This window comes from Drosophila navojoa, chromosome 4 (assembly GCF_054131105.1).
Source record: "Drosophila navojoa isolate 15081-1374.11 chromosome 4, UAZ_NAV_1.0, whole genome shotgun sequence".
NCBI lineage: Eukaryota > Metazoa > Arthropoda > Insecta > Diptera > Drosophilidae > Drosophila > Drosophila navojoa.
Window position 1 is genome coordinate 7788987 of NC_142892.1, and position 65708 is coordinate 7854694.

At 43.4% G+C, this 65708-nt stretch overlaps 14 protein-coding genes and 3 long non-coding RNA genes across 29 annotated transcripts; 8 read left to right on the forward strand and 9 right to left on the reverse strand.

Moving 5' to 3' along the window:
* Positions 1-529: 529 nt before the first annotated feature.
* LOC115562181 (uncharacterized) lies at positions 530-2429 on the reverse strand. Its single transcript, XR_003980086.2, has 2 exons — positions 1285-2429; positions 530-1003 (listed from the first exon to the last, which is right to left on the reverse strand). It is a non-coding gene; the product is annotated as an uncharacterized LOC115562181 (long non-coding RNA).
* A 6118-nt stretch (positions 2430-8547) lies between these two features.
* LOC108650458 (zinc carboxypeptidase) lies at positions 8548-10181 on the forward strand. Its single transcript, XM_018099604.3, has 5 exons — positions 8548-8750; positions 8804-9319; positions 9463-9556; positions 9618-9914; positions 9971-10181. Exons 1-5 carry the CDS (start codon positions 8601-8603, stop codon positions 10162-10164), a joined length of 1251 nt encoding a protein of 416 aa, XP_017955093.1. The 5' UTR covers positions 8548-8600; the 3' UTR covers positions 10165-10181.
* A 630-nt stretch (positions 10182-10811) lies between these two features.
* On the forward strand, positions 10812-12577 carry LOC115562267 (zinc carboxypeptidase). Its single transcript, XM_030383425.2, has 5 exons — positions 10812-11108; positions 11162-11677; positions 11841-11934; positions 11996-12292; positions 12349-12577. The coding sequence occupies exons 1-5, from the start codon at positions 10959-10961 to the stop codon at positions 12540-12542; spliced, it is 1251 nt and encodes a 416-aa protein (XP_030239285.2). The 5' UTR covers positions 10812-10958; the 3' UTR covers positions 12543-12577.
* A 2302-nt stretch (positions 12578-14879) lies between these two features.
* LOC108650139 (zinc carboxypeptidase) lies at positions 14880-16526 on the forward strand. Its single transcript, XM_030383426.2, has 5 exons — positions 14880-15029; positions 15083-15598; positions 15770-15863; positions 15929-16225; positions 16284-16526. The coding sequence occupies exons 1-5, from the start codon at positions 14880-14882 to the stop codon at positions 16475-16477; spliced, it is 1251 nt and encodes a 416-aa protein (XP_030239286.1). The 3' UTR covers positions 16478-16526.
* Positions 16527-21726: 5200 nt separating this feature from the next.
* Positions 21727-23967, reverse strand: LOC108650463 (uncharacterized). The gene is made up of 2 exons (XR_001925464.3): positions 22448-23967; positions 21727-22313 (listed from the first exon to the last, which is right to left on the reverse strand). It is a non-coding gene; the product is annotated as an uncharacterized LOC108650463 (long non-coding RNA).
* A 1620-nt stretch (positions 23968-25587) lies between these two features.
* On the forward strand, positions 25588-31218 carry tow (target of wingless repressor). Of its 13 annotated transcripts, none has more exons than XM_089259645.1 (7): positions 25593-25819; positions 26633-27057; positions 27467-27929; positions 29241-29424; positions 29512-29569; positions 29627-30685; positions 30804-31218. In XM_089259645.1, the coding sequence occupies exons 3-7, from the start codon at positions 27851-27853 to the stop codon at positions 31029-31031; spliced, it is 1608 nt and encodes a 535-aa protein (XP_089115771.1). In that variant the 5' UTR covers positions 25593-25819; positions 26633-27057; positions 27467-27850; the 3' UTR covers positions 31032-31218. The 13 variants fall into 13 exon arrangements, with proteins under 13 accessions (XP_017955043.1, XP_089115771.1, XP_089115769.1 ...); XM_089259648.1 differs by having other exon boundaries at positions 25595-25751; XM_018099554.3 differs by lacking the exon at positions 26633-27057 and having other exon boundaries at positions 25588-25819; positions 29527-29569.
* A 759-nt stretch (positions 31219-31977) lies between these two features.
* LOC108650402 (uncharacterized) lies at positions 31978-38070 on the reverse strand. Its single transcript, XM_018099532.3, has 4 exons — positions 37821-38070; positions 36220-37574; positions 33733-33911; positions 31978-33654 (listed from the first exon to the last, which is right to left on the reverse strand). Exons 1-4 carry the CDS (start codon positions 37826-37828, stop codon positions 32839-32841), a joined length of 2358 nt encoding a protein of 785 aa, XP_017955021.1. The 5' UTR covers positions 37829-38070; the 3' UTR covers positions 31978-32838.
* Positions 38071-38186: 116 nt separating this feature from the next.
* LOC108650447 (uncharacterized) lies at positions 38187-39146 on the forward strand. The gene is made up of 2 exons (XM_018099592.3): positions 38187-38443; positions 38497-39146. The coding sequence occupies exons 1-2, from the start codon at positions 38278-38280 to the stop codon at positions 39066-39068; spliced, it is 738 nt and encodes a 245-aa protein (XP_017955081.1). The 5' UTR covers positions 38187-38277; the 3' UTR covers positions 39069-39146.
* Uqcc1 (Ubiquinol-cytochrome c reductase complex assembly factor 1) lies at positions 39080-40242 on the reverse strand. Its single transcript, XM_018099586.3, has 4 exons — positions 40084-40242; positions 39789-39974; positions 39480-39731; positions 39080-39423 (listed from the first exon to the last, which is right to left on the reverse strand). The coding sequence occupies exons 1-4, from the start codon at positions 40138-40140 to the stop codon at positions 39136-39138; spliced, it is 783 nt and encodes a 260-aa protein (XP_017955075.1). The 5' UTR covers positions 40141-40242; the 3' UTR covers positions 39080-39135.
* Positions 40243-40291: 49 nt separating this feature from the next.
* Surf1 (surfeit locus protein 1) lies at positions 40292-41520 on the forward strand. Its single transcript, XM_018099575.3, has 4 exons — positions 40292-40602; positions 40652-40773; positions 40831-41025; positions 41084-41520. The coding sequence occupies exons 1-4, from the start codon at positions 40402-40404 to the stop codon at positions 41466-41468; spliced, it is 903 nt and encodes a 300-aa protein (XP_017955064.1). The 5' UTR covers positions 40292-40401; the 3' UTR covers positions 41469-41520.
* sgl (UDP-glucose 6-dehydrogenase sgl) lies at positions 41485-45518 on the reverse strand. Its single transcript, XM_018099562.3, has 3 exons — positions 45188-45518; positions 43021-43159; positions 41485-42959 (listed from the first exon to the last, which is right to left on the reverse strand). The coding sequence occupies exons 1-3, from the start codon at positions 45335-45337 to the stop codon at positions 41818-41820; spliced, it is 1431 nt and encodes a 476-aa protein (XP_017955051.1). The 5' UTR covers positions 45338-45518; the 3' UTR covers positions 41485-41817.
* Positions 45519-46019: 501 nt separating this feature from the next.
* Positions 46020-47373, forward strand: COX6AL2 (Cytochrome c oxidase subunit 6A-like 2). The gene is made up of 3 exons (XM_018099573.3): positions 46020-46234; positions 46290-46568; positions 46633-47373. Exons 1-3 carry the CDS (start codon positions 46129-46131, stop codon positions 47316-47318), a joined length of 1071 nt encoding a protein of 356 aa, XP_017955062.1. The 5' UTR covers positions 46020-46128; the 3' UTR covers positions 47319-47373.
* Positions 47372-50157, reverse strand: LOC108650405 (cilia- and flagella-associated protein 52). The gene is made up of 5 exons (XM_018099538.3): positions 49622-50157; positions 49025-49556; positions 48784-48956; positions 48496-48725; positions 47372-48431 (listed from the first exon to the last, which is right to left on the reverse strand). The coding sequence occupies exons 1-5, from the start codon at positions 50044-50046 to the stop codon at positions 47566-47568; spliced, it is 2226 nt and encodes a 741-aa protein (XP_017955027.1). The 5' UTR covers positions 50047-50157; the 3' UTR covers positions 47372-47565.
* Positions 50158-50427: 270 nt separating this feature from the next.
* On the forward strand, positions 50428-52475 carry LOC108650420 (putative serine protease K12H4.7). The gene is made up of 4 exons (XM_018099556.3): positions 50428-51449; positions 51512-51650; positions 51706-52177; positions 52234-52475. Exons 1-4 carry the CDS (start codon positions 50671-50673, stop codon positions 52365-52367), a joined length of 1524 nt encoding a protein of 507 aa, XP_017955045.1. The 5' UTR covers positions 50428-50670; the 3' UTR covers positions 52368-52475.
* Positions 52434-53571, reverse strand: LOC108650446 (uncharacterized). Its single transcript, XM_018099590.3, has 2 exons — positions 53316-53571; positions 52434-53244 (listed from the first exon to the last, which is right to left on the reverse strand). The coding sequence occupies exons 1-2, from the start codon at positions 53386-53388 to the stop codon at positions 52592-52594; spliced, it is 726 nt and encodes a 241-aa protein (XP_017955079.1). The 5' UTR covers positions 53389-53571; the 3' UTR covers positions 52434-52591.
* A 112-nt stretch (positions 53572-53683) lies between these two features.
* Galphai (G protein alpha i subunit) lies at positions 53684-60453 on the reverse strand. Its single transcript, XM_018099574.3, has 5 exons — positions 59884-60453; positions 55085-55556; positions 54928-55022; positions 54677-54865; positions 53684-54613 (listed from the first exon to the last, which is right to left on the reverse strand). Exons 1-5 carry the CDS (start codon positions 60002-60004, stop codon positions 54423-54425), a joined length of 1068 nt encoding a protein of 355 aa, XP_017955063.1. The 5' UTR covers positions 60005-60453; the 3' UTR covers positions 53684-54422.
* Positions 60454-62564: 2111 nt separating this feature from the next.
* Positions 62565-64100, reverse strand: LOC149091368 (uncharacterized). The gene is made up of 3 exons (XR_016196739.1): positions 63886-64100; positions 62716-63822; positions 62565-62641 (listed from the first exon to the last, which is right to left on the reverse strand). It is a non-coding gene; the product is annotated as an uncharacterized LOC149091368 (long non-coding RNA).
* Between the last annotated feature and the right edge of the window lie 1608 nt (positions 64101-65708).

Here is a 65708-nt window from a genome sequence, read left to right on the forward strand (position 1 = left end):
TAAAAGCAGCAGAACGACATATGTAAGTTCCGAATCAAAGAGTCAGATTGTATAAATGGAGAATCGTGGATAAATCTATTAACTAATTAAAATAGTTGCAGAACATAAAATCGAACGGCGCACATGCGGCAATCAATTAATTCTGTGCGTGGGCGTCGCCGGACAAGCGTGTATCAATTATTTTAATGATGCCCCGGGCCGAGGGGGCGACCGAGCTGATGGTCACTGTCCGTTGCTCACATTAGGATGCACCCCTGTGCAGTGGTCAGACAATTGACAGTTTGTCAGCAAAGAGAGGGCAGGGGCAGAGCTGCTCAATGAGGCGTTGAGGTGCGGATTTGTATATCGAGCTGAACGGAAAGTCAACCCTCGAATGCGATTTTAAACAATTTGAACAATTTGTTAAGCAATTTGCGGTTGACGCCTCTGCCACACTATTAACAACAATAAATTAGTTCGATTTGTTGCCCGGGGTGCCACACCCACGCGGGGGCAGTGGCCAGCTCATACCATTAAAATGAATTCGACATTCTGTTAACACTAATGAGCCACGTTCCCAAGTGCGCATATGTGCGCGATTTATTGGCAATTTAATTGGAAAATTCATCGAGTTTTAATTGCTCATTAGGAAGTGTCGACTTGACTTGACTTTTGCATATAAATTGCATTCGAGATTTGTTGCCAAATGCCGCAAGACGATGCAAATTTTGCGCAATGCAAAAACTTAAAGCTCCGCAGCCGCAGCCTCAACTCGAGATACGCGACCACAAGCTGCTCTCCAGCCACGCTTATCTCGGCGAGGAGTGATGTGGCCGCAGGAATTAATGCAGTTCTTCGTCCGATTTGCATAATCGCTGTCAACTCCAACCCAAAGCCGAAAAAGTCGGCCCCGGCCCCGGCCGTAGTCATGGCTCACTCACTCATGCAATTGACACACATCATTTCACGCACTGACGCCTTTCAATAAACCAAATTTATCACAAGCGCACAATCTAACTAGTAGCTGAAAGAGAGGAGAAGAAGAGAATGAGTGAGAGAGAGAGAGAGGGAGAATCAACAATTTAAAATCCTTGAACATATTTGGGAAACGACAATCGGGACACGGGACACACGCGCCCGCTACCAAAACAGATACAAGTGTAATCAGTCAAGCGTTTTGTCAGCCATACACAGAGTGACATCATCATCATCATCATCATCATGGCTCAGCCAAGGACCTTGTCAGGAATCTGCATATCAAAAAACCCAAACAGAAAGGAGGAAAAAAAAACCTCGAGCCCTTACCCCGAATTGCTGCGATGAGTTCGCTTCGTGTCGCACTCTGAAAAGGGTTGTTGATTAGAGACCGTTCAGGGTTCGTGAACCATGAATGAACGGATGATGGCTCGGTTTGCGGTTCGCCTGCCACGCCAAGGTGCGACACCCACCACAGCAGCAGCAGCAGCAGCAGGCCAAACCAACTGCAATCCGCTCTGAAATTATCCACACTAATGCCAGAAGCCTCAACGCAGTTATTTTGTAAATCTCGACGCATTCTGTTGATGTTTTTAATTAATTTTCAACGCCAGCGCTGACAGCCCTCGGTTTGGGTTTGGGTTTGGGTTTGGGTTCGGAATCCTCCAATTCGCTTGTATTTTTTGATATGATAAACATGTTGAGGTGTTGATTTCTGATCCGCATTAATTTGTCAATCGCAAGTCGTGCGTTTTTATTCCTTCTTGGAGTGAGCTAATCCGACTCCTGTTTGATGGGCTCATCACGGCTCTAGATGACATCACAAATTTAATGTAAATTGCACGAAATTCCTGATTAGATTTGATAAGATAATAATATACAACAATTCTTTAAACATTTTTCGTAAATTTATTTTGCCTGAATTTGAAACATTTCAAACTTGAAGCGAATGTAACTCGATCATTTCCCAAAGTATTGCTGCCAGTTTGCTAAGACTCGTAGAGACGAGGCCCGATTGCGACTTATTAATAAGGCCAGTGGACGACTCCTGCTGCTTGGCGGAGCTCAATCAACATTGCATTGATTCATAAGCCTCATTACGACACCCAGCACAGCACAGGCAGTTGATATGCTGGCCAGGGCGTCTGCTCCTGCACCCGCTGCTGGCCATGCCCGAGATGTTTTCATCATGAGCTGCTAGCCGCAAACGGCAAACTGACAATTGTAACTACAACTACAACTAGTTGTTGTTGCTGTTGTTGTTGTTGTTGTTGTTGGCCTGCCGGCCATTCTGCACATTCACAAAATTGATTTCATTCACAACATGCCACGTTTGCCTCATTAAATCATCACTCAGAAGCTATCAATGTTCGATTTGCCATTGGCCAACATATGCTTCCAGCTGCCTGGTTGATATTCATGTAAAAATCGCTGAAAGCGCACAAAAATGCAAGTTGCTCGGCAGGGGACGGAAGATGGGAGACGACGGCCGGGCGAAGAGAAGGGCTCCAGTGAAGCAAATTAATTATGAATCAGAGAACAATGTAATTACATGAAATCCGATCGATGAACATGGGGCCCACTGGCACAAAAGGCAGTGAAAAACGCTCGGCCAGAAAATGCAATTGACATTTTTACAACGTTGTTGTTACAAAGGAACGCTAACCATGTCGCCTGGCAGCCGAGAACAGCAGGGAAAGTTGCTTGAGAAACATGACAAATATCTGTGACAATCGACTGATTGTTGGGTGCCAGCATCAGCTGCAGTTTCAGCTGCAGCTTCAGCTTCAGTTTCAGCAGCGAACTGCAGCCATGTGGATCCATGGAACCCGTTTGCGCACGCGTGAATGCCGCTGAGCCAGCGGGAATTGTTTAATGGCGCTAAACGGCCTGTTGTGCCAGCGGATGCAGTTCGCTCCAAAAACTGATTCCCAACCCGCTGTCCGCTGCCCGCTGGCCGCTGCCCGCTGACTGCTCACTGCTGACTGCTGTACTAATAGTTAAAGATAAATATCACAGCGGGTTGGCAGCGTAGCTTTAAGGCCAAAACCAGCCGACGGACTACGCCTACATTCTGTCTAAAAGCGAACCCAACATCTGCCAAACAACGTAGCAAAAAAACCAAATGGAATTGACTACAAAGCAGCTCCGCCTTTTTCGCATTAGTTGGAGCATATAAAAAGGAAAATAACAAACCCTAAAAAAATACAAAAAAACAAAGGGTTGTGTACGCAAAATGTTAGACTAAAGTCAGCTAAATGTGGCCAAAATATTTAAAGCTATTTTTACTTACTTTTTCATGAATATATATGTATATAATAAAATATAATAATTTTTGCTTGTTTTAAATTTGGCTAAAAATTATTTTAACATAGTTTCCTTAAAGCATTGAAATATTTTTATATATACATCAATTTTTATTTTTCTTTTTCTTCTTTGCATTGGCAACTGCGCATGGAAAGTTTTTTGCATTAGAGCTCCTCCTATTTTGAACGCGCGAATGGCAAAGCGCACACTACTCACACAGAGAGACAGTTGCCCTCACACACACAAACACACACACACACACAGTCACACAGATAGGGAGCGAGTAGGAGCTCTCTCACATACGGCAGCTGGCGCAGCTTCGACTATTTTCGTAGCATACTTTTAGGTGGTGGCTGCATCTTCGTACGAGCGGGAGTGTCGCTGCTTATATACCCGCCACTTGTACATACGAACTATGTATATATATTCTGTTTTACCCTGACTGTCACTGCACTGTGGCACGCCCACCTGCCCAACTGCCCACCTGCCCACACGTATATTTCAATTTGTCTGCAGCTTGAAAATTGCTTTTTTGTGCATTTTGTCAAATGAATTTTCCACGTCTCTCACAGAACTTATTTGGAATTTGTTTGCAGCATCTCTTTGCTTGATTTATACGCATTATGTTTGCTTTTTTTTGCTTTCTCCTCCCATTTTTTTTTTCTCTTTTTTGTCATCTTCTTTTACGGCGCTGCTGAAATTCTTATCTCGTTGTCAACTAATTTTGTGATTGCACGCTGCGAGCCAGCGAGCTAAAAGACAGAAACGCTCTGAATTTAAATTGGATTTTTGCGCACATTAAAATGCATTTTACATGGTGTTAGTTATGAATGCGAATATGGGAAAATAACGAAGCCCCAGCCAACCCGGCAAACCCAACCCAGCCCCAACGTTGGGGCCAACAAATAGCCAAAGCTGGCCCGAACTACACTAAATGTTTACGTTTCCTGAGCGTTAGCAAACATTTAGCAATGTTTCCACAATTCGCAAATAATTGCCGGCATACCAAGAGTGAATGGAGCCATAAAACGAGGCCCAGCCCGGGTCAGCTGACGTGACGGCTGGCCACAAAATGCACAGCCAGCTAAATAAAAGGAATACAACACAATATAAGCTGAAAAAAAATGCCCAATGTAACGAAATACTCGTTACGTGGCCATAACACAGAACATGGCTAATTCTTGCATGACAATTTCACATTCATAACCCTTTTGTCCACGCTGTCCGCTTTTGGCTGGCTGCCAGTCTTCCGACCCATAATTATGCTCTCCCTATAAACTTCAACAGCGCTGGGGCATTGCGACCTGATCAAGGCGTTTACCACGCAGACATTTCTGATCTTTCTCTCTCTGTTTTAATCCCTTTATATATTTTTCTTTTTAATCCTTTCTCTCTCTCTCTCTCTCTCTCTCTCTCTCTCTCTCTCTCTCTCTCTCTCTCTCTCTCTCTCTCTCTCTCAAACTCTTTCTTTCTATCTGTCTCTCTCTTTAGATCTCCCTCTCTCTCTTTATTTATGTACCCCTCTCATTCTCACCCTCTCTCTGTCTGTTACTCTCTCCATCTGCCTCTCTCTCTCTCTCTCTCTATTTATATTTATCTCATTCTCTCTCTATATAACTCTCACAATATGTCAATCTCTGTCTCTCTGTCTCGCTCTCTCTCTCTCTCTCTCTCTCTCTCTCTCATTTTCTCTCTATTTCTTCTCTCTCCCTCTCACCCTCACCCGAGCTCTGTCTTTCTATCTATTTATCTCTCTCCTTCTCTGTTTATCTCTCCCCCTCTCACTAACTGTGTCTCCCATCTTTCTGTTCCTCTTTCTCTCTCTCTCTATCTATCATTCTCCGTCTCTATTAAATTTTACTGAATTAAACCTTGATCTACAGAGAACCTTCTAGTCGAGCATTCCCCGCTTAAATATCCCTAGACATTTTTTATATATATATGCTGGACAGCTTTTTTGTAAGCCGCGATTTGCGATTGTTCTTTTCAAGCGTTCTGTTAATTGTTAATTTTTATGGTCTGGCAATTGCCGCAGCAACAGCAACAACAACAAGCACAGCGACAACAATCAGATGAGACAGACAACGAGAGCCAGTGAAAATGAAGAAATTAAAGTGCCGCAGAAAGGCAAAGACTGGCGCTGGAGCTGGTTTTGGGGCTGGCCAACAACTAGAGGCAGCTAGAAGTGGCAGCGCCTATAAAAACAATTTAGCCAGGCTATAAAATACCGAAAATAGCTTCAAAATTGAATTTCCAAGATGCGTGCAACGTTTTATTGATAGCCAGATAGAGATACCTACATACCTAGTATCTATATATGTAAGTGGGTGTGTGTATGTGTGGGTGTGTGTGGGAATTGGGCTCTTTAGCGATTGCCTGCCAACACACCCACAGCAACAAGAAACATCAAAGCCCAAACCAGTCAGCGAGACCATTAAAGGCGATTCGCTTCTTTTTTTTTCAAATATATTTATTTTGATACTCTGATACTCGGGCAACCCTTTCACGCACTTACGCAGCCAAAGCAAATATTGAGTGCGAATGGAGGTGGGGAGTTGGGTTGGGTTTGGGTGGTGTGGTGTGGGAGAGAGTATTTCAATTTTAAAGTAAATATTTGCCTCCAGGGTGCTCTTGATATTTATTACCTTTTTTTTGGGAAAGAACTGCTCGCCGGGCATCGATAGGGCACTGGTCAGTAGTGGACATTAGCCAAGAGCAATTTAGGGCCATAAATTTGCGACTTTCGAGTGGTGGCAAATGGCGTTAAATGCGCCAGCCTCAGCGACTGTCAATTGGCAAACAAATTACAATTATGCTAGAGTCCCCGAGTCGACCATAATGGTCTAATAGCCGACAATCCCCATGAATAGACAGCTGACAAATGATGCCGGAGCTGGGCGACATTAAGCGATTAACTCGTTCCTCGGCGGCCCGAGAGCCGGAGCTGGCGAAGAGGCAGGTGGAACTTAACATATTGTTAACGTGGGCAAGCGAATGTCTTAAGGGGATTTCAGTGTCCTTGCCTGATGATGCGTTCGCTGCGCTCTCTACTCTCTCTCTCTCTCTCTCTCTCTCTTGCTCTCTGCTCCGGCCGGCCAATGACATGCAAATATATGCAGATCTGCGCTTTTGTCATGTCAACGCAGGCAAATCGAGAGGTAACCCAAAAAATTTTCTAACCAACTTAACTTGTCGATTTTATTTTGGCTCTCTTCGCATTCTTTGGCTGTATAAATTGTACTCCTTTTTGGATATTTGCTTAAATCTGCGCGCATGTTTTCTGTGGTAAATAAAAAATGCAAAATAAATGCGTAAATCTCTGGAAACTGAAAGAAAGGTCGGGGCCCACTGAGCACAGCAGCATGGTAAATGTGTCTGCAAACTTTTTGCAGGTGCCATCCGTAGCTTTTGTGTGTCTGGACGATTTCAGATTTCAGTTTCAATGCAGACGAGCACAACAACAACAACAATGACGACAACGACAATGTTGGCAACAACAAGCAGAGACAGTTCATCAACTTGACTTGTGATTTCCGGTTTTTTTTTTTCCTTTCATTCTTCTTTTTTTTCTTTGTTCCTCGTTACTTGCTTTAAAAGCGGATTAGGCGAAGACAACGCCCACGGTGGCATGGGGCTGGCAAAGGCTTAACGTGCATGTCTGATAGTTGACTTGGGTATGTATGCAAAGCCTATAAGGCATGGAACAGACTGGAAACGCTAAGGCGGCAAGGCAAGTGAGAAGTGCATAGAGGGGCGAACGAAATAAAACTGAAATAAGAAGGCAATAATTAATGACAGCTACGGCTAGTTGGGCATGAAATACAAGAATACTTATGGGAGCAAATGTATATAATATAAGAGAAAAGCTTAATGCCATACTTCCATTAAAATAATATAAAAGATTAAAAAACTTAAAACACATCTAGAAGAAAACTTATATGCAAAGAGCTGCAGCAAAGTGAGAAGTGCATAGAGAGGCAAACATTTATTATGCTGCATTAAACATGAAAGAACATACAAATAAATATGAATAAACATATTTTATTCAGTATAAAAATACATGAAAAAATATTGAGGAAATTAAATATTGAAAAATAAAAATATTTTTATGGGAAAAATGAAATTAAATTATATATAAGTATATATTAAATAGATAAATTAAATTTTTGGCAATACTTAAAGTGTGGAAACAATGCAAATACATCCTTTGATCCATATATTAGGCAACTCACTCGCTCGCTTTTTTACAATTGAAAAATTCTTGGCCAAAAAAATGTAGAGGAGAGCTCTGTACATGGCAAGCTGAACAGCTGGCGCAGCTTGTTTGGAATTCTCACATCGTGAACCATGTTTAGAAGAGCCCACCAACGCCCACCCAGTGCCGAGAGGCAAGGTGTGTGCCACACCCACCACCCACCACCTACCACTCGGCATGGATGGAGTTGGCATATGCGTGGCACGGCGATGCAGCAAAAACAAATTTCGAGCGTAGAAAAAATAAAGCGAAAATGTTTTAACGCTTCGCCGCGTAATGACAACAAACAAATCGCTTCATTTAACAAATAATAGCTGCCAGCAGCGACGCCAAAGAACAAACAGCAGCAACAACAACAACAACAACAACAACTGACAGTAAAAACAATTTACGGCACAAAGAATTTTCAACTGAAAAAATAATCGCTTATTGAACACGTCGCCGACGCTGAAACACACAAAAGAAGCACACGGCCCACATGCCACGCCCACAAAACGAGTGGCACTTGTGGCAGGCGTCGCGTCGTTTGAGCTGGAGATCACACGAGCGTGCATATTTGGCAATTAAAACGAAATGCGAAATGCGAAAAGCCAACGATGGGCAGCCAACAGGTGAACATTAATTATGGCACGCCTACAGCAAAGGTAGAGTCATGGCGAGGGCGTAGACAATGCATGAGCATTTTGCTGCAACTGGAATGAGAATGAGAATGAGAATGTTGCTGCCGCAGCCATAACATGGCCCCAATTAACAACAAGGCGGCTTACAATAGCCAAACTGTAATTATCAAGATAATAACCACAATTCGTTTATGAGGAATGGCCACAAAGCACGCAGACTAGACACACACACACACACACACGTAAAAAAGGTGAGACAGAAGCTTAAGCAGTTATCCAATTGCCGTGCAAGATAAAGCTTAATGAATATTTCCAATTTCTTTAGCTATGCCCAAATCACTAAATACTCCCATTTATTATTGTATTATACCCAGACCTAAGCAACTAGCGATAAGAAGGACTTATAAAAAGCAATAGACTACGGTTACAGCCCAGACAGTGGACTGATCGTTCGCTGGTGAGGTATGCATCTAAAACTTGTGCTGCTATTGGCCTGCCTGGGCCTGGCTAGGGCTGGCGAACAGGTGCGCTATGACAACTACAAGCTGTACCAAGTGCAAATCAATCATTTGCAAGACTCCCAACTGCTGCGTGAGAATGAGCAAGTGCTGAAGGTAAGTTCTGATCTATCACTGCGCATTTCCCTAAAGCCCTTTCTCCGAAACAGCTCGATACATGGCGTGAGGCGCGCAATCTGGGCGAGTTCTCGGACATTATGCTGCCGCCTCAGTACCAAGAGACGTTCGAATCGCTGCTCAACCGCCACAACGTGAGCTATATTCTCAGGTTCGACAACGTGCAGCGGATGTTCGACGCGCAGCGTCCAAGGCAACGAACGAGCTCGATGGAGTGGACCCAGTATCACACTCTGGACGAGATCTACGCCTGGCTGGATCAAATCGAGAAGCTTTACTCGCACCTTGTGACGCCCTTTACGATTGGCAAGTCCTATGAGGGTCGCCCCATTCGTGGCATCAAGATCTCCTACAAGCCGGGCAACGGCGCCGTCTTCATCGAGTCGAATATTCACGCGCGTGAATGGATCACCTCGGCTACCATCACGTACTTCATCAAAGAGCTTCTCGTGCCGCGCAATCCGGCTGTCAGAGACATAGCGCAGGGTGTGGACTGGTACATAATACCTGTGCTAAATACGGACGGTTTTGTATATTCACACGAAGTGGTAAGCCCCCATAAGCAATTGGGTAGCACCATAATATATTGCCTCTAGTCTGCCGACCAGATTACGAGGCGCTTTTCTGCCTTATCATTCGCATCGGCAGCTATTCCAGTTTTTGATTATCTTTATGATTTGTTTTCTATTAGGATCGTGGTTGGCGAAGATCGCGTTTGCCCTCTGATCCCACAGGAAAATGCATAGGAACCGATCTGAATCGCAACTTCAATTATCGCTGGATGCGTAAGCTAATGTCTATACAAACTGGTATATCTATTAATAGTATTTATAAATTCCCCTTCAGAGATTGGCGCTTCTGCTGATCCTTGCGAGCAAACTTATGCTGGTCCCTACGCAGAGTCCGATCCGGAAATCAGTCAGCTGACGAGCTACATAAACAACTCCATACCCGAGGGCAGCATTAAGATCTATATATCTCTGCATTCCTTCGGCCAATATGTGCTCTCGCCCTGGGGCCATACGGCTGAGGAGTTTCCCGAGCACTATCCACAGATGATGGCTGTGGCCAAGGGATTCGCCGATGCTGTCTACAGGCATAATGGCACGGTGTTTAAATATGGCTCCAGTCCTACGATTCTGTGTAAGACTCGTCTATTTATAGAACACATGCAACTAGTTAACTCTCTAATATTGTAGACGAAGTTTCTGGTTCTGGTAAGGAATGGGCTTATGCTGTGAAGAACATTATCATACCCTACACCATAGAGCTGCCTGACAAGGGCAAATTCGGTTTCGCATTGCCTCCCGAGTATATCATACCCGTATCACGTGAACTCACTGAGGGATTTGTGGGCATGATACAGGCAGCTCGTGAAATTGATGTACTCTAATAAAGCACGACTCCAAATACTTTAATATTCTAGCCTTTATCTGGTAGAGTTATTCCAAAAATAAAGTCTCTTCAGCAATTGAAAAAGAGCTAAAATTAGCTGGGTAATATTTCAAAGTTGTGGCCAAAAACCTTGACATGCTGCTTCCTTCACATTTCATAACTGCGACTCAGCGCATACGTGAAAAGCTGCCCGAAAAATGTTTAAAGAAGCAAATTGAACTTGAGGCAAACATGCAACTTCCTTCCTAGCGGGGCTCGATTCGCTTATCCTTGGTCCTTGGACACTTTTCGCATGGCATGCAAAACTGCCATTTGTGGAGCTGGGACATTTTAAGGCTAATTAAATCCACAACATGTGGCTACGAAAAAAATGAAAAAAAAATAGAAACGAGAACAGCAAACGGAGGCAAATGCTAAACACTTTCCGGCATTGACATTTCTTTCAGTTCGTTGCAGATATTGCGCATACGCCACGTCTGCATCGGACTCCCGATTTATGTAATGTCAATGTTTTTAGCCACAATTAACAAGAGCTGACAGCGGCAAAAAAAGCACACCAGGAAGCGGCTGCCCGCGATATTTATGGCATTTTAAGGACTGGCATTCGGCTAACAGCGCGACTCGCTGTCTTAAAGCTCTTTTCGCTGAGTATTTTGGGCCAAAACACTAAATACAGCCATTTATTGTATTTTACCTACACCTAAGCAACTAGCGATAAGAGGAGCTTATCAAAAAGCCATAGACTGTGGCTAAAACCCAGACAGTCGACGACTGATCGTTCGCTGTTGAGGTATGCATCTAAAATTTGTGCTGCTATTGGCCTGCCTGGGCCTCGCCAGGGCCGCCGAACAGGTGCGCTATGACAACTACAAGCTGTACCAAGTGCAAGTCAATCATCTGCAAGACTCCCAACTGCTCCATGATAATGAGCAAGTGCTGAAGGTAAGTTCTGATCTATCACTGCGCATTTCCTCAAAGCCCTTCCTCCGAAACAGCTCGATACATGGCGTGAGGCGCGCAATCTGGGCGAGTTCTCGGACATTATGCTGCCGCCTGAGTACCAGGAGGCGTTCGAATCGCTGCTCAAGCGCCACAACGTGAGCTATAATCTCAGGTTCGACAACCTGCAGCGGATGTTCGACGCGCAGCGTCCAAGGCAACGAACGAGCTCGATGGAGTGGACCCAGTATCACACTCTGGACGAGATCTACGCCTGGCTGGATCAAATCGAGAACCTTTACTCGCACCTTGTGACTCCATTTACGATTGGCAAGTCCTATGAGGGTCGCCCCATACGTGGCATGAAGATCTCCTACAAGCCAGGCAACAGCGCCGTCTTCATCGAGTCGAACATTCACGCACGTGAATGGATCACCTCGGCTACCATCACATACTTCATCGATGAGCTGCTCGTGCCGCGCAATCCGGCGGTCAGAGACATAGCGCAGACTGTGGACTGGTACATAATACCTGTGCTAAATACGGACGGCTTTGTACATTCACACGAAGTGGTAAGCCCCCATAAATAGTTTGGTAGCCCCACAATATATTTGAGATTAGATTGTATCCAAACAACATAAGTGCCGACACGATTACGAGGCGCTATTCTGCCTTATCATTCATATCGGCAGCTATTCCAGTTTTTGATTATCTTTATTATTTGTTTTCTATTAGGAACGTCTTTGGCGTAAATCGCGTTTACCCTCCGATCCCACAGGAAAATGCATAGGAACCGATCTGAATCGCAACTTCAATTATCGCTGGATGCGTAAGCTAATGTCTATACATACTGGTATATCCATTAATAGTATTTATAAATTCCCCTTCAGAGATTGGCGCTTCTGCTGATCCTTGCGAGCAAACTTATGCTGGTCCCTACGCAGAGTCCGATCCGGAAATCAGTCAGCTGACGAGCTACATCAACAGCTCCATACCCGAGGGCAGCATTAAGATCTATATATCTCTGCATTCATACGGCCAATATGTGCTCTCGCCCTGGGGCCATACGGCTGAGGAGTTTCCCGAGCACTATCCACAGATGATGGCTGTGGCCAAGGGATTTGCCGATGCTCTCCACAGGCGTAATGGCACGGTGTTTACTTATGGCTCCAGTGCTACGACTCTATGTAAGACTCTTCCATTTATAAAACACATGCAACTAGTAAACTCTCTAATATTGTAGACGAAGTTTCTGGTTCTGGTAAGGAATGGGCCTATGCTGTGAAGAACATTATCATACCCTACACCATAGAGCTGCCTGACAAGGGCAAATTCGGTTTCGCATTGCCTCCCGAGTATATCATACCCGTATCGCGTGAACTCACTGAGGGATTCGTAGGCATGATACAGGCAGCTCGTGAAATTGATGTACTCTAATAAAGCACGACTCCAAAACTGGGAAAATACTTTAATATTCTAGTCATCTGGTTAAGTTTAATTTCTTTGGAATTGTTTATATACGTCATATTTGACAAAAAGAAAATCTCTTCAGCAGTTGGAAAAGAGTTAAAATTAGCTGGGTCATATTTCAAAGCTGTGGCCAAAAACCTTGACGTGCTGCTTCCTTCACATTTCATAACTGCGGCTCAGCGCATACGTGAAGAGCTGTCCGAAAAATGTTTAAACAAGCAAATTGAACTTGAGGCAAACATGCAACTTCCTTCCTAGCGGGGCTCGATTCGCCTACCCTTGGTCCTTGGACACTTTTCGCAACTAGAAAAAAGAACAGCAAACGGAGGCAAATGCTAAACACTTTCCGGCATTGACATTTCTTTCAGTTTGTTGCAAATATTGCGCATACGCCACGTCTGCATCGGACTCCCGATTTATGTAATGTCAATGTTTTTAGCCACGCCAGGAAGCGGCTGCCCGCGATATTTATGACATTTTAAGGACTGGCATCCGGCTAACAGCGCGACTCACTGTTTTAAAGCTGTCCCCCAAAGTATTCTGGGCCAGCTCACTGCAATTAAATATGCGGCGCTGGCTTATCGCACGCGCAACCACGAGTTTTTCTTTGCTTAAAAGTTTTACACAATTTCCACGCCCCACGCGCCAAGGTGTTGAAAGTTGTTGAACGTAACTTTTCGCCACAGGCCCCGCCCCGCCTCCACCATGACACGGACGGCTTTAATCCGGCTTGCTAGCTTTATTGCGCGCTGATAAGAAATTAATGTGCATGAATTTATTGGTGCGAGTCGCTGCCTGCTGGCAATTAGCGCGCTAATCAAATAAGCCACAGCTAATTGTTGTCAGAGCTGAATATTGCTGAGCTGCTAGCAGTAGAGTGTCGCCCCACCGAACCACAGTTGTCTCCAGTAAAGAGGGTAACTGCATGCTCTAGACTAAAATAATCCCAGCCAACTCCTTCTGAGCGGTGCCAAGAGTCTGTAGCTACCAGCTGGCGGTACAAGTTATCTGCACTAGTCCAGAGTCTAGTAGACTCTAGGGTGAGTAACCATTCGCAATTTGGCGTTTACAGTAAGTTAGCTAAACTAAGGTAAGCCAAAGAACAACAACTAATGTTATTGACTGATAAGGAGCGACCAGCTAAGAGGCGATAAGATATCGATCAGCTGCGATACTATATCACTCATAGAGCTCTGCTGTAGGATAGGAATTAATTACCATCACAATTTTTAAAGTACTAGCAATTTATCGATATAGTATCGATGGACATAGACAAGTTAGCATCGATTAGTAAATCAACAATATAAAAAGTGATGCAGCCACAGCATTGGTAAATCATTAAGAGTCAATAAATTATCGATATCAGCTATTGATATAGATAAGTCGATAAACTAAGGTTTCAATTTTAATCAGCTATGGAGGTTTGGTATTGATTATCAGGCACTTATATTGCACACGCAACGTAAATCAATGTGAACCGATAAAACTTTATGTTTTTATAAACAATCCATAAAGATTTTGGCACACAAGCTTTAATTTTAATTAGCATTAGATGGGATGTTAGCAACTGCTAAAGCCTAGTTGATATCTACTTATTTTTTAAGGAAATATATGTGTAAAAGCTGCCACCCCACACTGGCTGCCCTCAACTGCCTTGGAAGTTTGATGGGTGTGCGACTGGCGTTCTGGCCAAGTGGCACCATCTAAAAACCTCACACTCCAGGCGGGGTCGTTAATAAAACACACGTTGGCACACCTCATGCGGTGACAACGACAAGAGCAACTACAACCCCCAGCTAGCTGTGCGAATCTCTCAGAGCCGCGCGAAATGTGACCAAGAGCCGAAAGTCCTTTAAGCACTCGCCACAGGACAGCTCGGAGGCATAAAAAGGCCTAAACAGAATTTCGCACTAATGCCAGCGACAAGTCAAACTGAAGGCTGAAATCTCCACCAGCGAGCACAGAAATTTATGTGCTCCGGGGCGGTGCCTTCATTATGCAGTGACCTACAATGAAATGGGCTGCCGTTGCACAAAATTTATGTGCAAAGTTGAGAGACAGCCTAAGTACCACGGGGCTTGCCCAGACAACTTCAAGTTCTCAGCTCTATGCTGACAAGGCAGCCAGCTACAAGAATCAAAGTGTCCAAAAGCTTCAATTCTGATAAAAAATATAAAATAAAAATTAAATTGCTTTGGATTCAATGAAGCATATAATAAAACCAGCGATAAAATCGCCAAATCAACAAGCAGAGGCCATGGCTAAGACAAGGGCAGTTTATCGCAAGTGGTGCGATCGAGAGGTATGTATCTAAAATTTGTGCTGCTATTGGCCTGCCTCAGCCTGGCTAGGGCTGGCGAACAGGTGCGCTATGACAACTACAAGCTGTACAAAGTGCATATCAAGGATACCGAAGATCTGCAGCTGCTCGATGAGAATGAGAAAGCTCTAAAGGTAAGTTCAGCCATATTAGTTCCCATTTTCCTACAGTCTTTCCTCTGAAACAGCTCAATAAATGGCGGCCGGCGAGTCGCCCTGGCGTCTCATCGGATATTATGCTGTCGCCCGAGTACCAGGAAGCGTTTGAGTCTCTGCTTAACAGCCATAACATGACCTATAGCATCAAGATCGACAACGTGCAGCGCCTGATCGACGAGCAGCGGCCAAAGCAACGAATGAGCTCGATGGAGTGGACCCAGTATCACACTCTGGAGGAGATCTACGCCTGGCTGGATCTGATCGAGGCGCGTTACCCTCACGTAGTCACACCCTTCTCGATCGGCAACTCGCATGAGGGTCGCCCCATACGTGGCATCAAGATCTCCTACAAGCCAGGCAACAGCGCCGTCTTCATCGAGTCAAATATTCACGGAAACGAATGGATCACCTCGGCGACGATCACGTACCTCATCGATGAGCTGCTCGTGCCCAGAAATCCGTCTGTTAGGGATATAGCCCAAAATGTGGACTGGTACATTATTCCTGTGCTAAATGTGGATGGCTTTAGCTACTCACACAATGTGGTAAGTGTAGCAAAAATCCCCCTGCTATAGGTGATTGCTGTAAATATAAAGATAAGTTTATATCGTATTGATTATAAAACTGCCAAAAAACAACTTAGATGGTTCACTAAATTTGATAATATTCTTTAGAATTGTAAATAGTCATTAAGCAAATAAAATTTGATTATTTAGGAACGTTTGTGGCGCAAGTCCCGTCTGAACTGGGATCCCACTGGAGAATGCGTAGGAACCGATTTGAATCGCAATTTTAACTATCGCTGGATGGGTAAGTAAAGCACTAGGAAAAATCTTCTAGCCTTGCACTAAAATCAATTAAATTTAAATTTTCAGAGGCTGGCGCTTCTGCTGATCCTTGCAGTCAACATTACGCCGGCCCATTTCCCGAATCCGATCCGGAAATTAGTCAACTGACGAGCTACATTAACAACTCCATACCGGAGGGTATTATAAAGATCTACATATCCGTGCACTCGTATAGCCAGCTAGTGCTCTCGCCCTGGGGCCATACGGCTGAGGAGTTTCCCCCACACTATCCGCAGATGATGGGCGTAGCCAAAGGATTTGCCGATGCAGTCTTCAGGCGCTATGGCACTCCATATAACTACGGATCCAGTGCCGCAACTCTGTGTAAGATCTATGGGCTTCTGTTCTGATTCTATATGTTAACTGTACTTAAACACCTCAGATGAAGTTTCTGGCGCGGGCAAGGACTGGGCCTATGGCGTTAAGAACATAACCATACCCTTTACCTTGGAGCTACGCGATAGAGGCGAGTTCGGATTCCTGCTGCCGCCAGAGTACATATTACCTGTGGCCCGTGAGACCACGGAGGGATTCGTCGGCCTGATACAGGCTGCCCGTGGAATTAATGTCTTGTGAGCAGCTTAGCACTCAATAAAGAAGCCCCCACAAAAAAAAAAAAGAAAAACCACAGACAGTCAGAAACAGCCCCCATTGTTGGCTCCCCAGTGCAGACGGCGCCACTGCGCTCAGAGCTTTTGCTCCGCCCCAAAAACGAACAGCGCGCCGAAGCTTCCAATCAGCGACGACGATGCGGCCAAACAGAAACGAATCGTGCCGAGCTCTGGCATTGTGATAAGGCAGAAGAAGCAGCAGCGAGCAGCTAACGGTTGTCGCCTGCATTTTCTTTGCTTTTTTTTGTTTTTTGTGTGCTGGCGCTTTCCACACAGGCTGCTGCCGGTTTTCTTTCTTCTCTTCGTTTTTGTTGTTTGCTTTTCAAGTGTGAAAGGCGCCGTTGGCCGCCAAGTCTCCGCCTATTTTCAACGCGCGCGCAGCATCCTGCTGGGCTGGATGCCAACTCATCATGCATGCGATGAGCATACACATAACTGTATATATGTATAAGTGTATGTGTGTATGTGTGTGTGTGTGTGTGGGTCTCCTACTCGTATGCGCGTTAGCAAACAAAAATAAACGCAGCGAATGAGAAGCGACCAACGAAATTCTTTAGTTCTGCTCAACATGGCGTCGATCCAGGCTTATATGTTATATATATGTATATATAGGTACATCTATATATAGCGTTGTATATAAGCTGTCCATATAACGGGCAACGCCATGTCTATTATTATTATTGTTGCCTTGCACTTATTTTTTTCAATTTGTCTAATGAAATTGCTTTTTCCACTTGCAGGCCAAAAACGAGAAAAGAAGCAAAAAAAAAGCATAAATAAAAAGAAAATGAGAATAGTAAAAGAAATCTTTGGGAAATTCGAGAAAATATCACGTTGACACTTTTCGCACTGCTCCTTGGCTGCATGTATATGTATATGTGTGCGTGTGTGCATGTGTATGTGGGTGTGTGTGTGTGTGTCTTTTTTACTCACTGCTCATTCTGCATATAAATTGAAATTTACGAGCTTCGCTTTTCTTGTTGCTGCTGCTGCTGCTGTTGCTGTTGCTGTTGCTGCTGCTGCTGTTGCTGGCGTTGTCAGTTGCACCTTTATGACAATTTTCCTAGCTGGCACTTTTCTATTTTAGTGTTTTCTTTCTGCTAGCTGTTTTCCTTCCTCTGTTGTCGCCTGTGCTGCGCATATTGCGGTGATGAATTTTTCTCTTTGAGTTATGCAAGCGCTGCTGCACACCCAAAAGCCGGCAATAAAAACTTACTTAGCCAAATTGCTGTAAAGCAAATGAAGGATAAGAAATTTGCCTAATAAAAGTGTCCCGGGCAATCAGTTATGGCAATTGAAATAACTCCAAACGGATTCGAGAATCCAAATAATGCAAAACATTTTCATTATATTCACAACTAATATCGGGGGAGTAGGAGAAGCAGAGCGAATGCATACATGCGAGATAAAGATGGGAATGACAGAAGTAGAAATATAAAAAGTTTCTTAATAAAGTTTCTTTCGCTTGCAAATATGTTAATTAGTTATTTAACTACAGCGTGATTTATCATGATCATTTAATCAAAATATGTATAATCAGCTATGATCTATATGATCTATGATCTATGATCTATGATCTATAGATGAGTAGTCTGGGCAGTGACTATTCAGTTATTCATTTTAATCAAGTAGCCCTTATATCAATCGAAAGTTAAGGCTTAGCTCATATATTCTATAGTCTAACAATGTTTTACTTTAAAATCAAATTAAAAACAAATCATGATAAAAACGATCATAAATCATTAAAATTGTGAAATCTCCTACAGCCTTATAGATTAGATTATAAAAACTTTATAACACTTTAGATTAGATAATGAAGTTTTTTTCTACAATCTAATCTATAAGCTTATACAAAATTATAGTATTTAAAACGTTTTTATCTTGATTTGATCTTCTTTTTTAATTACCTAACTCTCCTTGCTAGTATAGTTATACTTATAATTATATCTCTATAGTTTTTCATTATTCGTTTACCCGCCTTACACAATCAAATGCGCTTAGCTACAATCGTAATACCTATAAAAATACCTCCAATACCTTCCCGTAGTAGACTCTGTTTACACATTCAACGGGAGGCTAGAGGCTAGAAAGCATATGACATTGCCTGACAGTCAGTCTGAGTCATTCTTATTAGAAGTTGAGTTGGATGCAGTTGGCTGCCAATTATGAAACGAGTGCAGAGAGCCAGCCGTTCGCTCGTTCGTTCGCTCTAATTTGATAATTCAATTCTGCAATCAATTGCCGATGACAGCCAATCAAAAATCAAATCAAATGCGTTGCCTTTACGCATGGCCAAGCCCCAAAACGAAATCGCTTTAATTGCTGCCAAGGCAATAAACTTCAACGCCAATTGACGCTTGACACTTGAGCTGAGCTGAGCTGAGCTGAGCTGAGTTGAGTTGAGTTGAGCTGAGCTAAGAGCAGTGAGAACGAATCGAAGCGTAGCGACTGATAGCTCTTGGAGCTTGGCAAGTATGACGAGGAGAGGAGCAGCTGGCTGCGGGCTCTTGATATTCCCAGGTGCGGCGTCTGCGCCATTTTAGGACGCAATGGCAACGAGAATGTCCATAGAAGAAAGAGTCTTGGCCCGGCAGAGGCATAGTGCACCGTTTTGTGGCGAGCTGAGTAACTGGGATCGGGCAGAGGCTCATGGTACGCCTACCAAGAGTTATGACAGGCCACAGAGCCTGCCATCCCAATAAGGCAAAAGGTGCGTCCGTTTATGGACTGACGGCGACGACGGCGTGTTGACAATGATGTGGATGATTGGTGTTTGCTGTGTTGTTTCGTAAGAAGCAAGGGTAAACAGTCCCCTGACCCCGCCATGCCGACTTGGCCCGTTTACGTTTCCTGTGAATCGGCCAAGGCACAGCAGATCAGCAGGCCTCTAGAGTGAAGAGAGAGACAGAGAGCAAGAGAGAGAGAGAGAGAGAGTCGCGTCGCCGTTGCCGTTGCCTTATATGAACCGGGGAGACATTCGTCTAGACGGACTGGAAAAAATCACAGCAGAATCATTCAGCAATGCCAAGTTTGGAGGCAGCTACTCAATGATTGCCATGAATGAAACCCACGTTGCCCAGCCGACCAAGCAATTAGTATGCGCCGATTGTGATCAGTCGGAAGTAATGCTAATTTTATCATCTTCTGACTCTTCTTCTTCACTCTTTTTGTACACACTGGCAGGCAGCCCTAAGCAGCCGCCCAGCCTCCCAGCCTCCCAGCCGAGCCATGGCCTTTCACTTGCTCCGCAAGCTACTGAGCTACTTTTTCCATGGAATCCGAAAATGGTCTGATGCATCGGCCCAGGAGATGTCATTAACATTAGAGAACAGGTGAATGAATGCACCTGACAGCCGACAGCCGACAGTCGACAGTCGACAGCCGACAGCCAAGAGGCGGCAGCTGAGCCCTGGCAACTCCATTATGCAGTCTATGCCATTAAGAGCGTTAACGGGGAGCATTAGTATCCTGGCAGCAACACCTGACGCACCAACAACAGCAACGAGGTCAACTTCAGACAAAGGCATGCAAATGCGATTTTCCCGGGACCCAAAGCCTTGTTGCTGAAATAAGTAAGAAAACAACTTTTACGCTAAGCAGATGAACAACATTTGCATACAAGCCCAGGCGAGGCGAGGCGAGGAGAGGCGAGGCCAGGATACGCTGCGCCGCTGTCCTTGCAGGACTTTTCCTCTTCTTTTTTTTTCGGATGTGGAGGATGCGAAATCAAAAGCTTTTTAAAGGATATTTCATATAATTTCACGCTTAAGCGACAGCATGGGCCGGACAAGTTGTTTGCTTAGCGGCCAAGGAAATTGGAAAAAAGCCGGAAAAGCGGGCCAAAAAAACACTCGAGACGCAGAGAGACGTCTCCCCCGCAACTCAAGAGCAGCCGTTGCTTTACCCACGTGCCTGGCCAAGACGAGCTGAGACAGGCCGCGTGCTCGTCTTTCAATCTTACTTTTGATTGGCGCCCCTTCCAGCTCCTGCTGCTGCTGCTCCTGCTGCTCTTAGGAAAAATTTGCATGCGCCTTTTAAATCAATTATTGTTAAATATTTATTTCTTGACAGTCCATTTTAGAGGGGTTGGCCTGTGTGGCCGGGGCATATTATCCTAACATAAATTACATGATTGATTTCATTCGAGCGCAACAATAGAACTCAGCCACATAGGAGCTGGCTCCAACAACAGGACGTGGAGCACGCAGCGCGTAAGCGCTAGAGAAAACAATGGCAAAAAAAAAAGTAAAAAAGTAAACAAGATGCAAATACACTTCATTCTATGGCTTTGGCTTTGCCTTTGCCTTTGCCATTGGCTTTCTCTTTGGTCGTGGCTTTGGCTCAGGGCCTTGATTAAAAAGCTTCTGAATTAGCATATCATTTGCCGCACTGCAGTCTCTATAAATACTTAATGGAATGGCAGAGCCATACGTCTATATGATATATGTATGTAGCTGTGTGCCATGCATAGCAATAAGTGAAAACTCAATTGATCTGTCAAGCATTGCAGAGATGTCGTCCCAATATATTTAAAGAATATGTTTTTATGTCGAAAAATATATCAAAGGGCAGGCAAATATATTTAGAGCATCCTGAGACATAAGGATTTCTAATTGTTATGAGTTTAACTTGTACAAAATATATGTGACACAATAAAAAATAAAAAAAAATAAAATAAAATGATTAATCAATCTGACTGTATTCTCTGCATATATACTCCATATATTTAATACTTTATATATCATATTATAAATATATTTATAAATCATATTAAATTTTTAACTTTATTATTAAAATATAATTATTGTTGTAATTATTACTTTTTAATATTATTATTTTATACTATATTTTTTATTTAATTATTCAGATTTTAAATTTTACATTTTAATTAATTAACATTTAATTATATTTTTATTCATATATTTTCTTTCATAACTTTCTGATTTCAATCACTTTGAGACAAGATGCGATCTATATAAATAATAAAAAATATAAAATATATAGAAATAAAATATATAAAATATATAAAAAATATAAAATATATATTATATATTAAGTATTTCTTATTATATGAAATGCTATAATGTTAAAATTTTAGTTATTAAATTTTAGGCCAATTTCTGTCAGCTCATTCGATTTTTAGGCTCCTTTTGGCTTGCCTAAAGCTTCCTTCCCCTAACTTCGGCCTCAGTTCATTTCGTTTTTCTCACTTACTACCTGTATCAGTGTATTTATTTAGGTTTATATTTCTTTGCGTATTTCTTTTCATTTTTTATTTCGTATGGCCTGTCCCCTGTGTCTGTGTGTGTGTGTGTGTGTGGAGGAGCTGCGTGTGTTTTGCTCGCTGGCGCGTTGACATTGCCATCAAAATGCTTTGACGTGGTTTTTGATTGACAGGAAACTCATAAATAATTCATGTCATTAAATCATGTTACATTTTTTTCTCTTCTTTCAGCTTTCCAGCTTCATCTTCTGCAGCCGCAGCAGCAGCAGCAGCAGCAGTCGCAGCAGCAACATCTTCAGCTCCTCCAGCCGCGAGGCTGCGGCTAGCGGACTGAGGGCAGCCGCGAGTCCATTGAAACGGGTTTTCCTGGAGCAAAGTGGTGGACGACGGATCGCTGGACATTTAGTGAGGCTCTGGCCAAGCTCTATGCGCAAGAGCTAGCAATTAAATGTCAAAACTGTTTCCCTAGTCTTGGCCCTCTCTGCGCTCCCAGCGTCCCCCCTTCACGCGTCCTCTTGATGTAACTGTAACTCAATTCAGTGGGCACTCGAATTTTTTAATATTTCTTGCTGAAAAACTTGAAGGAAATAAGTTTTCAATGAATATAATTATGCAAAGCAGCTGTTGCCTCCTTCCAGCGCCTCTGCCCCCTCGCTCGCTCAGTGGGTGGGCTCGGACCTTGGAAGGCGCTAAAAAACGCATTAAAATTACCAGAAATGACGTAGATGACAAAAAAACAAAAAACTGTAGAAAATGTTGATATGAAAGCAGCTTGGGCATATTTAAATAATTCCAGAGCCCAAACCCCAGACCCCAGATCTCAGACCTCAGACTCCCTGTGACTCCCAAGCTTGCTGTCATAATATTTTCATATTATTTTTCGCTTGTTTTAATTTCTTGTAGCAAGATTTCATATATATATTTTTTTTTGTTGCTTTTCCCACCATTTTCCTTAGATTTGCTGTCAATTGTCCTTCAGCGCGTCTGAAGGCAAAAGTTTTTAATTTTTATCAAAGATTTTCGGCGCAGTTTTTAATGAAATTTCTGCTGTTGCTGTTGCTGGTCTTCCAAAAAGGATTCTCCGGCTTGCTGTGCGCATAATTTGCATAAATTTCTATCATTTTTTTTTTATATTTGTTCCGCTCGCCATTGGCAGCGGCAGCCATTTTTAATTTGTGAGTGTCCTTTAAGGAAACTTCTTCAGCAAGTTTTAATTAAAGTAATTTATGAGCTTGTTCTGATCGCTGCTGCTGCTGCTGGAGATGGTGCTGGAGCTGCTGCTGTTTACTTAAAGCTGGCAAATCATTTTAATTGCTTTGCGATTTCTCTTCTTGGCGATGCCACGCCCACTCGACAGTGTCTGCCTTTGTTGTTGTGCGGCGATAATAATTACACGTCACGCTGCCACGCAATCAAAACATTATTTGTGCAAAATCACGCAGCTGAACTGAAGCGGAAGTGATGAAGGGCTCCAGGACCTCTGCACAGGACTTATTGGCTGCACGCGTCCTCGCGCCGTCGACGTCAAACAAAAACCAAAAGCCAACAGCAAAAAAAAGTTTAAACAATTTTTGTTGCCTTCCCATAAGCCACACCCCAGAGTCTAGGCCGACGTCCAACTCTCAACTCCCATCTCCCAACTCTCGAGTCTCGAATCTCAGTCTCTGTCCCTGGGGCCGGCACCTCACGCGTGTTAAATTCAACGCAGCGCGTGCGGTCACGTGGCCGATGGGCGGCCAGGCTGGTTGCCACGCCCACCGCCATGATAGTCGCAATCGCTGCGCCGAGATTTTTCATCAGTCACTCGCTGATTTCTCATCAAGCACCAATCAACAAATGGCAGCGGGGAAAGGGAAATCGCAGCACAAAATCGACGAAAATTATGTAAATTGTTTTCCATTTTTGTGGTCGGCGAGCGAAAAAGGATAAACGAGTGCGAAAATTTGCCTAAATGCTTGACAGCCAGCTGTGCCAGGACTGGCAGGACTAGCAGGACATGCCAGCCGATGCAGCAGCAGCGGCAACAACTCCAAACTGTTGCACGCAAAACAATGTGACAGAAACATATGTTGCCGCAATCAACAACAGCGAAAAGCCCCCAAGACCCTCGAGCCATGTGCAAATGGATGCGCAACCCTTTGGTAGATTGACAACAGCTAAAATTTACAATTGACTGTCGATATTAGGGATATAAGAGAGCTAGAGTGTGAGAGAGTCAGAGTGTGTGTGTGAGAGAGAGAGAGGGCGAATGATACGAAGGTATGGAATACTGCTCTGACAAGACGAAGAAGAATGGAACAGATGGAGTTTTGCTTAGCTGTCAATGCCAACCTTATAGAGGAATCACAGTATGCAACAATAAATAATAAGCAAGATCTATGAGATCTATAATTGGAAAAGAACATTAATTAATAATTTTAAAAACTAAAGAAAAGATTCAAATTACCAAATAAATGTTACATTTTTAACTGATATATTTATATAATTTATAAATAAATTAATTTGATTTAATTCTTCAATTTGAAAGAGGTATCCTTTCCCTTTTCACATTTTAATAAGCTTGTTTTATGTTTAGGTAATCTCATTCTTAACCGCATAAAACCTTAATGAACTTCATTTCCCATACATATTTCATATATCAGCAATCCCCTTAGATTAATCGAGTTCTTATATAGCCACATAGTCTGAACTCTAACCATTTACATAAAATGTTATTCTGTTTGTTGGCTTGTGTAATGCGAGCTCTAGATCAATATTATGATATTGTTTCGCATTTGTTGTTTATTACTTCCTGCTCGTGCTCGACACACTATCCATTTCATATTTCGAGTTGACTTCGGCTCTTTTTTGTTCCCATCGGAAGGGACATCCCCTGCTAGTTATCCTGTCCACCCCCTGCCGGGCTAACCGACACACGTTCGCGGCAATAAAAGCGCAAACGTTTCAATTCCGTTGCGGCTGACAAATGCACAAGAATTGCCAACAATTCAGCCCCAAAACAGCAAAAATATTATAATGATAAAAAAAATAAAATAATACGCATAGAGTAGGGCAGGACATCTGAACTTTATCTGACTGCCGTCGAGTGTTTTGATTTGTAACGTTTCTCACTTCATTATTATGCAATAAATTCACATGGCAAACTCGCATAATGGGCACATACTAGCAGCATATCTCATGTGGGCCTAGGGGCGAGTTATTAGGGGGTTGTTCACCCTGTCTGTTCTTTGCCAGCGGAAATAGAGCATCACACTGGACGCTCAGATTGTGCAAAATAATGATGCTGAACATGACAAGGCGACGACTTTCCTTAATATAAATTACACAAGAGTTTCCCAGACTTTGCGCCATACAAAATTGTTTGTTCTTTGCCAAAAGCTTTATGATTGGGGTTGAAAAATGAGCTGCTGAGTGTTGCCAACTACACGCGAAATGCTTCTGTAAGCTTTTATCAAGCACAAATTCACATTACTAAAAAGTTCACTAAACAGGAGCTTTAAGTTTTGAGCAAATCAAAATTCGACTGCAGCTTTCATTCAACCAGCGAAAAGCATGCCCCGCAGCGCTGAAAGCTTCCCAGAGCACAAACCCCCACCCAACAACAGCAACAACAACAACAAAAAGTGCTCAATCACTCGAGAAACGAAAACCCACCCCTTGTGTGCGCCACAGACGTGAGAGACGACTTGATGTCTTGAGCATAAAAGCTCTCTGGCCATGCTTTGGCATGTGTGTTGGCATGTAAGCTGCGCTCCGCTCAGTTGTCGTTGCTCTCTCTCTCTCTCCGTCTCTCTCCCTCTCTATCTCACTTTCGCCCTCACACTCTGGTTGTCGCTCTCGCTATTGCCACTGCCGATTGAGGAAAGCACAAAAAGTGCGCTGTGTGACACAAAGAGGAGTGTCAAGCAGCATAAATTTCAGCATACAAAATTCCACACACAAGCGACGCGTCGCAGTCCGAAAACTTTTTCGGCGAGTTTTCCGCAGAAAATCCATAAAAATGAAAGAACCGAGTGTAAATATACAATGAAAATTGATGCGCAAAAGTTCCTTTTAGTCTTAAAGCAAATTGTGTAAATAAAAGTAAGCGGTAAATGCAGCACGGCACAAGCTAAATATGCCGCTAAACAAATTGTTTGTGATTCCGGAATCGAAATTGAAAAACGCTGCTCGCTGGGGCCGAGTGATGGCTGTGCCCAAGTGGCGCTCCGTATAAATCAAACAAGTTTCTATGAAAACGCGCACACGTTAAAACGAATATGAAAACGAAACGTCGAAATGCTTGAATACAAAATGCCAAATGGGAAATGAAAATCATAAATAAAACATAAATTATGTTTTTGGCAGCAGCAACAAAAATAATAATCCATACAAAAAATATATGTATATATAGTAAATATATATGAGCGCCGCGCAACAAACGAAAATACAGATATATTTTGATTTTTTTTTATAAATAGAAAAATCAATTTCGCACGCAGCGCGCACTCAAACACACACACACACATAAACATACACGCACTCATACAGGAGCAAGAAGCAGCAGCAGTAGCAACGGGAAGAGAGAGGCAATGCTGGAGCTTGCTCGCGCTCTCTTTGTGGCTCTCTCGCGCTCACTCTCTCTTTGTACGAGTGTGTTGTCTTCGGCTACTTGGCGCCTCGCTGCCTGCCTCATTCGCCTGCCCAAGTGGGTGTGTGTATGAGCGGGTGTATGTGTGCATGTGTGTGTGTGCGCTTGTGTGTGTCTATTATAAGTTTTACTGTGAGCGAGCAAGAGGCAGACGCTCTGCTATGGTCAGCCCGCTGCTGCTCCGCTATGTGAGAATAATTGAATATAATTCAAGTGTTTTTGTTGCATTATTTGTTGTGCTTATTATTGTTATTTGTTTAAATTAGCAACAACAACACAAGCAACAACAACGCTCGCGAGTGTTGAAAGCTGTAAAACGCGCGCGTCTCGGCAAAAACTGAAATCAAAGCAGAAACATAAATCGAAACGGGAGTAGTAGCAGCAACAGAAACAGCAACAGCAACAGTAATGACAACAACAATTACGGTAGTGAGACAAATAGTATGGCAACCCTAGAGCCAAACCCTTTTATGGGTCCTGTGCCGCGGTGCCGTGTGCATGTTTACAAATTGACGCTGCAAATTGAATTTATCGTTCGCACAGAGCGAAACAAGTGGTTGGGGCCACACACACACACAAACACAAGCTCACACATACGCGCGCACGCACAGTCGGAGAAACAACAACAGTGGGTCGGCCGGGTGGTTCAGTGTGGCCAAGCAACGGTATTTGCAACGGTATCTGTCGCTAGGTACGGTCCAAGGCAAAAAGTTAATTTCCGCTACTTTTAAAAGTTTTTATGCGCTCAGTGTGTGCGTGTTTGTGTGTGCGTGTGTGTATTTGTGTTTATGTGTGTTTGGTTTGATCTGGAAATGATGGGGTGGGTGGGCGTTTTACGCACGACGTCGACTGAGCAGGCAACAACGATGTCGTAGACATAGTCGACAAATGAGATTCTTGAACAAGTGGCCAATGTGGAATGTTCCATTCTCTCAAATGTGTTTTCATTTTGTTGTTATGATATTTTTGTACGATTCTTGCTGTTGTCGTTGTCGTTGTTGTTGTTTGATGATGATGTTGATGTCGCATTAAAAAACGATCTCGAAACGCACAGCAACAACAACAAGCAGAAATCAAATAAATTAAATTTACACACATAGTTAAATTAGTGAAAATTTAATAAAATCGAAAGAAGAAGAAGAAAAAAAAAGAAAGAAACACAGCAGAGACGTGTGACAAAAACGTAAATAAAATAGAGGTATACAAAGAGAGCGGGAAAGAGCGAGAGAGAGGACGAGCGAGCGAAAGAGAGAGACCTACAAAGAGCGCGCGAGCAAGCGAGCGAGGGCAGCAGATACAGGTCGTCAGCAGACTACACAGAACGTGTCGAGCAACAAATTAATAAATAAATAAAAAATAAGTTCAAAACATACAAAAACAACAAATCGAAGAAGAAGAACAGCAACAAGAGCAACACAACAGCACAACGTCAGCGTCAACGTCAGCGACGCCGTCAGCAGCAGCAGCAGCAGCACAGTCAGAAAATGGGCTGTGGACAGAGCAAAATACATTTATATCCCAGGAAATCGAAGAGTAAAGCAAACGGCAAGAAAGGAGGACACGGTAAGCAGCAAATCAAAGGAGTTGCGCCTATGTATGTATGTATGTATGTACGAATGAGTGAGTATGTATGTGTGTGAGTGAGTGCGTTTGCATGTGTGCGATTGTGTCTATTTGCCTTGACGACACACACACATTGGCACATGGACACATATGACAAAAGCTTACACGCATGACGACATCAATTTGCCTTGCAGCTGTGTATAGGTGCGTCTGTGTGCACGTGTGTGTGTGTGTATGTGTAACGGGTGTGCGTGTAAGCCACCTGTTTTCACAATGAGGACATCATTGATTAATATGACAGCAGCAGGGCTTAGGCCCTGCAGTTGCCAACTAAAAGACTAGGCTTATAAGCTGCACACACATGCAAGCCTTAAATATAAGCACGTGTGTGTCTATATGTACATATGTGTGTGCATGTGTATCTGCGCTTATAATAAAACACAGTAAAATAAAATTGTTGCCCTAGCCTACATTCAAAAGTTTTCGGCAAAGCCCTGAGAGCCTTTTGTCATCAGGTTGTTGTTGTTGTTGCTGTTTTTACAGCCTTTCTCTCGTGTGTGAGCATGGGTGTGTGTGTGTGTGTGTGTGTGCGTGTGTGTGTGTAATTAACTACTAAAAGGCAACTTGTTGTTGCAATGGGCGCACCAGTTGTGTGGGTGTGGTCCCCTTGGGGCCCTTGTCTCTATTTATGTATGTGCATGAATGTCGCTTTGTGTATGTATATACGCATGTATGTATGTGGGTGTGTGTGTGTGTTCGTGTGTTCGTGTGTTTGGGCTGCGCTCAAAACGGGTTAACAAAAGTGTAGCATACACAATGGCGCCTTTGTGCCATAAAAGACCCAAATTCTGATGGCCTTAGGTTCGTTCGTCAGGCTCTCGCCTTTTTCGACTATGGCTAGATTAATTATAAAGTTTTTCATTCATATCGTATTTTTGCGCTGCGGCTGATGAATTTGCATTAAAATGCATGGCTCGTCTTAATTAAATTGGCCAAAGGCAGCGCCAAGTACCTCAAAAGGGATGACGAACTGCTTGATTCAGACTTTAAGAGGATGATCGAAGGATGAATCCCTTGCTAGGACATCAGCTCAAGCAAATGTTTCATAACTTTTTAATTTTGGATGCGAAACGTTCGCTCTTTATGAGGATTATTGATAGCTCGAACACTGGAACTGTCTTCAGCTGTTGTCCCACTTTTCTATGACTTCGCCAAATGTCCTCCAGGCACTCGTTGCGAACATTTTATTGCTTTAGTTTTCCACTTAATGAATACTTACATATGTTGCCTCCGCTCACTTTCTTTACTTAGCCGACTCGGATGCTGAGACGGATGAGGATGAAGGTCACATTGAGGATGCTGAGAAGGCGCAACAGCGCGAGCGCGAGAAGCATGACGAGACCGAGGAACAAAGCAATAAGGACATACAGGACACCGAGGAGGACGTGGCCGTCTCGCTGCTGCGTGCCAAAAACCTGTCGCTGCTCCAAAGCCAGTAAGTAGCAACTAACCAGTGTGCCATGTGCCACTCCCCCATCCCCCCAAAATCCTCCTCTCAACTAAAACTGCCTGCACCTTGCAGAGAAATATCATCAAGCCAACAGAACTTCTTTCGCATGCTGGACAAGAAGATCGACGAGGTGAGCCCAGGACTCAATCGCTAATCCAAGACTTGACTAAAGCAATTCTCTTTGCAGGGGCCCGACTATGACTCGGCCAGCGAGACGGAAATTGCCTTGGAGGAGGCTCGACTGAATGCGCTGGTCCAGCATTGGGAGTCCGCCAGCCTCACCGCATCCATATGCTCCTCCGCCAGCCGCTCGCTGCAGACGACGCCGATACGTCAGGTGGCCCAAGTGCCGCTCAAGACGAGAGGCGCTACGAGAGAACCCGCTGGCCATCTACTGCAGCCCTCCTCGGCGTGCAACACGCTGCCCACTACTGAGTATCTACCTCAGCACGTCATGGCGGGGCGACAGCAACAGCAGCAGCAGCAACTACAGCAACAACAGCAGCAACAACAGCAGCAGCAACATCAAGCGGCAGCGATCTATCAGCAGCAGCAGCAGCAGCTAATCCTCTCGCAGCAGTTGCTGCCACAACTCGATGCCAATCTCGTCAATACGTCCAATGCCAATGCAGCGGCCGCCGCGCAGCTCAATCAGCTGCAACAGCAGCAGCAACAGCAGCTGGTGCTCTACCAGCAACATCAGCAACAACAACAACAGCAACAACAGCAACAGCAGCAACAACAACAGCAACAGCTCGCTACGTATGGTGGGCATATGTTGACGCTTCCTGCCGGCGCCAAGCCCCAAACTGTCAGTCCCAAGCGGCTGCTCTATGGCGCCATACCCCCGCCGCCCGTTTGCGCAGCTCCTGTTCAGTATATTGCCGCCAGCTCGCCGCTGATGCAGACGGGCGTGACGGGCTTCCTAAATGGCGCCGGCGCAACAGCCGGTCGCGCACCCCTGCAGCTTTCCTACTACGGAGTACCGAGCACTGCCTCCCAAAATGTCGCCCAGCAAGCGGCTCCAGTTCCCATCGCCTCCGAATCTTACGAACCACCAACCGCTCCACACAGCCAAAGCCAGCAGCAGCAGCAGCAGCAGTTGCAGCAGCAGCAGCACATACAGCAGCAACAGTTGCAACAACAGCAGCAGCAACAGCAACAGTTGCAGCCACAAACGTCGCAGCTGCAACAGCCGCCAAATGCAGCCGGCGCCTACTACGGCGAGGTCATGCACAATGTTCAGGTGAGTGGGCGTGGCCATGACTGGGCGAGATTCCCTAAAACAAAGTCTGTTCAGCTATTCCACATGAACTCCACTTGAGACTTTACTAAATAATAATTTCATATTTCGTTTTCTGCAGCCCGCGCCACCCACGGAATACAAATTTCCGCCGGCAATCAGCGTGCAGAGATTGGCGCCGCAGGTGCAGCGGCAGCTGCGCGAGACGCAGGAACTCATAAAAGACTCGTGCCCGCAGCTGTATGCGGCGGGCTATGGGAGCCCAGGACCACCGATACGCAATCCCAACAGGAATCCCACTAGAACTAGACCCACCCTGGAGACGCAGTTCTCGCAGGAACTCTCGTGATATCTATATATGTAAACAGCAAAGCAAGCCGAATCCCCTAGCAAACAACTAAAACAAAATCCAAAAACAAACACAGAATTAGTCAACTGCGCCAAAGAACAAATTTAAGCAAAATTAACAAACACAAAATTTAATTATAAACAAAAAAAGAAAATGCAAAAAAAAAAACGAAAAAAAATCGATAAAATTGTAAAACTGCACTCAATGTTTCAGTACTCCTTGCCCTCCCCCCCAATCGGGTAGTTAAGAGCCCAGAAAACGAGAAATTAGAACAGCAACTAATACTACTGAAAGTTATGCGAATCAGGAATATATTGCATTATAACTATAACTATATATATATATACATAGTTATGCAGACACACGCCCCCAAGTAATCAGCCGGCAGCCAAAGAGCGAGGGATAGAATGCCAGACAAATAGTTTAAGGATCGAGTATATAACACTCTATGTACGCCAAGCAAGCCCAGACGTTAGCCAGTTACAAAAGCAACAAAGCAACAAAAACACAAAGAAAACACAACACAACAAAAATGACTTCTACATTCTCACAATTTTGTTAGTCATAATCATATTCATCGTGTAATTTTTAAAAATCAATTCTGTAAAATGTGTGAGGTAAAGAAATTGTCAAAAAACCCAAAGAGAAAATTTCTAGCTGGATCGGATAGATGCAACAATGATAGCCACTGATAAGAGATCATTTCAATTAATGATGATGATGATGATGATGTTGATGAATGATGATGACGGTGATGCTGTCTAGTAATATTTGTATACTTTAGTTCTATTTATTATTATGATAATTTTGGATGTATAATAGTTTTTTCTTATATAAAAAAAAAATATATATATATATTTAAAAATGAAAATAAATGAAAATCAATTAAGTTAAGCGAAAGCAATCGATCATTAATCAAGCGAAGGAACCCGTAAGTAAAAACCAATTATTGCTGATGTTTAATTAACTCCTTTATTCATAAGTTGTAAATCAATTCATAAGTTTACATTAAATGGAATTATACATTTTAGTTATTTTTATTTTTTCTTTTGTTGTTCTTGTTGTTATTGTTTTGTGAAAGTTTGTTGTGAAGTTTCAGCTAAGCAATTAGACTAGTCACATAATATGGTTTAAGACGATGTAATACGCATTTGATTCTAAGAAATTATATCATCATATTTGTTTGTTTCTTTGTTTCAGTGTCGCTTGGAGCATTGCAAATTACAATTTTGCATTATTATTAATATAGATAGATTATTGAATAGGTTTGATTATTCGAGAATAGTCACAGAAATCAAATACGCTGGGGCCAATTATAATCTAAATGCCAAAAAACAGTTGGCAACTGAATTGCCCAAATGTCTGACTAAAACAAATGCTTATAACTAAATGATTTGTGTGTTTGTATGTGTTAATGTGAGTGTGTGCTTGTGTTCGTGTACGTTCGATTACAGGTAAACGAATAGTGAATTTATCGAATTGCAAGCGTATTTGATTCCAGTTTAAACCATATTATATTACTAATATGTGTGGGCGGAGGAGATCTACACGAGTCTGGGATCTTAGATGTTGATGCCTAAGACATTAATCTACTCGAAGTTGCATACGCTGATGTGCACGTTTTCTTTTGTCCATACGTGATGGTGTGAGTGAGTGCGTGTGTGTACGTGTGTTTGTGTATTGTGTGTATTGTTGTGTGTATTTATATTTTAGTGATGGAAAGGAAATTATATTCGAGCAGAAATTATTCTAGACCCTTAGGGGATCTAGTCCTTTAGGCTCGTACAATTTGGCGTTACTGTTAAGTTTAGTTTTGTACGGGTAATGGTGGTGGCGGCATCACGTACGGCATTGCGTATGGGGCCCGATAGGCGCTAGCCGCTATGCTGGGTGCACCTCCGTTCAGCGACACTGTCGCCATGCTACTGGACATGCTGGTATACTGTCCGTATGCCTGTGGCGGCATGGGGGCTGCTCCTCCCACCGGCAACTGCTGCGGTTGCGGCTGTTGTGGCTGCTGTTGCGGCTGTGGCTGCTGCTGCTGTTGTTGTTGCTGTTGTTGCTGCTGCTGCTGTTGTTGGTGTGGAATGGGTGGTGGCGGCATATTCAAATTCAAGGCGAAGCGAGAACGCTTCTGTTCGACGCCATAGCCATAACCAGCAGCGGCTGCTGCTGCTGCCTGAGCAGCGGCCATATGTTGTGGCTGCCCGCCCGAGACTTGGTTCTTCGGCTCAAAGCAAGCGGCATTCGGATTGAAACGTGAGAACTGCACTCCATTGGGTTGCTGTGATGGTGTCTGCTGCTGTTGCTGCTGCTGTTGTTGCTGCTGCTGCTGCTGTTGCTGATAGCCGATGGCTGGCGGACGATAGCCACCCGAAGAGGGCGGCGAGTTGCGCGATACCTTTTGGTCATAGCGCTGCGGACCAGCCGGGTTGTAGCCATTGTTGCCGTTGCCATTTCTATTCATGTTGTTGTTGTTATTGATGTTCTGGTTGTTGCGATAGTTGTTGCCCATTTGGGAATTGCGGCCCTGATAGCCACCATTGTTGCCGCGATAGTTCATGCCACCACGCTTCTGATAGCCAGCATTGGAAGCCATGTTCATCAGTTTGGGATTAATAGTCTATATGGGAGAAAATAACAGGCAATACATTTATAAAGAGGATATAGAAGCTGAGATGTTTGGTGTTCAATCAATTACCTGATTGGCCTCGCGCAGCACTTGAATCAAATCATTGGCCTTGTTGGCATTGGAGTGCGTAAACAAGGTGTACGCAGTGCCCGTATTATTGGAACGACCGGTACGCCCGATGCGGTGCACATAATCCTCCGAGTTCGAAGGATAATCATAATTGATCACAAACTTGACATCGTCAACGTCTGTTTTGCGTTTCGATTTGAAAATTGAAGAAGTTATGAATATGTTAAACATGTTTTACAAATTATACGCTTCTCTTTGATATTCTCAATACATACTCAAGAACTATAAACAAAAACAGAAACTTATGTGTGTGTTTTATTCATTTTGTGTGTTTTTTGTTTTTGTAATGAATTATTTTTTTTGTTTTATGTATTTTGCTAAAATTAATATAAGCACTTTAATTGATAACTTGTTTTGCAATCATATTTGATTTGCTCTACATATTTTATGGTTTTGATTTGAACAAAAATTTCGCCATCAATACTATTTAGCGTATATTAACAACTATACATCTTTGGCAAACAGATATATGTTTTTTCTATACTGCAGAAATGTGGACCTCGACCTTTGTGTTCTCTTCATTTTGTTTTTTTTCTTCTTTTTGAAATACACAAATCTTTATTTTAATATATATTATCTTTTTTAAGCTTAATGCATACAAGAGACGGCTTGATTAAACTTAAGATGTAGGTTTTATAATAAAAATGTGATGAGTGGGTGCTAGGAGTCAGTTAGTTTTTATGAGTCTACCGGGGAATGGGGGAGAGGTTGGACGAGGGGATGCAAGGTTGTTAGGGCGAAAGAGGGACATGTTAGTGACTGACTGACTGACTGACTGAGTGAGTGCGTCAGTGAGAGAGGAGAGAGCGAAAGTGTTGGTTCATAATTAGCCTAGTACTTACCCCGTGTGCGATCTATGATTAGATATTAGATAGGGCTTACGTAATAAATGTTGTTACGGCTCTGTTGTTGTTGTTTCGGTTGTAGCTGTTGTAGATGTAGCCTGGGCGCGGAGCTAAAGTGATGAGAGTTCCGCGTTGCTAAAAACTTAAGAATTCAACCCTCAACTTGTATATAAAGCTTAACTTTTTTTTTTTCTTTATCTGTTTTGTGTATACAACTTTTAACATTTAACTTTTCTCTTGTTATGGTTTTTCTTTTCTTTTCTTTTTCTTTTTTTTTTTTACTTTTGCCATATAAAAATCGAAGTCCATTTCAAAAAGTGCTGATGATATTTTTGTTCACACACAAATTTAGGTTTTATACATATAGGAGCGACGTAATATACAATATACATAATACTTTTATAATAATTACAAATAAACTACGAAAATAAGCATCAGTCAAAAATTTCTTGGCCGCAAAATATATCGCTAACTCTTTTTTTTTAATTCCGAATTTGAACTTAAAAAAAATTTGTTTAAAAAAAAAAATTATATATGTTTACAACTCTTTGAAGAACTGGCCATTCTTTTCAAGAGTGTAATTAAAAAAACTTTTTGGCGATCCTTAAATATATGTATACCATTGTAGAGTAACTAACAATTTGTAAGGGATATATTATAGAAAATGACTTATGAGTAAATATAAAAATAAGTATCCACAGTCGCATCATGAATATCTGTTTAATCTCCAGCTGCTATCAATCGGAAAAAATGAGCTAGATTTCCTCTACAAAGGCATTTCGTATTCGGTTAACCGAAAAACCCGATTTCATTATTTCCTTGTGGTCTTAATTCAGATTTAATCAAGTTACTCGTATTTTGCTAAGCCATTGAGTCCTTGACTGACAACATATTGCATACGGTATGTTAGGTTACTCAAGTGTAATTTGACGAAGCACAACTAAAGACTAGATAGAAACACGTAGAGCAACAAACTAAAAACACAATAGAGTACATATATGTGGAATAAACTTTATATAACCAGCAAAATGCAGGGAGAACACATTCCCTCATTATTATTTCGACCACACCATTTTAAAGATTTTTTTTTTTTAAGTTTTTCTTTTTTTTGGGAACGGAAAAAAATATTTAAAGCGAACAAATAAATGTAAATAAAAAGAAAAATATCTTTCAATGCTTCGCCGGTCGGAAGCAAACGGGAGGAAAGTTGGGAAGGAGAGAAGACTTAGACATGCAATGCACAAATTAACCTGTAAATGCACAAAGGTCAACTTGTCCCACTCGAACGGTGAGAGAGAAGCGGAGCATAAGAGAATGTGAAAGAAAAGTGAAAGCCAAGGAATGAGAGAGAAAGAGTAATAGGCTGGTCGGTGTTGGCCGATTCATCGCTGACGGTCGCTGCCAGACGACGACGACGACGAATCAAATAATGAAACAAAACCATTTTGGCATTTGGCATTTTGGTCATGTTGTTGATCCACAGCAACACTTGCTCGGTTATTGGTTATGGAGCGCATCAAAAAAGACAACAGCTCAGCTTGGCATTAGCCAGCTGCTGGCGCAAAAGCTACGAAACACTCACCCAATCCGCGAGCGGCCACATCGGTGGCCACCAGTATGGAGTGGCGTCCATTGCGGAAACTCGATAGCACAAAGTCGCGCTCCTGCTGCGACTTGTCGCCGTGAATGGCACACGCACGCCAGCCCTGGCGTGATATATTGCGTGTTATCTCATCCACACGCTTCTTGGTCTCCACAAATATGATGGTCTTGGTCTCATTCTCACCAGAGATTTGGGTTAGCAACTGTATGAGCTTAACGATCTTCTCCGACTCATCGCAGACATCGACAATCTGGAGTATGTTATGATTGGCGCTCAACGATAGGGAGCCAATGTTGACCTGAATGTAGTTGTTGAGAAATTCTTCGGCCAGCTGGCGCACCTCCTTGGGCCAGGTGGCGGACCACATGAGCACCTGACGATCTGGGCGTATCTGCTGCATAATTTTACGGATTTGCGGCTCAAAGCCCATGTCCAGCATGCGATCGGCCTCGTCCAACACCAGATAGGTGCAGCGCTTAAGCGAGGTGGTTCCGCGCTCCAAGAAATCAATCAAGCGTCCAGGAGTCGCAATGACAATCTCTACACCACGCTCCAAATCACGAGCTTGCTGGCCCTTGGGGGCACCGCCGAAAATGCAAGTGTTGCGCACCTGAGTGTTCGACCCAAACTCACTAGCTACCTGCTGGATTTGCTGGGCCAGCTCACGTGTGGGTGCGAGTACCAAAGCAATGGGTCCATCGCCACGTTCCAAGCGCGGCTGATTGTTAATGTGGACCACAGCGGGCAAGACATAGGCCAATGTCTTACCCGAACCGGTTTGGGCTACGGCCACCAGATCACGGCCACTCAATGCGATGGGCATACCCTGAGCTTGAATAGCAGTGGGCTTGGTAAAGCCCTGCTTGCGTATCTCATTCATTACATAGTCAGGGAAACCGCCCTCCTCAAATTCAATGCTAGGAGTGGGCACCTCATTGCCTTTAATAGTTATCTCGTTGCTGCTCAAGAAGGTTTCTGTCTCCCCTTGAGTGCGAGCCAACACAGATTCACAAGGCTTATAGAAGTTCTTACGGAATGGTGTAAGAGACACCTCTGCCCAAATAATTGATGGCAGATGGGCGCCATGGGTGGACGTGCGGTTGCTGTTCTGTCCACCATTAAAACCTCCTCCCTCGCGAGCTCCTGGGCCGCCCATATTCATGCGACCTCCATTGAATCCACCAGTACCAGCGCCACCGCCGGGTCCACCACGAATGTAGGGAGCCGAGCGATTACGCTGGAACATTCCAGCACCGCCGCCAGCGCCCATACGATTGTTGGGCATACCACCGGTGGGTGCACCTCCCATATAACCATTTACCTGTCCGTTATACCTGTAACGAGCGTTGTGCGCCATTAATTATAATTTTGAGCATCAAAAGTAGTTCCAAACTATTTTTTCTACTTTTCGATGTGATTTTCACTAGCTACTCTCTCGGCCATTTTGACTTATCGATTTTTAGCAAGTATATGAAAAAAAAAAAATTTCCCCTGTGCAGCAGTCTCATTGCCACATGTGTGGTTCTTTGCGAAAAACAACGTAAATTTGATGTGCCCCAATGAAAATTATTGTTACTTACATGTTCATTTTTATCAGCACTTGAATTGCACAATTATTTGCCAAATATTTTATCTTTTTTCACTTTTTTTTTGCAATTTTCACTTCACCTTACAATTTTCCAGGTTTTGCACCTACGTCAGTATTAGAGATGAAAGAAACTGCTCGCTTAGTTATGCTCGATATCTGACATATTCGATATTTATAAATCAAAGCAACTCTGTTTTACACAAATAAAAAAAGCATTAAAGTAGAGTGACACCATTAAATGTATACTAAAATGAAATGAAATGTTACGGTTGCTGCATTTTTAGAGGTTGCACTTTTTAATGATTATGTTTAAAAATAAACTGATTTTTTGTCTTTATCGAACACTGTTTTTCAATTTAACAGATATGTATATATTTTAGCCACTTAATCGCTAATATGCGTAATGTCACTCCACTATTATTCAAAATTGATTCCAGACTTTGTTAAATATGCGCACCAGCTATAAAAAGAATCGTCCATTTGATTTCAAGCTCATCGATCATGTCGAGCCTAATACCGTGTTGTATAAACGCCAGACCGGACTTTCGAACTATGATGTTATGAAAGTTAAGACGGAGATCTGGTCGAAAATAGCTGAGATAATGGATTGTGATGGTAAATTGGACTATTCCTTATCGAATTACCAATAATTGTGGACTTCTTTCCAGTGGATTTCTGCCTAATGCGCTGGAATAATTTACATTATCAGTATCGCAAGGAATCAAGACGACCCGGCGGCTCAACCTGGCCCTATTTTAAACGATTACAATTCTTAACAGATGCGCAATCGCGGCCTAAATCCAAGGCGAAAGTCGAGAGGCCGCCAAATGTAGAGCAGAAGGAATCCTTTGTGGATCAGAATGCGTGGCAGTCGTATGAAGATTGCGTTGTGATGCATGTCACCGATATGGAACAGCATGATGACAATACCTTAATAATTGAGGAAATTATTGAGCCAAGCGATTTAATGCTACAAGAAGAAATCATTTTCGAGGAAGCAGATGATGCAGTAGAGCAGCGTCTGCAGCTAAACATAGAACCCGCAGCTGAAGAAAGGTCAACTCTTGCTGGGGACGCATCGCCATCGTCATCCACAAGCGATTATCTACAAATGAGCCGGATTTTGGGGCAACTAAAGGGCGTACAGAAAGTGCGAGCGGAACGTCGAATTCTGGCCTTCCTGCTCAAGTGTCAGCTTCGAGCTCTAGTGGATGAGCCCATCAACGACCTGGTTATTTAAATATATAAGACTTAGCATTGTAAATAGACCTTTAATAAACAAACTAAAAGAAAAAATTAAACATTTTCTATGCGTTAACCTTGCACTTGTCCAGATCATGCCACGCCACGTTTGGCTTTGTTATGAACTGATCGCGACTTAAACTATCCAACATAAGTGCCTGTTTCCTCACGTACTTGACCAGACGCTCAATTTGAGTGTAATCGTCACAATCCATTTCGAAGAAGCGACGCCAAAGAGCAGACGCGAGCACCCGATCATCGGACATGATGCCCTCGTCGTAGGCGATCAGTGCCGCTTGAAATTGTTCCGAGAGAATCTCTATTTGCCTTCTCGTTTGAGAGGGATTATTCGCCTGCAGAACAAATAAAATATATAACTCAACGAGTTCAATGGAGTTTTAGCACTTACCCCAAGTTTTTTGGCGCGTGTATTTACGTCTCCCCACATTGCCTCCACGATGCAGTTTCTCAGGAAGCGTCCATCTTCGCCAGTTTCTGATCCTTCGGCCATGGAGCGCATCATTAAGAGCCAGACATGCAGCTCAGTAACCAGGAACCAGGAGTTGAATGTGTTGGGCAAATTAAAATCGCGAAAGAAGGCAACATAGTTGATCTTGTCCGCCACACTCTCATACAGCAGATGACTCGTGACCTTGAGGCGCTGCAATGAGTTTTGTTTTTAGACATCTGTTATGTATTCTTTATTTATAGTACTCACGGCTTTTGTATTGGGCGTAAAGCCCACTTTGTGCAGAACACGTTTCAATATGCTACCATCTTCCGCCGTTTGTTTTGTTGATTTCCCAGGACTGTCCACAACGCCAGTGGAGCAGAGTCGGCATTGGTGGGTGAATCTAATTGCCGCAGCTGCTGCCACACGATGCGTATATGTTTGTTGCGCTACCTGTGGGATAAAAACAACCGCCAGTGTGGTTTATATAAGAGTGGTGCAGGTGCAGTTGCAGAGGCCACTTCTAAGAGTTAAGCTCTGTGATTTCTATTTGTTTACACACCAGTCCTGATGTAGTGAAGACACTCCCAAGCCTCGCAGCTGCGCGTGTGCACAACATGCTTTAATTAAACTGAATTTTAATTGTTTAAACCGAAACGCAATGTTCTAATAACATGTAGTGCTGCCAACTCGACCAAAACCAATTCCGGCACGAAGCACAAATATCTGGCTTAACAGCCCACAGCTGACTTAACAGAGCCGCTCAACTGCAATAAACAGCTGACTTATTAGATTGGCTCCACTGTTAACAGAATTGTAATATTATGATCAGATTTTTCAATTCGTTTGTGAAATTGTATTAATTTAATAAGAACTAATTATGATACGTTTAAGCTCTCAAATATGTAAGCAAAGCGTCGCTTTGCAACGCCTGGCTGGCAGCACAAACACGATGCCCACCATCAGACTGCAATTGGTCACTAGAAAGATGACACAACAGCACCCAAAAGTGGACTACATAACGAGTATTCCGATTGCCAAGAAGAAGGACAAAATCACAGCACTCGGTTGGTTTCTACTCGTAAGTAAGCCTTTAAATAGCCTTACGCCCACTAACCGTCCTACGGCAGATCATACCCGCCACAACATTTGGCCTAGGCGTTTGGCAAGTGAAGCGCAAAATCTGGAAGGAGCAACTAATTAAGGAGCTGGATAAGCAACTGCACATGGAGCCAGTTGATCTGCCGGATGAGTGAGTTGAAAGGCTAGCATCATAAGCTTCTGTTTTAACGCAGCCTATTTTATTTAGTTTAAGCCAGCTATCACAAATGGAGTACCGTTTGGTTAAGCTGCGTGGCCGCTTTTTGCATGACAAGGAGATGTTGATGGGACCCCGCTCGCTCATCCGGCCAGATGGAGGGGAAACACAAGGTGGACTATTCTCCCAGCGCGACTCAGGCAACGGCTACCTCGTCATCACACCGTTCCAATTGGCAGATAGGGAGTAAGCCCTAGACAAGCTATATTAATAGTAATCCCATAATCCTCTTTCGCTTCATTAGTGACATTGTCCTTGTTAACCGAGGCTGGATCTCACGAAAGCATACTGAGAAGGAGACACGTTCCTTGGGCCAGTACCAAAATGAGGTGGAACTGACGGCCGTTGTACGCCAAGGCGAGACACGTCCACAGTTCACACCAGATCACAAAGATGGTCAAGTCTATCTCTATCGCGACTTGAACAGGATGTGCAAGAGCTCTGGCGCTCAGCCCATCTTCCTCGACGCGGTCTACGATCCAAAGGCGCCAGAGGGTAGTCCCATAGGTGGACAGACTCGCGTTACACTACGCAACGATCATCTCTCCTATCTGGTTACCTGGTTCAGCCTGTCCGCAGCTACTGCATACCTTTGGCATCGTCAAATTGTAAGGAGAATACCGTTTTGATTGCTCAATGCATGAATAAATGTTTGTTTATTTTATTATAAAATTTACATAATGTGTGTAAATGCTTGTTCAGCGATCAAATGATACAGAAATGCAGCTCCTGTATATAGTAAAGTAATAGGGCAGACCGTTTGCAACGGAAATAGTTATATATATATATATATATTTATGTATTTAGATATTGCAACTGGAACGACATCTGGTTGTAGAAATAGATGTGGGAATACTTAGGCGTATCTAGCGGAATACTTGGACCATTCATATATAGATATAACACAACAGCATATTTACATTTAGGTGCGTAAATACTGGAAATTGTTGACAGATTTAAGTCGTAATGCCCACACGCCTACAGCTGAGGCACAATGCCCCATGAGCGAAGAAGTCCCGCCCGCTGATATTTCTTTCCAATAGTCTGCACATGGAATCCAATCTGCAGCAAACGCTCGTGATCCAGAATCTTGCGCCCGTCGAATATGTACGCCGGCTTCATCATCGATTGATAGATGCGCTTGTAGTCCAGATTCACAAACTCATCCCATTCCGTGCACAGGACCAGAGCGTGTGTAGCTCTCACGGCGCTGTACGGATCGCTGTGTATCTGCACCGCCTTCTTGACATTCTCTGGAGATTCCGTTACGCTGGGATGCGTTAGATCGTCAATGATTTGCTCCGGCTCCACCTTGGGGTCGTAGATGTCCAATTTGGCGCCCTCCTCCAGCAGCGTCTGGCAAACGGTTATCGCAGCCGTTTCACGTGTATCGCCCGTATTCTTCTTGAAGGCAAATCCAAGGATTGCGATGCGCTTGTCCGACACCGTGTTGAACAAACTCTCGATGATCTTCTGCGAGAAACGGCGCTTCTGGTATTCATTCATGTCAATCACCTGCTGCCAGTAGGCCGCCACCTCAGGCAGGTTGAGGTTCTCGCATATGTAGATCAGGTTAAGAATATCCTTCTGGAAGCAGCTACCCCCGAAGCCGATCGAGGCTTGCAGGAACTTGGAACCGATGCGTGAGTCCAGACCTATGGCGCGCGCCACCTCCGACACATCCGCTCCGGTTGATTCGCACACCGCGGACAGCGAATTGATGCTTGAGATGCGCTGCGCTAGGAATGCATTGGCCGCCAACTTGGATAGCTCACTGCTCCACGTATTCGTCGTTAATATATGCTTCTTCGGTATCCAATGCTCATAGATCCACGACAGCTTCTCCACCGCCTTATGACCCTCGGCCGTTTCCTCGCCACCAATCAAAACTCGATCCGCATTCAGTAAATCGTTGATGGCAGTGCCCTCGGCCAAGAACTCGGGATTCGATAGTATGTCATAGTGTATGCCCGGCTTCTGATTTGCTCGCAATATATGCATAATGCTGTCAGCCGCTCGCACCGGCACCGTGCTCTTCTCGACGACGATTTTGTTGGACTGCGCTATCTCGGCTATCATGCGTGCTGCACTCTCCACATACTTCAGATCCGCAGCACGACCTGAAAGTTGATATAGGTTAATTATAGCTATAGGATTTATGTAGGGGGAGGCGGGCCTCACCCTTGCCGCTGCCGCAGGTCTTCGTTGGCGTATTGACGGAAATGAAAATCAGTTCAGCTTCCTTGATGGCTGTCGTAATGTCCGTGGAGAAAAATAGGTTCACATTGCGGCACTTCTTGACCACCTCATCGAGACCGGGCTGTGGGGCAACAGAAATACCGTTTTAATCGGAAAATTATAAATACATATCAAACATAGATTGATCTGGCCCCGTTTTAGGCACAGCGAGCAGCCCAAAAGTTCGTTTCACTGAATGGATTGAACGAGATAAGATTTTTCGAGTTTTGCCTCCAGCTAATCTTATCAAATGTTTTTTTTTTTTTAGATAAATAAAATAATATATAAATACATATACCAAGAATATATTGAACGAGATACATATGTATATGTATGTATGTACATATTTAAATTGGTATTTTTCCATAGACCATCAGGTTTGCATTTTAATCAGAATTGTGGTTTATTGAACCTTTTACATGATAACTTTGGCAAAGAAGAAGCAGGCGCTAAGTAATGTGGAAATGGGAACAAGAAGAATAAGAAGACGAGGAAGTAGAGCAAAACACAAATGCTGAGCAAAGCGCAAAAATCTATTTGTCATCAAATCAGTTAGGGCCAATTTCAATAGGTAAACTAATTTCAGAATTATCTTTCATTTTTATATTTTTTAATGAACTGCTCTATCACTTAATTGATCTTAAGACAATCGATAGACATGCAATTGGTAAACAAATTTGATGTTTGCCTGCTCTAATTAATGAAGTTAAATATGTGTCTGGCCATTGATAAACTGCAAATAGAAAATGCAATTAGCGTATTTGCATTTCTTAGAGAATGGCAACAGTCTATTTGGCACCTGGGCAAATATGTGCACAAGAAACTATGAGTGCAGTCAATGTCAACATTATCTATTATTATTTTTATCTTTGTTCCTCCTCTTATTTGCTGTATCTGTTTCGAAAACATTGTAAATGCAGTTGCAATGATGTAATCACACTAAGATGACCATCAAAGCTTTTATATGCATATAAAAGGTGTTTATGCTAAAGCCTTGGACTATTGACAGATATTACGCCATCGAATAAATCAAACTTACTCTATTGTTCGGCTCTAATCGCTGGCAGTGGGAAACCCGTTTAGAATTCTTGCAAAATTTAATGTTATTCTTTTGTTTTTATATTATCCAGCAGGGACTGATAACGGAACAGAACTCTGCTGCTTATCTGGCTCACAAGACGTAATGTGGACGGGCTGATAAGGATTGGGGTAATAATGAGGCGCGGGCGGAAACGAGTCTAGAATATCACAAAATAAAAAGCGAAAACGGAAATGCGACAGAAAATAGAAGTAAAAGGGAAATATACATATATGTATTGCCCGAACCCAAGTAACATGTGAGGATTCTGGCAGCTTTGCCTTAAAGGGCTTCCCACCTGCCAGAGTAGGTCAAATCGATACCGCAATCTTGTAAGCAAGTGTAATTATTTGGCAAGCATATACACGCACTTGTATCTGTGTGTGTGTGCACCTTGTGAATGACTAATGAATACTCGTCTGCCGTCGGCATGTGAGGTTCACTCTTCGCTGCTGGGCGGCAGAGGGAGGAGAGTGACCATTGACCTTGCCGAGCACCAATTGTTTTTGTGTTCGCAATGATCAGGTGCCCTCTCTTCGTCTCTATTGTGAGTCGAACAGCACGCAGCCAAACGCACGGCTGTTGTGCGTGCCTCAGATCGAGAGGGCTAGAAAGGTGCGCGCTGTGTACAAATCAGTTTTCAAACCGTTGGGGAACTGGTTTGCGTCTCTAACTGTTTGTCAGACAGCCGCTGAGCCGTGTACTTGAAACATGGACAAGAGAAGTTCATCGACGTCTGGCCACTTGTATCTGTGGCTCTGATTGATGTGTCTGTTGTTTGTTTAGGATTCTTGCTTCAATTTATTATTCATCTCTTGTATAGCACGAGCGTGACAGATCTTCACATCAGACGCACAGACACGCACGTACACAATAAATGCATTTGTTCTAGCACACTCTCGCACAAAAACAAGTACACACACACATGCATTGACAAGCATGCATTCGCCAACGTCAGTGCATCTGTACATTTGCACATTAATTTATTGCGGATGTAACATGATCAACAATTTGACAATAACTTAAACTAACCTCGTAAATGGGCAATTTCTCCGAATTCCATTGTGCGATTCTCTCAGCGCTTTTATCGACCAGCGTTATGCTTATATCTGGACACTTGAGTGCCATTACCGCACATGTTGGGCCGCCGACATAACCAGCGCCAATGCAACAGACCTTCATTGTTGTATTAAATCGATTTTATAGTACACACTCGCACAAATAATTTAAAATAACGACCGAATGTCAAATTACGCTCAACAATTATTTGAAACAAGACATATGTATGTATATGCACGCAAGTGTTTAATGCTTCCTCGACGGCGTCTGAATAACATCTGTTAACAAAAAGTCCAATCAGACTGTAAAAAGGCAAAAGTGCTCTGAGTTGTTGGTGAACTGTCAGACACCCATTACTCTATTCAAGTGTTTTGAAACCCACCACTTCCATTATATGTTTGTTATACATACATACATATGTGTTATTTGTTAATTCTAGCATGCACTTGTGTGCTAGGCATTAAAAGGTGAAGTTGTCGCATACTAACTTTTCGCTTCGGTCACGCTAATCAGTTTTACATGTATTTGAGTTAAAGAGGAGAATATATCAGAATTTAGTATTTGTATACCCCATATTGCCACAGTTCTGTGGTATTAAATAAATCTTTATCTCTTTAAATAACAGTTGCTGTTAAATTTTATTTTTGATAGTCCAATGTAACCGTTAACAGAATTCTGTTAATAGTGGTCAGCTAACAGCACAGTTGTTGACAAAGAACAATCGATAACGCTTGCATTAATGTAACTGTTGGCGCACTCTTTTGAAAACTATTCAAATGAATAAAATTGTTAGAGTTGGCTTTGAAGTTAGGTTCTAAGGAATATATATATATATATTTATCTACAAAATTGGGTAGGATATTTAAATTTTAGTCTCCAGAAAAATTTTCAGGTCTGCTTCTTCCCTAAAAGCCATGCTTCAGTTATTAAGCCTTGTAAAATGGTCGCGAATGAGATTCCAACGGATTCCATCAGTAACCAATGCACATTTTCGTTACATGTCTAAAGACACAAAAGGAGGTAAGGAAATAATTTAATTTTAAAAGCATGATGTGCCGAACTCCTAACGTTATAGCTAAGGAAGGCGGGTGCAAGGAAGGAGGCAGCAAGAAGGAAACGGATCACACTAAAATTAGTGGCGGAGGCAAGTGCAAAAAAAAAAAGCAGGCCGGTTCAGAAGAAGAACAAAAAAATGCCGATCAGAAACATTGCGAAAAATTAATCGAAAAACGTGAGAAGGCAACCAAAAAGTCAAACGAGAAGGGTAAAGGTGAGGGAAAAGGCAAAGCGCCGTGTGCACATGCTAAGGCAGCTTCAGCTCCAAAATGTCCATGCAAACCGTGCCCCACTCCACGTAAGACAATCAGCATAGTATTATTTCAACATTAATTTAAGCGAATTTTCCTTATGTTACCTAGCACCGTGCGAGGGCCATGCGAAGATGTGGCAGAGGATCACCTTGATGTGTGCCCTACCCATGATAGCAATACTGTCACTCCTTGTCCTAACCGGACATCATGACCATGAACGGCCCGAGTTTAAAAAGTGGGGACACATGTATGTGCGCACAAAGCCATTCTACTTTGGCGACGGGCTTAGAAGTCGCTTTCATAATCCTGACGTGAATCCTTTGCCTCCGGATGGCTATGAGGATGAGATTGATGTAGAGGCCATTGGCAAGACGCCCGAGACGGACAAGGAGAGGGAGGAACGCCTTAAAGAATTCGGAAAACTGAATAAGACGTGGAAAAAGCACAATAAGAATCGGGAGGCCGAAGCTAAGAAGCGACAGGCAGCAGCCGACAAAGAAGCCAAAAAACAGCTGCAGCAAGCCTTAAAAGAAGAGAAAAAACAACAAGCAGAAGAGGCCAAGGAGCTCAAGCGACTAGAGGCCGAAGCTGCCAAGGAGCGCAAGCGACTAGAGGCCGAGGCTGAGAAGGACCGCAAGCAACAGTTGGCCTTTAGTGAAAAGGAGCGTAAACGACAAGAGGCCGAAGAAAAAGCTGCTGCCAAAGAAGCCAAGGAGATGAACTACGAGTTCGCCAAGGATGAGCGTGAGGAATCTGATATCCAAGAGGACTTTAATTCGACGAGTTCCATCTAGATAGTACTGAAGCAGCTGGCGTCGAAGCAGAATAAAATTTTGGTGTGATAAAATACGTTTTGGAACATGCTTCTTTTACTGTTTTTAATCTAATGAGATCTTTATTAAAATTCCAAAAATACAGAATCTAAAATATTCATGATATTATTTTTAACTACAGCTAAAATAGGGTTTGTCTTATTTTTTTCTTAAATGCTCTTTTATTAGACTAAGCTAATTAAAACGTAGAAGTGGGAAATTGAACATCTTAACATTTCCTTACGTCCGGCACAATCTTGCACTCGGCAAAGGCGTCGGCGGCCTTCCCTTCCTTCTTGGCGCACGGTGGGCATTCGACACAGCAGATGTCGTCCTTGGGTGTTGCCTTCAGCAGTCCATTGATATTCTCGCCCGGAGCTGGCTTCAAGCGAGTGCCCGAGTCGACGCGCGACTGAACAGCTGGCTTGCCCTTAGGCTGTGGCTTGGGCAGCTGGTAGCTGGGACCGTCCGGTGGATTGGGACTGCCCCAGTGTTCCTCGGGCACTTCCCAAATGATCAGCGACCCATCCGTACTGCCTGTAACGAAAGTCTTGCCGCATGGACTGTACGCAGCACTAATTACGGACGAAGCGTGCTCCGAGCCAATACCGACCACATCGCCGCTGTTATAGTCCCACAGCTTCACCTGCAGATCGCTGCCAACGCTAACGAAATAGTCGCCTGTGGCATTCATGGAAAGACAGTTCACGGACGACTTCTTCGAGGCGGCTAGTTCGCGTATTAGTGCGCCGTTGTAGACCATCCAATAGATGATTCGGCCATCGGAGCCGCAGGTAAGTATTTGGACTCCAGTGGGGAAATAGAGCACAGACATGAACTGCGTATTGGCAGTGACCACCTGCTTGCGGGTCATGCGATTGATGTCCCAAATGACGCAGGAGCCGTCAGTGCAAGCGGAAATTACTTCCGTGTCCAGATAGTTGATGTCCAGCGAGGTGATGGGACCCGAATGATCCTTCAACACGCCCACTAAATTCTGCCGGTACGGCTCGATCTTCCACACGCGCACCTGGCCCTCGATGCCGCCCGTTACGATAAACCGACCCGTTGATGCTACGGCCAAGGCACTGCAGCCTAAGAAAATATTACAGAAAAATTAAGGTGATAAACGGATTACAATTTAAGGATCAAAATTCACCCTTATTGTGTGCATTGGGTATGGCATAGATGAGACGCCCCGTTATGGGGGTAAAGGCGCGAATAATGCCGTCGTTCCATACGGACACAATGCTGGTTCCGTCGTGGGCGAAGCGGACCGCGGCACAGTTGAAATTGTACACCATGATGCGTAGCAGCTCCTGCTTGCGATTGGAGGACCAGATGCGAATGCTCTCGTGGCCAGCGGTGGCAAAGACAGCTGCGTAGTTTCTGCAATAGTTGGGAATGAAGAGACAGACATGGCGGGAAACAGTGTCGCTGGACCTACTTGGGAAATGTTATGAAGTAGACTGCCTTGGCATGGCATGTGCGCAGCAGCTTCAAGACCCAGGAGTTTATGTTCAGCATGTAAATTTCATTCGTGTCGGTGCAGATGTAGAATTTCTCTGGAGTGCTGCGCACAAAGGACGAGATGCGGCCCGAGACGCGAGTTCGCTTAACCTTAATGAGGAGAAGAAGAAGAAGCTTAACAGGCACATAACTGCAGCAAGCTTAAGTGTGGGGCTTACCACGCGCAAATAGGGCCAAGTGGGTTCGGGATAGTCTCGGAAGTTGATCAATGGCACCTCTGTACGCTCCTCCACCAGTTGAACCTCGCCATCGCCAGCGCCAATCAGCAGACGTCCTTCCTCCAGCACATACAGGGCACGCACGCCATTCACATAGCGATTGCAATCACGGCCCGTGGGCTTGCGTGGATTGTGTGTGCCAAAGGCACCTAGAATGCCGCTAGTCGTGCCCGGCCGGGTCACATTGTCCCTGTCGCAGCAGTTGAGTACGATCTTAATGATGTCGCCGGTGCCACTGCCCAGATACGCGAACTCATCCTTTTTATCGATGCGAGCACAATAGAACGTGCGAGTTTTGCTGGCCAAATGGACGTCCTGCACATAGAGTTTCTTCTGCTCGCGCACAATGCTCCACAGGCGCAGATGGCGATCGCCAGCAGTGAGAAAGAAGTACGGATTGTTATGCATCGGACGGACGGTCAGTGCATTGCCTGAGATGGCACGCGAGGCAGGCTGGCGACAAATGGGCGAGCTGCAAGTGGAGAAGAGAAGCAGTTCATCAACTGGAAGAGATTGGAGTCAGTTTGCAATAATTACAATGTCTGCACATCAAACACAATTACGGAGCCGTCATCCTTGCCGCCAATGGATATAACAAAGCGTTCCTCGGCCGTAAAACAAATGGCCTGCACCTTCACCTTGTGCAAATCGTGACGCCCAATCTCCTTGCGTGACTCATAGTCCCACACGATGACATAGCCACGGAAGCCCATATGGTTGATCTGACCGGAGGCGATGTACTTGCCGCTTTTGCTGACATCCAGGCAGGATATGCTGTTTGTGTGCCCGGCAACAAACTCTTGTGTGTTCTTAGCGAAGTCGGCAATGGCTATTTTGTTGCCCAACGGAAAGATTGCAGCCCGGGTAATGGGATGCTGACGCACTCCATTCTCCACTTTGCCATTGATGCCGAAAATTGCTCGCGGCTGTAGCTGCTTGCATTCTTTTATTGGGTTGGCCATTATCGTACACAAAATATATATTTAAATTATGCTGTTCTACGTTCTGGCTTGTTGGACTGGCTACATCGACCTGCCACTGACAATACGCACAGCAACTGCTTATTTATTGTTTGAAAATTAAGCAACCGTTGCTTGGAAGCCGTTTTCAAACAAGGTGGCAGCGTCGTGCCAATCATTTGTGTATTTTTCAAATGCGTGATTTTCAAGCAAAGCTATTATGCTAATATCACTGACCAGACAGTGCTAATATTCTAATAGCTCTGCCAGCAGCAACCAGATGTTAGCTATAAAAAGTAGAATAATTAAACAGTGAACGAAATGTTTTCAACTAGGTGGCAACGCCAAATCACAGCCGGCAAAATAACAAAGCATAAAGAAATTGGTACACATATGTATATGTATGTGTGTCTATATACAACACACACACACACGTAAGGCAAATAGAACTATATAAGTTGCATTCCTGTGCCATTTTTACAGTTAGTCGAGCAAACGGCGGTTGTGCTAATCAAATAAGAGCTCACTTGACCTGTACTCAACAAAAACAACAACAACAGCAGCAGCAACAATAGTAAAAACAACAGCAAAAGCCAAAGACCGCAGCAATTGTGATAAAGCTGAAATATGCTACATCCCAAGGGATTATGTCTGCCTCTGCTGGTGCTCGTCTGCTTAATTGCGCAGTCCAGCAGCTTGGGTTTTCGAAACGGCCGTCATATGAATGGCTTTTTGGGACAACCAAGTTCAATGCCCACCTTGCAGCGATCTTTAAGTGTGGAGGATTTGTGGTTCGAGCAGCGCTTGAATCACTTCAAGCCAGACGACACGCGCACATGGCAACAGCGTTACTTTGTGAACGATGCCTTCTACAGGAATGACAGTCAGGCTCCAGTGTTCCTGATGATTGGCGGCGAAGGGGAGGCCACGAAGAACTGGATGCGTGAAGGTGCTTGGATCCACTATGCCGAGCACTTCGGCGCGCTGTGCATTCAGCTGGAGCATCGTTTCTATGGCAAGAGCCATCCAACTAGTGATCTGTCCAACAGCAACTTGGCTTACCTCAGCTCGGAGCAAGCGCTGGCCGACTTGGCCAACTTTGTATCAGCCATGAAGCGCCAATACAACATGGCCGACTCTCAGAAATGGATTGCATTCGGTGGCTCTTATCCCGGTTCACTGGCTGCTTGGGCACGCGAGAAGTATCCTCATTTGATTGATGGCGCCATTAGCTCCAGTGGTCCACTGCTGGCCCAAGTGGATTTCTCCCAATACTTTGAAGTAGTAAAGGCATCGCTGGCCAGCTACAAGCCGGAGTGTGTGGAGGCTGTGTCGCGTGGCTTCGCACAGGTGGAGATTCTGCTGAAGCACATGATAGGACAGCGCAATCTGGATGAGAAATTCAAGTATGAAGCCTATCGCTATATTATATTATATATATTTGTATACTATTTCATTTTATTATTAGAACGTGCACGCCCCTCAAAGACTCGATTGAGAATAAATTAGACATTGCGAATCTATTTGAAAACATTGCTAGCAATTTCGCTGGCGTGGTGCAGTACAACAAGGACAATAGCCCGCATGCCAAGATAACCATCGATCAGGTAGGCGCCCCTTAGCCAAGCCAAGTCACCTTACAGATTTTTCACCTGCTTACAGGTCTGCGATGTAATGCTGAACACGACTATGGGACCGCCAGTCACTCGTTTGGGCGCTGTTAACGATCTGCTACTGAAGCAATCGAAGACCAATTGCTTGGACTACAAGTACGACAAGATGATAGCCGAAATGAAGAACGTGTCGTGGGACTCTGAGGTGGCCAAAGGTATGCGCCAATGGACGTACCAGACCTGCACCGAGTTTGGCTTCTATCAGACCTCTGAGAACAAGTCGGACACTTTCGGTGATCGCTTTGGCATCGACTTTTTCATACGCCAGTGCATGGACATCTTCTCGGATCGCATGAATGACAAGTTTCTGGAACAGGCTGTGGCCCAGACGAACAAGTACTACGGCGCACTTAAGCCAGGGACAACAAATGTGCTTTACGTGCACGGCTCCATCGATCCATGGCATGCACTCGGCCTCTACGTCTCCACCAATTCAAACACGCCCGCAATCTACATCGAAGGTAAGGAGTCGATTTCACTTGTCTGGATGTAATTTGATTATGGAATATTTTTGCAGGCACCGCACATTGCGCCAACATGTACGAGCCGGCCAATTGCGATCCGCCGCAGCTGAAGGAGGCCCGCAATAAGATACTTAAATATTTGGCCAAACTATTGGACGGCTATGCCAGCTTTGCTAGCTTCACCTGAAATCAGAGCAGCCAGATATCAATTGTGCGAACAAAATAAAAGCAAAAGCAATAAATATACCACTAATACACTTACACATGGCGCATGTGTCATGAAATTTGATATTTATTAGCTTTGTTTAATGTTTTGCGTATGCTGTACATGACATGTCTGTATATATATGGATAGAGGTTTATATATACATCATATCATGCTTAACTTCCATCTGAATTTGATTGCTGTGCTTAATCCTTCTTGGCCTCCTCCATTTTCTCGTGGAATTTCTTCCAGTAGAGCCTGACCGTCTTATTCTGTACTACCTTCTCATCGATAAAGCGGATGGTCCAATTGACAGTCAAGAAGAGAAGGTCATAGATGAAGGCCAACGTCCGAAAGACGAATTTCTCCACCTGCTCCTTGCTGGGCAAATTAGCGGCCGCATCCTGCAAGTTCTTAATGGCATCATCGACCATTTTATTTCCAGAGCCCGGTCCAGAACGTTCAGGGTCCGATGGCCCACTTGCGTTGGACTGGCCAACCACTTTGTTCGATTCTTCCCCCGACATGGGAGAAGATGATGACGATTTGGATTCATCTCTACCATGTTTCTCACTCTCTGTAATGATGTGTGTGGCGGCCTGCAATTGGGAGGTGACCGCAGCCCGCTTACTAGTTGCCTTGCCATAGTCGTGTGTAGGGTCACCGCCCAAAGCAGCTGGTTGCGGCTGCGGAAACGAGTCACCGCCACCTACATTGCCCATACTGGCAGACTGATCCATGTTACCAATGATGCCAGTTGGGCCGCCGCGAAGAGATCCCTTGATCTTCGAATCATCGCTAGCATAGAAGCGAACAAGAGGGCGGCAGTATGCGGTGGAAAAGCGTAGCTTGTTCTGGGCTGCGATTGAGAAATCATCAAATAACAAATCGTTGCAGGTTCCATGCGCGATTTATGGAAGAACAACTCACCAATTCCCTGGGCCGAAAGCAGAGTTAGTGGAAGCTTTCCACGCTGGCTGATCGAAATAACTGCGCGCAGCATATTGAATTACTGAACCTCTGCTTCGATTTTTATTTATTAACGTCCTACACAATATTAAACAGAGCTACTTGAACAACCTGAATATTTTACAAATGTAAGATTTTGTCAAACAATAATGAGCTCAACCTACTTCAACGAAAGCTGACAGGAAAAGAAGGCGCTTCTCTGACGCCGACTTAAACTCACCACACAGTAGTGTTGCACAACGATCCTTAGTTGCAGATGGCTTTAAACCGATGCTCGTCGTATACTGCCCTATTGAATTTCAGTTATCGTAAATGTGTGTGTGTGTGTGTTGTGTTTATTTTTAGCTTTGTCTTTATTTAGGCTATTACTAATTAATTAGTAAATTTCTATTTAGTAAAATTTCTAGTTACATGTAGAGGGCATACAAAAATTAGGCCCACGCACACTCTTCGTTATTTAATTATTATATTGTTTTTGTTTTTTAGTGCGCTAAGCTCTTGGCAAATTCATGACATTATTGGAAAACGTGCCGAATATGCAGCGCGTAAAAGCTGAAGTAAACAAATGTTGGAAAATAACCCCTTTTACGCCATGCAAATTTGTCACATTATTAAATTACTTTAATCTTAACTAAGCGCAAAGTTAGCTGGCCACATCTGTGGGCTACATATCTGGACAGCCATCTTTACCAAGTTCCTGGCGTCTACTTTACACTGTGTTAAATTACATACATATAGTAGATACGTATTTTAATTAGTTCACTTATAGCATTTTTAACGGTTAACTTAATTAATTGCAGTTGGTTATTTGTTCCGCGACTACTGGCAACAAAAATCGGTTTTAAATATATATGTAAGTAAATATAACTCAAGAGCTTGTAAAGCGTATTCGTATTGAAAGCATATACATATGAGTATATACATAAAATACAGATTACAAATATGTGATTTTATGTTTATAGTTAATTAATTATAATATAATGGAAATGTTTGCGCGTTTTCCTTTAATACTAAGACGCACTTTAATCGCATAAGCTGCTCCCTCTCTCTTTTTCGATCTCTCTCCCATTAGAAAAGACCAATTTGCTTCAGGTTATTCTTGATGATGACATCGGTGACTGCATCGAATACAAATTTCACGTTGTTTGTATCTGTGGCGCAGGTTAAGTGCGTATATATTTCTTTTTGGTCTTTTCGTTTGTTGAGATTTTCGAACTTCATGCGAATATAGTTGGCGGCCTCCTCGAATGTATTGGAACCTGTCATAGACAGAGGATATAAATATTAATATAGCTTCAATTTAATATCCATTGTAGCCTTACCAGTGTATTCTGGGAAGCATATTGTTAGGGGAGATCGCTTAATCTTCTCCTCAAACAAATCCTTTTTGTTCAAGAATAATATAATGGATGTTTCCACAAACCATTTGGAATTGCATATGGAATCGAAGAGCTTCAGTGATTCAATCATGCGATTCATTTCCTCATCCTCAGCCAGAACCAAGTCGTAGCCTGCAACGAAATGATATAGATTAGTATATTCTATTTATTAACGAACAGATTCCCATTCTCACCTGACAATGCCACACAAAAGATAATAGCTGTCACGCCCTCAAAGCAATGAATCCACTTCTTGCGCTCCGAACGCTGTCCGCCCACATCGAATAGTCTGCAATATAATATGAAATTAATAGCTTGCATCACGATTCTTAAAGAATTCTTTCGCCTTACTTAAAGTGCAGCTGTTTGCAAGTGAAATGCGTCTCGATGATTCCTGTGGTCTTCACACGTGTTCGCAGCACATCCTGCTGTGTGGGTATGTAGTTGGGCTGCGCGATCCGGTCCAGTGAGTTCAGATAGTAGCCAGCCGAGTCATTCAGCTGATATTCGCGCGAGCGTGCAAACGATTGCTGCACACCAGCGTCCGACCAAAGCTTCTTCATCAGCAGCACGATCTCCGGCAGCAGGATGCCCTCGTCGGCGGCCGAGGCGTGTGTAAAGAACTGTCGCGCAATGTCTGTTTTGGCAGGATCCGCAAACTCGATCTTTAGTCGGCCCATCGCACGTATTATGACCATCAAACTCTGTACGGTGTTGCTGTAGACGACGCGTCGGTACTCCTCGCACTCCTCCTGCGAGTAACCCGTCTCGTGGATGATCTTCATCTGTTTGACTATTGTCGATTTGCCCGATTCGCCGGCTCCTGCAAATGCAACCAGAATTACAAATGTGAAAATTGTGGAACGGATGTTGGCTAAACCATATGGGTGTGACCTGTCAATCAGCAAACAATTGGAGCTCCTCTCTGAGTGTGTCATGCGTAAAAAGCGCCGATGAATGAATGAATGAAGCTAACAATATACATATATACAGACACGCGAGGGGGCAGGAAGCGGGCGGCCATTCATGAATGAATGGATGCCACAAATTGTTCAATTGTCTTTGGGTTCAAGAGGCCAAAAAGCTAGCTGCCGAGCCGAGCCGTACGAGCGTGCTCAATTGCGTTCATGTTGGTCATGTAATATCGGCAGTAATTGAGCTGCTGAGCTCCCATATCAACTATCCAGCTTGTAAATATGCGAATATTTGGCGGTGTTTAAAGTATGGAAATTTCTTATTTTAGACCAATATATTCTGTACGAAGAATGCTTCTATATTCTTAATAAATGCTCACACTGTATATACATAATGTTTGTTTGCCCACTGGCCAATCCTATGCGGTTCGTTGACCTTCGATTTATCAAAATTCAAAAGAAGTTTTAACAGACCTTGCAAACATAAATAAATGCCAAGGTTTTTATTAGTGTACAAAATATACATGAGTTGAGCAAGCCGCATAAATGCAGAGAGTAAACAAAAAGAATTTGGTCAGCAACTTCACACAGCTTATTTGAAGCAGTTCAATAGATAAGAAAAACTGATGTTACGTGTCTTCTAGTTTCCCCCCAACTGCAACTAAAAAGAGTTGAACAAAATTCATGTTTTTATCGCAGACATGATTTTTCCAGCTACCGGTCTTAGTTCATTTAACGTTAAAAAGCAATATACGATGTCCACGATTGCAACAAAGGCGCATTATGCCAACATTATTATTATTATTATTTTTTGTTTTTCTGTTTGTTTTTTGCAACATTCGATGGTTTTTTGTTATTGCTGCATAGGGTTTTGTGTGGTTGGGTCCATTCCCACACAGACAGAGCTTTGGAGGAGATGCGGGAAGGTAGTCAACTTGATTAGGTAATTGCGAGAGCTCGACTTTAGTACTTTCACTTTTGCAGCAAAGCTAAAGTACCGCCCGATCGCATATCATACTATATGCGCTTAGGCACGTAAATATACATACATGCATACATATGTATCTATATATGTTTATACATGTACATATATGATTGTTAAAATCATAGCGAACAATGCATACTAATTTAGGCAATGAAAATTATGTCGTTATAATAAGTAATGGCTTAAAAGACGGTCAACTCGACTTTAATGGCTGATTAACAAATATTCAAAATTTGTATCGTGCCACCGAATAATAAAACAAAGCAAATTAGCGAGAGAGAGAGAGGGAGAGAGAGAGGCAGTTCGCAACAATGGCGAAAAAAGGTCAAGTTAATAATAACAACAATAACATGAAGAAATGCACGCACACTATGATAAATCATGTATTCATTTATCAATGCACCGTTAGCTGTGCCATAATAAGCGCCCGATGCGACAAAAGAAGACAGTAAGAGAAGAGCGTAGAACATGCGAGTCGGTGACTACAAAGAGAGAGAGAGCGCCACTCGAAACACTCCATAATCATCATCAGCATCGCTCATCATGATAATCAGCGTCATTCAAATTAACTTCATTACCACACGCCCATACCTTTGTACATGCAAGCGGTGGAGCCCCTTTTTGGGGCGTGTCAATATTCAATTCTACGCTATTTCTATGATTGCAGTTCCTGTGCAATTAGATAAATATATGTACATATGTATGTGTATGTAAATAATGTATGACTAAAGGCAAGCAAGCACACTCACACACACACACACACATACACTCACACGTTTGGACAAGAAAAGTTCACAGCAATCATTCCATAGCATTTCGCTCATTTGCGCTCACCGCATGACTAATCGTTATCGAGTTTTATTGGCGCCTCCAAGCGGCTGGCGACTGAACTTTCCGATAAGTAAAGTGAGAAAAGAAATGTGTTAATCAGACGTGCGAGCGAGCAGAGCTGAGCTGGAAGTAAACAAATGGAAGTCTGTCGGCATTTAATCGTCGCTAAAATTGGCCATAGGAAGTGCACCAAGCCATGATTTATTTCTGGGGAATTTGATTCAATCACATGTGTAACTACCGTCTGCCGGCAATCAGGGAAAGAAATCAAATCAACATTTGCCATGAATTTAGCTGAAAATGGCTGTTGCAAATTTGACGCAAAGGTCATTTATAGATAATATTGATAAGGCGCCGAACGACGAACGATTTATAGCGATAAGAACAGCACATTAAAAACACATATATACATACATATGTATGTATGTGTATGATAATACGAATGAATGTGCCAGTGTGCAAGAGTGTGTGTATGTTTGTGCGTGTTTATTAAATACTTAAAAATTGTTGATTAAGCTATTTGTGTTGACAGTTTGTGTTGGGTTTCCGAGGGCTCTCCGCTTGCTGTCAGTGTCGAATATTGTTTATGTGTCGTTTGGCATGCTAATGGAACGTATTAAATGCATGTTTATTTATTTTATGGCTGTTTGGTCTGGTGTGGGAAATGTGAGAGAGACTGATCAACATTAAATAAACGGAATATTTGGAAGTGGAAATCACCAAAGAAAGCTCTGAATTGCACTTTCCAAATGGAACGGCGTTCCAAAGGGTGGCAGACTCGGCGAGAGTAAGAGTGAAACCGACATGAAATTAAGTGCCATAATTCAACTGGAGAGGCTGCTCGCAGATACAGATACAAAGTAGGGTGCAATGGTCAGACAGCGGCTGCAACAATAGCAAAATTTTTTATTAAATCTACACGAATAAAGCGGAGCAGAGCATAAGCCAAACACAAGCACAACACACACACAGCTGCATTTGATGTGGGGGCCATTTATTTGCGCTAATATCGTTCACCCCACTTTAAATGTCAGTGTACAAGCAACAACAACAACAACAACAACAGCTGCCCCAGCCAATTAGGCCTGCGCGATAGAGCGACCGAAAGAGACAAAGAGAGCGAGAGAGGTAGGGTGAGCTCTTGGCGAATGCGGTTGGCATAATGAACGTGCGCAGGCGCAGCTGCAGCATAGGCAGAGATAATGCTAGCCGAAGCAAAACAATAACAACAAGTACAATAACACATGTATGAACAATAAAACAAATACGAGCACAAATGTTAGCAACTGGTGCAAGGTGTTTTTCTCATTGCCTGGCTTTGCTTGCCAGAAACTACACTAAAATACATAGTTGATGTCACTTTTACGAACAGCTGAAAATGCAACACAGTTCCCGTTAAATAGACAGACCACTTGAATTGTCCGTAGAAGAAAAATTATATAAATATTTGAATTTCGTAAACGCCAAAAAGAATTATATGAACGAACACTTCTGTCAACTTCTATCAGCAGTCAGAGCAGATTTTTTGTTGACCAGTGAATTCATCTCGTGTATCATTTAACTGGCATGCCGACTCACCCTGCCCATCTCCTCACCCATCCATCGAGAGCGATTTGAGTCATCGAAGAATAAATGGACGGAGCGCCGCTTCATTAGCAAAAGCTATCAAGTGCAGCAGTGTTAGTTGTGGTTGGAAAGCTGGAAAACCCATTCCATTGTTTGCAACATTTGAGTGAATGAAAACGCGCACTCAAGACAATTTCTCAACTCGCTGTTTTTATAGAAATTTAATTGCAGAAGGCCAAAAACGCGATGCGGCATCCAATTTCACTACGCAAGCGCGACATGCAGAGGTCAAAGTTGAAGCGATGGCGTCGCAACGCCTCAATGCACATTTCTCACCAACAACAAGTGCCACTCAACACGCACACATACACGTTTGTATAACCATGCCTGCTTGTGTATTTGTATATATGAGTGTGTGTGTGTAAGAAGAACCGCAGCACAAACATGTTTCCATTGGCAAGAAGGAGGGAGAAGGCTAAGGCGTCCCACTTGTTGGAACCACAGCCGCCGCCGCAGACATTTGGTTTTAATTTACTTTCAATTTCTTATCGCAATTGAATTATTGACATGTGCATTGCATAATGCGCGACCATAGCCAAAGATGAATCGAACGAGTATCAAGTTGCGCACGAACAAAAATTCGAGTGACAAAAAATTGGAGAGAATAAAAGACCGCATTACAACGGTTTTCGTTAGCTTCCAGTTGTGAAAATAAAAACCCACCCCACTGGAAAATAACTCACGAATATTTGTACATGGCGTCGCAATTTTAGGCGAAAACTTTAGGTTTTAATTAGTAAGAATATATGTATGGGTGTATGTGTGTATATATTGGAAAGTTATGAGAGACGCACCCAAGAGCAGCAGCTTAACCTCAGAGGCGGCGCGTTCTCCTTCGGCTCTGAGCGCCCGGTCGATGTTTTTGGAACGTTCGATGGCTTCTTTATCTCGTGCTGTACTCACGGCACAACCCATTTTATTATTATCGCTGTTTACTGCTTGTTAAATAACTCGTGATCAGCTTTTTGGCGAAATTTCCGCCTGTAATTAATTAATTTTCACTCCCGTTTTTTCGGTACTTTTAATTAGCCACTGCAGATCGTTGCGTCTGCGCGTCGTCTGTACACTTTTTTGTGTGTTGCTTCTCCTCCTCCTTTCACACAAACACATACACACGCATCCACACACGCGCACTCAATGTTTAAGCCGACGCAGACGTAGCGGGCCGTAGATTTTACACTTTCCAAAATACTCGCGGCGGCGGCCCTATTAAATTATTTAAATTTTCTATTGGTATGTCTGGCGGCAGTGCGAAATAATTTTCTATTTGTTAAAATTGCTTTTAGCGTTCGCGAGCGTGAATCACTTTTTGACTGCTACTGCGGTTCCCACTCTCATACTAAAAAAACACCACCAGCATGTGTCACCTGGTCACACTGAAAACGATCTGTGTTTGTCAGTGCTGTTAAAATACCAAAAAAATTTAGAGCTTACCAACACTAAAGTTGAGCAAGTGAGACGTCACTGTGATCGGTTGCAGGGCTGCCAGACTGTAGAGTGAACTATACATAAAGCTAATTGCTATAAAACCCAGTTTTTAAATACAGCCTTGGGCGCGAATTTGCATCTTACATTAAAAATATTAAAATAAATTAATTAAATTAAATAGTTTGCATGGTAAGGTTTGACACTATCATAAAGCAACCATTTGATTTAAAAATATAACTGGATGCTCAATTGCATAATATTGAGAATGTATCAAAAATTTCAATATCGAAAATTTGCCCTTTGCCTTGCATATGTTTATTGAAATAACGCTTTAAGTATAAACAAACAAAACGCACACAAAATTGTTCTCGGCTCTTCGGAAGTGCACGGCGTTTGCCTCCAAACCGTATGTTCGCAAGCCGAAAAAAGTTCTCAGGGCAAACTAGCAGCACACCGAGAGTGTGTGTGTGAGAGAGAGAGAGACGCATACATAAATAATATTTGCTTTAGCCTTTTGGGACAATACGATTACGAGAATTCAAATGGAATGGGAATGCCATCAACGTTGGCGGCCAGCAGCAGCAGCAGCCAGCGCCAAATGGCAGCAGTTGCATTCGGATATCATTTGTACTTTTCGAAAGTCGAACGAGCATTGATGGGCTTGGGTTGCGGGACAGCACCCTGGAATAGCTTTTGATAAGTCATTTATTTGCATCTGACTGGAAGTTGTTGAAAATCGAACTGGTACTGGAAGGATTGATGGGTTGCGGAACTGTGAACTGGAATAGCTTTTCACAACTCATTTATCTGCATACATATGGAAAACTTTTAGGGTCGCAGTGCAAAAGCTGCTGCAGCATTAACGCGGACGAGGACGTCACATGCTGCGCCCTGTGTTCTGCGCCCCAGTGCTTTGTCTACGTGGATGCCATCAACGGGTCATGATTTACACATGTTTACACGAAGAGTGAGGATGGCTGCGGGGGAGTTGGAATGCCCTCATGAATGAATGATAGCCGCATTGCAGCAATGTTGCTGTTGTAATTTATCGTAAAAACTAAAGCGGCAACGGAGGCTAGAGAATTATGGAATTATGCGGTTAGAGGGGCTAGGGCGCACAGGAGTGCGAGGAGTGCAGATGCTCAACGCTTTGGGTGGTCCAATTGGTTGGCCGTCGCGTCGCGCGAGTGCAATGCGGCGCATGCAAAGCGCATGCCGTCTTCTTCTTGCTCGGCTGTCTTACTCGTCATCGGCATCATCGTGATCATAGCTGTTGTTGTAGTAGCTGTGGTTCCAGTGCTCTTGTTGCTGTTGTTGTTTTTGCTTGTTGAATAAAAACCGTTTGCTGATGCCAACAAATTTGACGAACGTCGACGTCAACGTCGGCCAAACTTCAATCGGCGTGCGCACAAAAGCAGAAACTAAAGCAAACAACAACAACAACCATAGCTACATCAGCAGCAAAGCAGAAGCAACAACAACAGTTAAAGGATGGCAAGGCCTTGAAATAGATATGTACGAGCATGCGTATGCATATGTGTGTGTGTTTGTGTGTGTGAGTAGTTGTATTGCTCTCTCTCTCCCACACCTCTACACACACACACACACACGGGCCAGACACCGTTTAGCACATGTGTTGCCAGATTGCCTGGGCAAACTCAAGATTAAGATTAATTTCGTCGATAATTTGAAAGAGGAAAAAGAACACAACGCGCAGACACTTTTGGAAAACTTTGCGTGGCGGCTTTTTATGCGTTGAAAGGTTGAGCAGACACACGGCGGCTGTTCATCTCGTATCTGGAAGCTAGCTATGGGCGTGCTCCACACTCAACTGCGGCTCCATTGCTTGCCTTCAGACACACTCTTGATAGATGGATGCTCGACCGCCCGTCGATCGTCGACTGCGTCAATCGCTTTGATTTTCGGCACTTTACAAAGCCGTCGAGCAAGTCAATGGGCTGACAACTACAGAAAATAAATACCTAAAACTTATGAATGCCAGATTAAAGAGTTAGCATATTGTAGGTACTAGAAAAAATACTGAAAATAATTGCGACATTCCAGTTGGAAAGAATTTACTGTTCATTTGAATGGCCGGCAAAATGGGAGTCCAAAATCGTAAAACTGAGAAATATGTGCAAGTATTTAACTAAAATTAGCAGCATTCAATTTGTTTACATTGAAAAAGTAATAATTACCCAAAATACAGAGAGCCCAAGAAGACAAAAATGTGCTGTATACAATCCCACACTCACACACATAAATACATGTACGCACATAGGTCGATCGATCGGCTGGCTCCTAGACCCAAGGAAAAGTACAGATGAAAAACTAAAAAAAAAAAAAAAAACGTATTTCGACTGTTGAGTCGGCAGTCGACACAAGTGCGGCCCGTGTCGAGATTTGGTATTGTTTACATTAGCCATAGGGAAAACCGAATCGTACATGGCCATACGGCTGCAACCTGCCCGGGAATGGGGCAGGGAATCCGGGCTGCAGTAGCAGCAGGAAACAAATATCAGTGGCAGTGCAATTGAATTGCCATAAAAACTGGTGCTTTGGCTCTCGGGTCTCGGGCCTCGGTTCTGGGTGTGAAATTTATGAATTCCCGTTCCAGTAGCAGCGGCAGCCAGTTGAATACTTTTGTCATGGTGATGGCAGTGATCAGAGATGAGAGCTACGTGGGAGCTTTTAAGCACCTGCCAGCTGATAGAATGCAGTTTTCCAGCGAATTATGCAATAATCATTTCCAATTGGGTTTCTCGATTTTGCGCCAAATCATCTTAGTATATATCTGATCCAATTCGGATCGAATTTGTGAGATCGTTGCTAGACTTTGCCAGGGGCAGCAGCCTCAAAGCCATAAAATGACGATGGAACTACACAGTCTTTATTTTATCACTCTTTATGGTTATAATACTTTTTTCTTGTTTCATTAGTTCCCTGGCCTGGGCAGCTATTTTCGCTTGGATCTTACTTGTTGCTTTATGGCTTTATAATGTCTAGAGCGCTGCGTTTTATGATCTTCGTGTGCTCGCCAGCCAGCAGAGAACTATATATGCAAGTGATTCATGTTGCTGCATAATCTGTGATCTATTATGTGAATTGTTGTGCCTGGGCGCCGCCATTTGGTCAGTTTCCTAAAAATAAGAACATTCGACAATTTAAAAGAGATATTTCGTCCCGTTAAGCAATTTTAAATGCAGCTCATTTTTTGCTTGGATTTTTCTTATTTCCCTCCTTCTTCTGCCCCTCCTTCTTCTCCGACTCCTTCTTCGGCTTGCAACGAGGACCTGGGTCACTGCCTGTCTTGAAATATATCGTCATTATTATAAAGGGGGAATTTCGAAGTGATTTGCTCTACGTACGCTTTTTTGGGCAAGTCTTTTCATCAACATGCTTCATAAGGCTATCCGTTCCCTTTATAGTTCTGGAGCCCTTACTGGCACTGAGTGCTCGACTGGTGCTTAGAAGCCCGTAGCTGAATCCGAGCGGGGAAGATTTCAACGAGCGTCTCATTTCAGAATTTTGTAGAAGGCTTTTCTAAAATCTAAAATCTATCTTGATTTTAATCTTACTTGAATTAGTCAATTCACATCACAATTTACGTAGCCTGCTTTGCTCTTTATTAGATTTATTTAGATTTAGTAAGTTTTAAAGATTTTAAGGCAGATAAAATACACTTCCACTTTATCCCAGTAAGTAGCTTACTGTCAGACCTAAATTTCTTTCTATATTTGCTAATTTTAACAAATAGCTAATTAGTTTTCATTATAATAATACAAATGTTTAGAAACCCTACTAATTACCAACAAAACATGGACCAATTCGGATTACAGATCTTTAGATTAATAACTCAACTGACATGTGCCAGACGCCGCAGATTTGGTGGCTCTAGTTTTGGTGTTTTGAAGTTTGGGTATTGGATTACACATTCCCCGACTCCTGCGCTACCGGATCTCAAGTGGCGACCACACATTACCGAAAACCCGAGTCCGAGCATCAAGTGTGGACCGCAGCGACAATATCTGGGAGTCGATGCCATGTCAAAATATTTGTCAGCGCCTCGTTTTACGCCGTACAATCGTACGACGGACTGCCGCTGCGTCAGGATGTCGCCGGTAATTAACCCAAATTTAAATAAATGCGATCTCCCCCTGCGAGCCACTTGAAGAAAGGCTATGCATTGGTAGTTAGACATATATGTATGTATGTGTTCGTATATATGTATATATGTGATTTCATTTTCTACTCAATTCTCTGGTATTCCACAAATTTCATTTATCATAGTCTTTCGTAGGCCTAGCTGGAACCAATGGATCTGGAGGTTGTTGTTCTTCAAATGTCTGCCAATTATTCCTGGAGCAGTTCGGTATGTTCCGACACATCCGATCGAGCATGCCACATGCCACACAGGTGCGCTGTCCCGCAAGGCCAACAGAAACGAGTCGAAAGGAACAAAAACAGCGCAATAAAAAACGCTGAAATGTGGGATGAGCTTGAATATAAAATGTACAAGGGCCAAGAACAAAGCAAAAATTATGTGAGCGACAACAACAACGGCAACCACAAGAGCAATAAGAAGCCCAAGAACAATTACCAAGAGGCAATGACGACAATACGCGTCAGTTGAAATGAAACAGATGCCAAAAGTTCGAAGATCGAAGATCGAAGATCGAAGAGCGGCTGCACGCAGCAGCCGTCGCAGCAGCAGTCGGAGTCTCGGCCAACAGCTTGCCACATGCCACAGACTTATTTGAGTTCAACACTTATCACACAATCAGCGAAATTCAGCCTAGGCATTGCTGGCATTGCAATAACTGTAATTTATATATGTATGTAGCTGGTTGGCCGAGGGAGCGAGCAAATCGCATTAATTTCATTTCTGTTGCTGTTTCCTGTTTGCGCTTCCTTTCGCACAGCGTTTACCATTTTCCATTCTCACCTGGCCGGGTGAGTCAACGGATTTTTAAGTGCCGGCTATTAAACCAAAAGCTAAACAAAAGCCCAAACCAAGTGCCAAGTGAAAATGACTTTTGTGAGCCTCAACGGATCGTCTGTCGGTTGCCTTTAAAAGTATTTCGTTTTCTTGAAATTCACCCTCTCTCTCCCTCTGTCCTACTCTGCTGCTTTTTCTCTTTCTTTCTTGCTTAATTTTCTGTTCAATTTGGCGCAATTATTGCGCACCGAA

Coding starts and splice junctions, on each gene's coding strand:
- tow (XM_089259643.1), top strand. CDS start 27,851: ATGGGCTGTGGACAGAGCAAAATACATTTATATCCCAGGAAATCGAAG. Junction 29,425..29,511: donor CTGTCGCTGCTCCAAAGCCA/GTAAGTAGCAAC, acceptor TGCACCTTGCAG/AGAAATATCATCAAGCCAAC. Junction 30,686..30,803: donor AGGTCATGCACAATGTTCAG/GTGAGTGGGCGT, acceptor CGTTTTCTGCAG/CCCGCGCCACCCACGGAATA.
- Uqcc1 (XM_018099586.3), bottom strand. CDS start 40,140: ATGTTGTGCACACGCGCAGCTGCGAGGCTTGGGAGTGTCTTCACTACA. Junction 39,975..40,083: donor TCTTCACTACATCAGGACTG/GTGTGTAAACAA, acceptor TTTATCCCACAG/GTAGCGCAACAAACATATAC. Junction 39,732..39,788: donor TTACGCCCAATACAAAAGCC/GTGAGTACTATA, acceptor AACTCATTGCAG/CGCCTCAAGGTCACGAGTCA.
- Galphai (XM_018099574.3), bottom strand. CDS start 60,004: ATGGGTTGTGCCGTGAGTACAGCACGAGATAAAGAAGCCATCGAACGT. Junction 55,023..55,084: donor TGCAAACAGCTGCACTTTAA/GTAAGGCGAAAG, acceptor ATTATATTGCAG/ACTATTCGATGTGGGCGGAC. Junction 54,614..54,676: donor ATGCTTCCCAGAATACACTG/GTAAGGCTACAA, acceptor TGTCTATGACAG/GTTCCAATACATTCGAGGAG.
- LOC108650139 (XM_030383426.2), top strand. CDS start 14,880: ATGTATCTAAAATTTGTGCTGCTATTGGCCTGCCTCAGCCTGGCTAGG. Junction 15,864..15,928: donor TTTTAACTATCGCTGGATGG/GTAAGTAAAGCA, acceptor TTAAATTTTCAG/AGGCTGGCGCTTCTGCTGAT. Junction 16,226..16,283: donor ATCCAGTGCCGCAACTCTGT/GTAAGATCTATG, acceptor TAAACACCTCAG/ATGAAGTTTCTGGCGCGGGC.
- LOC115562267 (XM_030383425.2), top strand. CDS start 10,959: ATGCATCTAAAATTTGTGCTGCTATTGGCCTGCCTGGGCCTCGCCAGG. Junction 11,109..11,161: donor ATAATGAGCAAGTGCTGAAG/GTAAGTTCTGAT, acceptor CCTCCGAAACAG/CTCGATACATGGCGTGAGGC. Junction 12,293..12,348: donor CTCCAGTGCTACGACTCTAT/GTAAGACTCTTC, acceptor CTAATATTGTAG/ACGAAGTTTCTGGTTCTGGT.
- sgl (XM_018099562.3), bottom strand. CDS start 45,337: ATGAAGGTCTGTTGCATTGGCGCTGGTTATGTCGGCGGCCCAACATGT. Junction 43,160..45,187: donor AGAAATTGCCCATTTACGAG/GTTAGTTTAAGT, acceptor GTTGCCCCACAG/CCCGGTCTCGATGAGGTGGT. Junction 42,960..43,020: donor GACCTGCGGCAGCGGCAAGG/GTGAGGCCCGCC, acceptor ATCAACTTTCAG/GTCGTGCTGCGGATCTGAAG.
- LOC108650420 (XM_018099556.3), top strand. CDS start 50,671: ATGCTACATCCCAAGGGATTATGTCTGCCTCTGCTGGTGCTCGTCTGC. Junction 51,651..51,705: donor CCAAGATAACCATCGATCAG/GTAGGCGCCCCT, acceptor ACCTGCTTACAG/GTCTGCGATGTAATGCTGAA. Junction 52,178..52,233: donor GCCCGCAATCTACATCGAAG/GTAAGGAGTCGA, acceptor ATATTTTTGCAG/GCACCGCACATTGCGCCAAC.
- Surf1 (XM_018099575.3), top strand. CDS start 40,402: ATGATACGTTTAAGCTCTCAAATATGTAAGCAAAGCGTCGCTTTGCAA. Junction 40,603..40,651: donor CACTCGGTTGGTTTCTACTC/GTAAGTAAGCCT, acceptor GTCCTACGGCAG/ATCATACCCGCCACAACATT. Junction 40,774..40,830: donor CCAGTTGATCTGCCGGATGA/GTGAGTTGAAAG, acceptor TATTTTATTTAG/TTTAAGCCAGCTATCACAAA.
- LOC108650405 (XM_018099538.3), bottom strand. CDS start 50,046: ATGGCCAACCCAATAAAAGAATGCAAGCAGCTACAGCCGCGAGCAATT. Junction 49,557..49,621: donor GTGTTTGATGTGCAGACATT/GTAATTATTGCA, acceptor CTCCACTTGCAG/CTCGCCCATTTGTCGCCAGC. Junction 48,726..48,783: donor TACTTCATAACATTTCCCAA/GTAGGTCCAGCG, acceptor CAACTATTGCAG/AAACTACGCAGCTGTCTTTG.
- COX6AL2 (XM_018099573.3), top strand. CDS start 46,129: ATGCTTCAGTTATTAAGCCTTGTAAAATGGTCGCGAATGAGATTCCAA. Junction 46,235..46,289: donor GTCTAAAGACACAAAAGGAG/GTAAGGAAATAA, acceptor CTAACGTTATAG/CTAAGGAAGGCGGGTGCAAG. Junction 46,569..46,632: donor CAAACCGTGCCCCACTCCAC/GTAAGACAATCA, acceptor TATGTTACCTAG/CACCGTGCGAGGGCCATGCG.
- LOC108650402 (XM_018099532.3), bottom strand. Junction 33,912..36,219: donor TGTGGCCGCTCGCGGATTGG/GTGAGTGTTTCG, acceptor AACGCAAAACAG/ACGTTGACGATGTCAAGTTT. Junction 33,655..33,732: donor TGCTGCGCGAGGCCAATCAG/GTAATTGATTGA, acceptor TCTCCCATATAG/ACTATTAATCCCAAACTGAT.
- LOC108650458 (XM_018099604.3), top strand. CDS start 8,601: ATGCATCTAAAACTTGTGCTGCTATTGGCCTGCCTGGGCCTGGCTAGG. Junction 8,751..8,803: donor AGAATGAGCAAGTGCTGAAG/GTAAGTTCTGAT, acceptor TCTCCGAAACAG/CTCGATACATGGCGTGAGGC. Junction 9,557..9,617: donor CTTCAATTATCGCTGGATGC/GTAAGCTAATGT, acceptor ATTCCCCTTCAG/AGATTGGCGCTTCTGCTGAT.
- LOC108650446 (XM_018099590.3), bottom strand. CDS start 53,388: ATGCTGCGCGCAGTTATTTCGATCAGCCAGCGTGGAAAGCTTCCACTA. Junction 53,245..53,315: donor GCTTTCGGCCCAGGGAATTG/GTGAGTTGTTCT, acceptor TCTCAATCGCAG/CCCAGAACAAGCTACGCTTT.
- LOC108650447 (XM_018099592.3), top strand. CDS start 38,278: ATGCGCACCAGCTATAAAAAGAATCGTCCATTTGATTTCAAGCTCATC. Junction 38,444..38,496: donor TGAGATAATGGATTGTGATG/GTAAATTGGACT, acceptor ACTTCTTTCCAG/TGGATTTCTGCCTAATGCGC.